The 71,741-nt window shown below is 46.6% G+C and overlaps 1 protein-coding gene across 2 annotated transcripts; it reads right to left on the reverse strand.

Moving 5' to 3' along the window:
• Positions 1-293: 293 nt before the first annotated feature.
• Positions 294-29,075, reverse strand: GARS1 (glycyl-tRNA synthetase 1). Of its 2 annotated transcripts, none has more exons than XM_075044441.1 (17): positions 28,856-29,075; positions 25,170-25,271; positions 22,125-22,227; positions 20,843-20,984; positions 19,739-19,827; positions 18,224-18,300; positions 16,317-16,462; positions 15,117-15,266; positions 13,380-13,542; positions 12,312-12,476; positions 9,592-9,704; positions 8,918-9,058; positions 6,951-7,036; positions 4,620-4,729; positions 3,162-3,255; positions 2,036-2,226; positions 294-646 (listed from the first exon to the last, which is right to left on the reverse strand). In XM_075044441.1, the coding sequence occupies exons 1-17, from the start codon at positions 29,024-29,026 to the stop codon at positions 521-523; spliced, it is 2,169 nt and encodes a 722-aa protein (XP_074900542.1). In that variant the 5' UTR covers positions 29,027-29,075; the 3' UTR covers positions 294-520. The 2 variants fall into 2 exon arrangements, with proteins under 2 accessions (XP_074900542.1, XP_074900534.1); XM_075044433.1 differs by having other exon boundaries at positions 8,918-9,062; positions 9,596-9,704; positions 28,856-29,074.
• Positions 29,076-71,741: the final 42,666 nt, after the last annotated feature.

Raw genomic sequence — 71,741 nt, forward strand, 5'->3', positions numbered from 1 at the left:
AGAAAGCACTGAACCCATCTAAGGTAGCTGCTTGAAGCACTCTGCAACGGTGAAAGGAGGACCAACACTTTGATCACCCCTTCATAAACAGGAGGCCAAGCAACGAGTACCATCTTGCACAAGAGTCCAAGGTGATCCGAATCCAGATGAAAGGATGTACAGTCCCTGCCTTCCTGAGGGGCTGTAACAAACCTGTAACACCCACAGCCATAAGCACGAGGGAAGGAAAGAAAAAAAAAAAGACTAAAAAAAGACATTTCTGAAGAAAGTACAAGGCTGCATGAACACAGAGAAGCAGGCATATATAATGGCGTTTTTATTCAGAACACCTTTAACTTGGACTGCAATTATTTCAGGTTTTAAAGTTAAATTCAGGCAGCAATTGAGAAAAAAAAAAAAACAAATAGTCCCTGTGTGCACAAACAATGCAGCTTTGAATAATACACGATAAGTTTATTTCATATTAACATGAACAGTAAAAAGTGGACATTTGACAGGATTTTACTTCAGGTCCTTTTCTTTATTCCTCTATTGTGTCCTTTTTGCCAGTCTCTTGTCCCTCAAATTGTGGATACTTTGCCTCAACGTCAGCCCAAGTTAGATAACCGTTTGCCAGGTCACGAATGATGGCAGGAAGTTCAGAGATCTGCAGGCAAAATCACAAAGACATATGAAACACAAAGTCATCAGAATCAAGTTGCTCTGGTGGATACTTGGGGAACATGGGTAATGTTTACATCAGCAACAGAACAGATGCAAGATATCTTCTTGCAAGATTATTTTTGGGGAGAAAACCCATTAACTAGGAGGACATCTTAAATCACAGTCTGTGTCATCTCAGCAAAGACTGCTCAGTTATTCAGGGTGAGCCCTGAGGGAAATGCAACTGTCACTGGGGTAGACCACAGCAAGGCTCATCCCTGGTAGTGTTATGTTACAGTTTTGGAAGGGAAAGAAAACAATACACACATCTGAAAGATGCTGTAAGCCAAGATTTAGCCAGGCCCTATTTACTGTAAGACCAGGACAAAAGAAGCTGCTAGTTGCCTTTTCTTTGCTCTTCATAGAATACTGTCACGGTGCAAAGGATCAGCTTAGAGAAACTAGAAAATCTGTAGAAATTGAAGGATAACAAGGTCTCATCTCTGCTGCTTGGCATTGAGAGGTCATCCAGGTGATACAGAGACAGATGGATTCCCTGAGGAACTGGCACTGCCTGTTACACTGAACCAAACCCACAGCCCGCTCAGTAGCCCCGAGCAGTACAGGTGCTTTTGTACAGAGTGGAGCTAGAACAACTCAGCCTCGCAGACGAACGCTAACTCCTCCTCCTCCAGGAGCCAAGCTGTGTTCCTGGTGGGGACCAGGGAGAGAAGGACATGACAGAGGTGCCAAGGCCACACATCCACAGCTCTGAGCAGGTTTTGCTCGCCCGCAATGAGAACACCATAGGGAGGTTTGCTATTCCAGTCTCTGTATTATGTCCATACTAGCAGAGCAAGCTTAGGGCATAGCTTTTGGGCAATGGTTCACCAGTTTCTCTGGTGCTGCACAGGCAACATGGGCAGAAAGCAAGCTTTAAGGAGTTATGTCTGAGTTGTGCTCTGTCAGCCAGCCTGTAGCAGGCAAAGATCTTTCGCCTTTTGGTGCCTGTGGATTCAGAGGAGCCCTGCCTTTGAAAGCCAGACACAACCCAGCAAATGCATTTAATCAGCAGCCTCCACTTGGAAAGAAGCACTATACAGAGCAGTGCAATCACCACAAGGCATGGTTTTCAATTAAGATCAACACCTCTGCATCCAAGAAAAACAAAAGCCTCTCCTCACTTTAGTAGCAGGGCCAGCATCTTCTGTTTGACCAGTATCTCTTCCCTGGGGATTTCTCAGAATAGCTAAATTGCCTATGAGAGCTGGAGGCAGCTCCCGAATAGACCGGAGTCATTGCTGGATCAGAAATAGCAGCTAATGCTCTCCCCTAGCCCATAAGAAACAGACTCGGCTCTGTCAGGAGCCAAGCCCGTCTGCCTGCCCTTTACCTCGGCTCGGATCTGGCGCATCGAGTCGCGGTCTCTCAGGGTGGCGGTGTGAGGCGTCCGGTTAACAGTGTCAAAGTCGATCGTGATCCCGAAGGCCACGCCAATCTCATCAGTCCTGGCATAGCGCCGGCCGATGGATCCAGAGGAATCATCCACCTTGTGAGAGATGCCGTTCCTGGTGAGTGCTTCAGCTGCAAGAAGCAGAGAAGGGGGGATCACCAAGACTCATTACATACTCAGGAGGCAACATGATCCTAGCAAAGGCCTCCAGTATCCTCATGGCACTACCTCAAGTGAGGCACCATGTGTCCTGGTCTCAAGCAGCAGAACAGACCTTTTTTTTTTTTTTTGACAGAAGATCCAATGGTCCAGTCTCTCCCAAGACTACAAGCTCAAACCCACCCCACAGGTGCACTGCTACTCTCACAGATCTTCACATTGCATCACTCAACTCTCACCCAAAGAGCAAAGTCACTGACTTCTTCAACCTGTCATTACAGTCCCACAACTCTGCTTTAATTCAAAAACACGCCAGCCTTTTACACGTATGGAAGGGCATGTCCATTATGGGGAGGCGAGCAGAACTGTCTGTCCCGAGCAGAACTGATGCCAACAGCAAAAGGCACTGTCTGACATGCAGCCTATGTTCCTATCCTTCACTTACTCACTTTTAGATGGCACCAGTGGGCATTTTCACAGAAATGCTTGGAGGCTCAGCAGCTCTGGGACCAATTCAATAAATTAGGTGGCCAACAAGAGTGAAGAAAAGAACTTTATTCAAAAAAACAAACGAACAAAAAAAACCCCCAAAACAAAACCCCACTGCTCCTGACAGCTGCTCCTAAGCAGTGGGAAAGATATCTTTTTGACATAGAAGGAAAAAAAGAAGTCTTTTACACTGTAAACCAGCACGGGGAGGGGCAGGGAGTTGAGGCTAGACTGAAGAGTTTGATGGATACCCAAAGCTGACTAATACCAACCAAGTCAGCTGTTTTAGTTTGATGGCTCTCCCTTTGCACATGAGAGCCACGTTATCCCAATGCTATTTTCTCCCTATAGCACTGAGGAAGGGACCTCTCTTCCCAGTCCACATCCCCATTGGACCCACAATGCTTAAGACACTTACATAATTCCTTGACGAAAGGCATGAATTCCTGATTCTGGCTTAGAGGAAGAACGGAGCATTTGAACGGTGCTACAACAGCTGGGAAGCTGAAGAACTAAAGGAAAAAAAGAAAAAGCACAAATAAATACAAGTTTAATGGTTAGGCCAGATTCTTAGGAGGTGAGAATAAGCTCTGACTGAGGTTGGAGGCAGGGTGACTGTTCCAGGAGAGTCACTGGCCTTCTGTAAGACATTAGCATTTAGGGTCCCAGCAATAACACCTCACACCACTGAAGCAAGATTGATTTTCTCCAGCTGCCCTCCAGTCCCCCTTCCCTTCTGACAGCTAAATGTTACCTCCCACCAAAAGAGGTTTACCAGAGCCTTCCCTGAAGAAAGTGAACCTCATCTGAATTACAGAAAAATGAAGGGTAGAGGGGTCTTCCCAGGAGATTTAGTCTTATGCACAGTCTAAACCAAAATCCATTTGATTCCCACACAGACTCCACACACATGGAACATATGCAGCTCAAAGGTTTTCAGAACCCTCCACAGACACCCTCAGAAAAGAAAAACATGCCAAAAGGGGGAAAAGGGGAAAAAAAAAAATATATATCTTTCCTGGCAATCAGCAAGGCCTGTAAGGGTACAAAAGTAATGCAATTGAGACGTACCACAATACAGAGCAGCCCGGGCTATATAGAAAGTAAATGGGTACTAGAAGGAAGCTAAGTCCGATATTTTAGACTTCATGAGCAGTTTGTGATTGAACATCAAGTGTGTCCTAACTCTGGGCTCCTGAATCCTGTTCCCCCCACTCATAACTGTATCACATCCTGTGGCAACCAGAGACTGTTATTTTTCTTTTCTATAAACACAGTCTAGCAGCCAGAAACAACGAACTAGAACCAGCATCGAGTTTACAGCCAGCTTCCCATGGGCCACCAGCAATGGTGCAGAGCATCACAGTTTGGGCACTGGCTGCAACAGGCTGGTGCTCTGTAACACACACTCTCCTCTGGCCCCTGCTACAGCAAAGTTTCAGGCCAAGATTTTAGGGGTGCCCAGAATCAGAGAAGGCTGAATTTCATGGGGGACTGAGGACACAGTTAGTCTATTGTCCATCTTGCTGCACAGAACTATGATTCCAGGAAAAGCAGCAAAGAGAGAGGAAATAAAACACTGAAGAGATGCCTTTCTCTGAGCCATGGGACATTGCAAAGTGTGAATCCAGGAGGAATTTCTTGCCCCCTTGCCAGTAATTGCGAGAGCCTCATGCACACACAGCCCCAGAATGCTCTCACTGCGCATGTATAAATGACACGTAAGCTGGCAAAACCAGCAATTCAACAGCCCACCTGGGTTTTCCCATCTCTACTGTGTATTGTGCAGTCTTATTTTAGCCCTTCCCCTGGATGTCAGGGAAAGGCAAATGCTTGCAGCTGGTTTAAGCTGAGGCCCAGCAACAGGAAAGCTCACCGTTCTCTGCTCGTCTCCTTCCCGGATGTGGAATGTGTGTTCGAACACTGTGTACATGATCCTCCCAATACCAAACGACGGTTCAATTACATTTGGGATGATTTCTTCCACTGGAACACAAAAGAACCCACGTCATCATTAAAAAAGAATTTACACACAAAAAAAAGATGTGTTTACTGAAGCTGCCTTTGTGCTCAGAGGTTCTGATTACATGTAGCTAAAGCACATGGAAATAAAAGGCTAGACATGCTCTAAATACAAATACCTGAAGTAGAGATTTGGACTTAGTCCACGTACAGAATATATTTAGGCTGTAAATAACAAGTCAGGGCCACTTCTCTGGCCCTGAGAGCAAATAGCGTAGCACAACTTGCATCCATGCAGATAAACCCTCTTCTCCTTCACAAGAGCAAAGGCTCATCCAAACCGTTCACTGGGAACAGTCTCTGCTCCACACCAAGCCACAAACTATGTCCAGGCGTTGTCTAGGAGAGTGCTATTTGGCATAGACCAAAACTGCGCCAGGGAACACGCTAGCAATTAAACAGCCTGGATAATGGCAGGGTAATGCTCAATCCCTGGCACACTTTGGTTTAGTGTACAGACACAGCCTCAGTATCCAGCAGACTGAGCAGAGAAGCATGGAGCTTCAGATCCAACTCAAATTCTAGCAAAGACTCTCTCCGTATTCTTGAGTTGTTCAGCTGCCTGCTTCAATGCTCATCCCCTCCCTCTTCTCCATCCCCCTCCAATGTATCACAAGAGTGGGAAAGAACAAGGATCAACTAGTTACTGTTTGCAAAAATTCCCAGAAGACATTATGTGCTATGTTATTGTACACCCATCATTCTCTCAGTCGTTGCCACATGTCTGTCAAAGAGGCTTTTTCCTCCTTCTTCCCTCTGTGTGTGAAAGGACCTCAGTGGACAGCTGCCCTGCTCAGACAGCGCAGCTTTTTAGAAAAAGCTCAGATAGCTACTGGAGAAGAAACAACAGTTATAGGCATCAGCTGCTTTTGAAAATCAAGGGTAGCATCCAGCTCTCCAGCACTGCACCCTGACTCGCCTCCCACTCTATGTGCCTAGAGAGCCAATCATCCTCAATTAAGTACCTAACTCATGATGGGACTTTACCTTCCCAAAAGGATGGTCTTGTTTTATTTGTGCATTGACCAACCAGTTTTCAAGACAAGAGAGAGGGAAACCATAAGCTTTGCCTTCTGCTTGCAGACAGCAGCCAAACTGCCAAATGTACAAATTTAAAACCAGCAACTGGGGTTCTACTTGCTGGCCCCCAGCAGTACCATAATCCCTAACAGTTACAACTCTGATTCCTTCTTCGAAGTTGTGACAAAGCAAAGCCTGGCACAGCAGCAGCACACGGTGACTGAAAGACACCTGGACATATCAAAGGCTCAGCAGCTGCAAGAACAAATATATTCTGTGCATGCTACAAGTTATTCTACTTCTTCCCAGGAGCATTTATCATAGTCCCAACCTAGGGTAGGAAGATCCACTAGTTAACAGTATGAACTGGGGAAAAATCTACCTCAGTCTCCAGCTCTGTCAAAGACTTCCCAAATGACCTTGGGTGAGGTGCTTACAGAGCTGGCTGGAAAGACAAGACTTCTTTGAGGAACTAAATCCATGCATTTTGGAAAGTTACCTTCTAGCCCCATTTACCATATCAGGACAAAAGCTCTGTGGAGATGCAGTCACTGACCAAAGCTGATGTGTGATCATCAACTACCAGGGGAACTGACTGGACTTGTCAGCTTAAAGAGTCTGGTCAGGACGGCAGCCCGGTGAGCTGGCAGATGCTGGAAGACTTGGCTCCAGGCAGCAGAGTGACAACAGGAGCTCTGAGCACAGGAGATCTGGCCATAGCCCTTAACCAACAGACTGCCACAACCCATCTGCTACACTGCAACGGACTTGAAGATTAAAGCTCCCAAAGCTGGTGCACCTTCCCCAGCTCCTCCATCACTACAGCAGCTGGTTCTTAGCACCACATGGGACCTTACAAATCCCAGAACATGCAATTGAAGCAGCATGAATATAATACACCACTCAAAGTCTATTAAATGGGTTACTGAACAGACCAGGAGAGAAGCGGGCAGACAGGCCTGCACCAATGGTCACTGAAATCCCACTGCTGTGTGAAAGCTTTCCAACTCTCAAATCGTCAAATTTCAAGGAAATAACATTTGGCATTTTTCCTGTGCCATGGTACAATACTAACAGGACAATCCAACTAATAAAGTTCACATTCAAAGTGTATCCTGATCTGCCTCTTATTTTTGATGATCAAACAACAAAGATACAAATTTACCATGTAACGTTTTCTGAAATCTCTTCACAGTAACCATGTCCTTTGTTAATTTAAAAGTTTTCCCTTCAGTTTCAACAGTGAATTCCCTGCAAAGGAAAAAGAAGTCACTTATAACTTGTTTATTTCTTACTGTAGCTTTTATTTCTTTAATTGCATTGGTTGGCTGACTTTAGGAATAGGGCAAGAGAAGACAGGGCAAACCCCAGAGATCAAAGAAACATGTGGCATACCCATTAAAAGAAATTCATGTTAATAATAAAATTACTACATCTACATTAAAAGCAACCATTTTCATAATCACAGCGAACTTAGTTGTGGTTAACAGCCTGAAGCAAATGCAATTAGGAAATGGAAGAATCTCAGGATGAACCATATACACCAAAAGAAAAAAAAGAGGGAGGCACACAAAACAGGCACTTGCTGCAGACTGTACATCTTGTCAAGTGCATCGACTTCTCATGAAAACTGACTTGTGTCAGAAGGTACCCTGCATTTTCACAGATACCAAACAAAGGGGAGGATACAGCACAGTTAGTTTATTGATTATTTCTAAAGTTTTTGATATTACGGTCCTTTAACTACTTCCTCTCGCTCCTTGCTAACTTGCAACTAGCGCACACTCCTTGCTGAGGAGACCTTAGACTCTATTGACCTACCCCACTTATGGGAAGCAAATGTCTTTATTACTACGTGTCCTAACAGAAAACTGTCACTGTAAACCCGAGGACTTCGCATCATGGATTTACACAAACATGGCCATATGAAAGGCAGGTCTAACATACTGACACTGTCAACATGTACTCAGCAACGGTACCCTCCTTGCTGAAGCATTCAGATCACATAATATAAAACCCAACATGTTTAAGAAGTGTGCACTAATTGCCTGCATTTGGACTCAATACCAAATGGGCTGAAGCTTATAAAGGTTTTGCTCTGAATGCAGCTACAACTGGATGCTGAGTTTAAACACAGTCATGATTTGCAGTCCACTATCAATTCAAACCCAGGATACTGCCTGTAACTCATCTATTGAATCATTTCAGTGGGGTTCTGGATGAACTATGTTCACTTTCTTCTGATTTGGATGCGTGTACACATCACCATATTCTGCAACAGTTTCTCTCCCCATTTTGAGTGCTACTGGTTTTTCTACACTTTCACATTCATAGATATGTAAAAGAAATAAATCTTAGCTCAGGGAAAAAAAAAAAGAAAAACAAACAAACAAAGAAGATGTAAACATTACCATTCTGCAATGTAGTCATTGATCCTACATCTTGTACCATTTCAAGCAGGAAATAAAAGTTTATTTTTTATTATTGCACCATTAGCCTTCTCATAACATATACAGCTGTTGGCCTGCTTCAGCCAAATTTGACAACTGTAGAGATCTCTTACATTTTCAATTCCTGCATGTGTTAGGAATACAGGCAGACAGGTCGAGGAAAAACATACAAATTGCTGCCCCAGTAGATCAAAGGCTGAAACAGGTCCTAAAGCATATCAACAAACATTGGAGGATACTCACACAAGTTTTGGTTCTCATTTAACTATTTTGTTCCATCACTCACAGAATTATTTGATTGATTTTAAAATTAAGTTCAAAACCATCTGCCATCCCTGGTCAACTCTCAAACCACAGTAGGGAAGCTGATAAACACTTCCCATTTCACTGAGGTGTCTCTCTTATGGGATGGTCCTGCTAAAGCCAGAAGCTCATTCCCAGGCAAATAAACAAATATTTGAATACCATGGTTACACATTTACATGCCTATATCAAAAGATATGTTTGTTGATGACCAGCAATGACTCGGCAGAAGGGACAGCACTAAAACATTTCAGATGACCCATTTAGCCTACTCTCATGAGGAAGCTGGTTTCAGGTGGCTCAAATTAATCCAGCAGCACTTTGGGAACCCTCATCAGAGGTGTCAGAGAAGGATACCATGCACACACAGCCATCTCACCCTTTGTCATTGAGCAGCTGCTCCATCTCAGTGACGTAACACTCGTCACATGTGGAAAGGTATTCCATCACCACCTTTGCATCCTTCTTATATGCTTTGCCAATGGCTCCCTTATTTGCCTCAAACTGAACAATGTTGACTGTTCTGTACAAGGCAGTTAAGGAGTCTGAGATGACAGAAAGCAAGGCCTGGTTCTTTTGCTATGTCAAAGCCAGTTGCTACGCAACACAAAGAAATCTCCTCTGCTACTGGATTAAGGAATTTCCCTCCAAGACGAAAGGAACAATAAAAAATACTGAAGGGCAGAAGGTCACAAATTTTGAAAGAATACAACTTTTTTTGCAAGTACAGCCAGCAGGAGAACCATGGAATGACATGGAGCAACCTGGGATAGTAAACCCACATTCACATTGAAACCATGCCTCACAGTCAAAAGAGAGCCTAGCATTAAGCTAGAAGAATCCAAGCACAATAGTAAATCCCCTTTTCCCACCTGAGTAGTCATCCACATGCTCAATTCTTTGCAGGTTACTTCCCCAAGTCACACTGCTCTGTAGCTCTAGGTTTCCCTGTTAAATTTACAGTTGTAACTTAAAATAGAGCTGCACAGCTCTCCAAGACATCTCACTGTCAAATCACTTTTCATTTCAAGAGAATCTGGTCTATTGTGAAAGGATATAGGTTCTTTGAGAGGCTTCTCAGCTATAAGAGGAACTTTGGTGGCCCGGGCATGGCAGGAGAGGTCATAGCAGGAACGATCAGCACAGCCAACGATCTCAATCCAACCCTGAAAAAAACAAAGTGGAAGCTTTCACCAACTCACTTTTTTGTCCACTTAACCATCAAATATGTTTATTCACCCTTAAGCCCTCCCTGCTCCCATGACTGTTTTTTCTACATAATTAACTCTGTTACAATAAGCAGCTCTCACTCACTAGTTGCTCCTTCATTTGAATGATTCCATTTGTTTCCAGAGGAAACGATCAGTTATCTAACCAGTGCCTGTGTTCACGGCCAGGTTTTCCACATGGCTTGGCAGAACACAGCACTGTGCCAACAGCTTGGGGCTGAGGCCAGAGGACACGGTCTTATCACTCACATGCTATAGGCACATGAGACATCATGCCTTCGGGGCTTTACCACTCTGCAAGTATGGAATAGACAGTAGGCAACCAGCCACACTAGAGTGGCCAGAAGCCTGGCTTCCGAGCTAGTAAGACACAGATTTTATGCAAGGGAAGAACTTCTTTCAACATTTCAGCATGTATAGCAAGGAGGAATCTCAAAACACCATTCACACATACAGAATTGATGAAGACTTCCAACAGTTGCAGCAAATACAGCCACCGCCTGGATTTTCTAAAAGGCAATCCCATATAGGAAAAGGCACATCAGCTGCTTTTCATTCACTCTGTCACACCAGCATGGCCTTGCAGGCAGCCAGATGCTATGTGGTTTTCCAGTCTGCAGTGATATAGCAGGGTGTCAGGACCCTGTGCTGGAAAAACCATGGTGTTCCAGAAAATCTTGGGGAATTTTTACACAAATTAAACCATTAGGGTACTACAACTACTTCTCAGAAGGTTTATGTAATAACTTTATAGCATGGATTTTAAACCATTCGGTGCAGTTAAGTTCATACTACTGAGTGCTGCAAGTTGGTATAAACATTTTTGGGCAGAGTTAAGTGACAAATCAAAGCATAAGTCTAGCTCACAAGGTGGTTTTGTCATGCCATCTTTGCCTCTGGGTTAGGCTGTTGGACATACTGCTCTGTGAGTGTTGTCCTGATCCATGACAAGGCTTGCAAAGTTTATTAATCTTATTTACATGGTGTGGCCCACACATGTCCAGCCTGTTTTGGGCTGGCTGGAAAGAGAAACTATGAACATATGGAAGTCAGCTATCTACGTTCAGAGGAAGTCATTCCTTCAATCGTTTCTACAGGGCTTTTCTACATGAAGACAAATCACTCATCCAAGCTGCAGGTATTTTTTTTTTCTCATCTTAAGTTTGGTGGAATTTAATGGCTGCTATTCCTCTAACTAGCTGTAATGAAACATCACCAGTGATAAGCCTGTTTCAGCTCCTTAAGAGAAAGAGAGAAAAAGCCCACAAAAAACACACAGACAAACAGTACTCCACACACAAGCTCCTCACCCCTAGGTTGTAGGAGGTTCTTCCTCCCCATAAATAAGGCTGGCTGAACCATCTGAAGCCTTGACCCATTCCCTGTGTGGACACCTTTGGGCTGAGCACGCTACCAGTTTGGCTATCAAACTGGTCAGGCCCATGGATGGGGTCTACCCATATATGGGTCACTGCAATGTCACAGGCTAGCCCCATAGAACTCAGCAAAATCCCTTCAATGTTTCAATCCTTTATGGGAACTAGACCACACAGAGTTCTCTAGATATTTTCAGGAATTTGCACATACTCTGGACTTCTTGGAAAGGGTAACAGGGCAGAAGAACATTTGCTTCACTACACACAAGGGAAAAATAATGAAATAACTTTTTTTTTTTTAAACTCAGATTCTACCTAAAAATTAGATTCTGTACCCTTGAAGAGGGGAATAAGTTCATAATCAATACAGTCTAGTTACTACACTTTCTAATAGATTTCTTTTGAAACTGTCATTCCAACTGATACACTTGGCTGAGACTTACTGAAGAGGATGAAAGCTCTCCAAGAGAATCTAAAATGAGTCTAAGAGCCTTGCCCCTAACTACCTACTGCTGGTTTACCTGAAAGAAAAAAAGATACATTTTTCAAAATCAAGCCAACAATATATGAGAAAAACAAAGCACCCAACGAGGCCCAAACTGAAAAGCTCTTAGTGACTCAGCAGGAAGACAAAAAGTCCTCGGGAAATTTCTCTCCCAGCACCAGCTGTCTGAACTGGCAGAAGTGAACTCTCATTTCTCACAGCTTGGAAGTGGGAAAGGAAAAGCAAGCATTCTAGCAGGAAGGAATCTGCCCTGGAATAACACCTCCAGCAAAATAAATCCTTCCCCACTGCTGTTACAGGGGTTATAGTCTTTGGAAAGCACCAGGACTTGGATTCCTTTTATTCCAGATGAAATTCAACCTGCAAAAAATCCCCAGGCAACTTCAGGCTCCAGCAAAGGAGTCTGAAGCATGGACCTACAAACAAGCATGAACAGTTCAAAAACTTTGTGCAAGTCCACTGCAGGGACCTGACCCATCCCCTTAGTCCTGGATTCAGAATATTTCCACTGTAGTAACTGTGTTCATACCAACGTGGGGCTGGACAGAAACATCAGATTCATAGCCCTGGTCTTAAAAACCCAAAAAATAAAACGGAGCCCCTTCCTGCACTATCAACAGATCTGACAAGGAGTGCCATTTGCTGTTTTGCTTTCCAACTTACATATGATGTTTTGGACTCTGCATCCCAGCAGTCACAGGCATAATGAGCCATCTCATTCTCCATATGCTGTCGGAAGCGCAGCTTCTCTGGGGATACACCGACCTTTGTAAGGAAGAGGTAGATTCTGCCAATGAAGTAACCGAGAACGGAGTTATTGATCACACCCTGGAAAGGGAAAAAGCAGAAAGAAAAAAAAAAAAAAACACATAGACATTAATTCCTAAGGAAACAAAGTAATGATTTGTGGTACTTCTGCAGACAACTTGACACATTACACACAGAACTTCTTGCAGCTGCCTGTGATAAAGTACTATGTCTCTCCTGAAACTATTACATCTTTTCAAATTCACCTAGTACCACTGGGAGTATCCCCATCTGAAGAAAATAGTAAGTTATTATTACTCTAGGACTCATCACTGTCTCTGAAGATCACCTACTTGAAAATACCCTGCTGTATGCAACAGTGCAGTCACTGGTATTACAAGAGTGCATGGGAATTGCAGTTATGGCTCAGGACCCCACAACAGCTGTACCCTACAGTTCACAGTTGCAATACAACAGGGGGGTGGTGTTCTTTTTGTTGTTGTTGTTTTGTTTGGGGGGGAGAGGGGGGAGTAGGTTGGGGGGCTGGTATTTTGGTGGGGTTTTATTTGGTGGTTTGGGGGGGTTGGAGGAAGGGGGTTGATAAACCTACTCATTCGTGATTTGCATGCATGGAGCATCAGGTCGTGAAACCCCAACATGCAAGCCACATACTGATGGGGGTCAGCAGCTGACTATTAGATTCCCAGTCACTGCTGAGCTTTTGGCAGATACTGGTATTCCTAACTGTTCCTCTCCCATTAGCTAAGTGTGAAGCTTAACCTCTAACCACTATCCCAGCACCACCAGCAGCTTTCATTACTGATAACAAGGGCCAGGCTTGGCTCAATCACACTGATTCACTGAAGAGAACTGACTTAAATCTGGGAGCAAACCCCAGCTGGCACCAACACAATAGTTTGTAATTTAGTCATGAGAGCAATATTCGAAAGAGCAAGCTCCACGTGCTTGCAAGAGGAACGTTACCTGTTGGACAGCATCTCCCAGCCTCATTATATGGGCGGACTGCCCGCTGACCTGGGCCTTGGAAGAGTACAGGAGGATGTTGAGGTCTGCCACATTCTGAAACTTGGGGTGATTTTTCTCACTGGGATCCACAAAGTGCTCGATTTCTGCCATGGTGAATTCCCTAATGGAAACACAAACAAGCATGTGTATTAAATATTTTATGTGTTAGCCACAGCCCTTCTAATAAATGATTATGCTTTAGCCTCTCACAAGCAAGTCAGCAGTTTCAAAACGTGTGCAAACCCAGAGCCAAGACAGCGTATAGACTGGAGCATGAACCAGTCTTGACACTGGATTTAGTTCTACCTTCAAATTCCTAATAAAATTTTCTACAAATGCGTCTAGAGATCTCCATGCCATGGTTATCACCACTGTGATTCAGAGCAGAGAATACCACCTTTAGAAATGCTTCCAGAAGTCTCTGGAGTTTTTCCAGACTGCTGTGATGCCCATGTTAGAAGTATACATTTCCTACAGGGTGAAGGAAGACTAATCTGCTCATTAATTCAGTAGCCTTAACTCATATCAGAGGTGCTCAAAATAGCCAGGTGAGGTGATGATTTCTTGAAGACAATGATACTGCTACATTCAGCAATGGTGTACATTCTAAGAATTTGGCTTTAATACATCTATATTCATGCATTGATTCTTAGCCTTCCTGCTTGAAATCACTTTACATTGAATTAGCTTGTTACCAAGAACCTTTAAAAAAAGCTCTAGGTGATCGTTAACTTTAAATCACAGGCATCAGGATGTAATCTGCTATGATAGCATAATAACGCAGTCTCCAATAAATGTGCCACAAGCGTATAATTTATATTTGACTGAAAATGTATTTCAATGAGAAAAGTTCTCATTTCCAGATGTGCAAGAGAGAACAGGAGGACTGAGAAAATTCTGAAGAGTTGCCTTAGTGCTAACGATTCCACTGCCTCTCAGTGACATTTATGGCACCATATTAATCAATTACCAAGTTTACAATACAGACAGCCTGTTACATGGCAGAACCACACTGACTGTGCATGGCAGCTCTTGTTCCAAATTAGACAGAAGAGACTTCTGTTCAAAATAGTTCAGTTAAAATAGAGATTATCCTTAATGAAATGCAATAATCACTTTTATCCTGAGATAGAAAGCTTTTAAAGTAATTCTCAATAACCCTGAGCTTTCCTCCTTGACTGATCTTGGGACAGAAACACATGTCCCAAGTCATGTTATCTTACAACTTCCTCTCTGCAGTAAGCTGCAGAACCTGCAGAACTGAGACAAGGAAATACTGCTGCAAAGTCAATCGCATTTTGATTCCAGATTTCAGTTTTCAAGTAAAGTGCATGAACATAATTAAACAAGCAAAGCTGCACAACCTGTAGAGAACACAGCTACCTTTAATGTGATCCATTTAGATTATGATGGAAGCCACATTTTGTTAGTAAAACCCAGTTTAATCTAGGCATTTCTAATAAAACAGCTATTTCAGAAATCCTACTTCTTACCAGCCAGGCTTAGATAGAATTCTGTAGTTAAAACCTTAACTATATACGTTCGCCCATGAACCCCAAGACCCACCAGGCACATTATCAGGAGTCCTCTGGGAGAAAGCACTAAAGTGAAACAATCATGTACAAACACTGGAACAAAAGGAAGGTGCTACCTGCTCCCAGGTACCCTTCTGTTGAAAGAGGAAATTTGCAGTACCTCACTCTGATAAGGCCGGAGCGGGGTGAGATTTCATTTCTGAAGGAATTTCCAATCTGGGCAGCAGCAAAAGGCAGTTTGCCTTGGTTAAACTCCAGAAGACGTTTGAAGTTGAGGAATATTCCCTGTGCAGTTTCTGGCCTCAGATAGCTGAAAGGAGACGGTGGAGAGGCAAAATCAGGAAGATAAAAGGGTGCGGAAAGCAGTGAGAAAAGAAAAACACAGTTACTACAAAACTTAAAGGTGGTACTTTTTCTCTTGAGTCTTTTAACTCCAGATACAAAACAATGAAGCAATAGAGTGAGAGGAAAAAAACCAAACATCGGCTGCAGCCCAAACACAGCACTCCACAGTTACTCCCAAAAGTAAACTGGATGGCTTGGCTGCTTTTGAGATGCAAGCACGGAACGGAAAAAGGTGTTTGAATTAAATACAGAGGCCAGTGACAACAAGGAGATCACAGGGAACGCAGCCTCCTTGCCTTTCCTATGTAGGCATGAGCTGTACCAGGCTGCTAACAAACGCGGATTTTGCAGGCAAACCATGACTGTACCTCTGCTGTTACACAAACTGTGAAGTGGCTTTAGTGTAAGGCCTCTACAACCCCTACAGCAACTTGAGACTGCCACAAAGAATACCACCTACACAGACTATTTCATCTACTACACTGGAGAACACATGCGACGTATCTCTGATCCCATCCCAGAGCATATGCAAGTATCATATTCTCCACTCTTCGGTGGAGGTTTCAGTTTTAGTTTCAAGACCCCAAGTCAAGACAACAGCCTCTACATTCTCACACACTAACTACAAACACCTGGCAAATGATGCTATGAGTGGATCACCCAGCTGAGTAACTTTATCCTGAAACAGGTATGCTGAAGCAGGTTCTCTATAACCATGAAGTCGCTGACAATTGCGGATCCAGCATTAATTGGCTTTATGGAAACTACTCCAAGCTATGTTAGGGTATAGCTGTGATCCACATAATCTAGCTGCTTCAAGTATTTTCGTAATTCTGCAACAGCTCCTTGTTTCTCCTACCTTTCACCAAGAGTACAAGGAATGCTAACCTGCCAGAGAAGACCCAAACTGAAAAGCAGGGGAAAGCTACTCAAGAAAAAATTGTTGAGACTTAATTTTTATTCCAAGTGATCTATGAAGAAGGGAAAGTGTGAGCAGAATGAGATTAGCACCTACCCAGGCATGTTTCCTCCAGGCCCAATGGAGGTCTTGAACATCAGATTGAAAGAAACAGGAGGGGACAGGTCATTCCCAGTGATAGGTGATTTCACGTTGTAGTTCACAAAGAGATCTGCAAGTTCTTGCTGGCCATAATTGTCCAACTAATTTCAAAACACAGGAGAATTATTTTAATTACTAGACAAGATAACAGGAATGAATTATGTCCTCTCCATCTTTTACTAAGCATGACCCACAGCTCTGAATCACCTGCCTAAAATACTCCCCTTTAACCTAAATCTTCAAGCAAGCTAGAAGTTTGAACCAATGACAGAAGAATACACTGCACAACTGCAAACCCATATTAGTAATATAGGTCCACAACTCAGTCATACCACAGAAAGTCTGAAGGCTAGATAGAAATGCAAGCACTGAGCATAAGAGTGGGCGTAAAGCAGAAGAAAAGTCATTGGGACTGCATCACCACCCACTAGTAGCTTCTTTTTAACAGTTTCAGCTAAAAACATGGGGAACAGTGTGTTGGGAACGAAAAAAATACAGCAATGACAGAGGAGGAAGCTAAAATTTCTGCAGGGCTTTGTCTTCATTCATTTCTCTTTCTTCTGCTGCATGAAACACAATATTCAAGCTATGCATTAGATGCTCTCTTTCAGAGCTATTCTGCATTTTAGTTAAATAGAGCAAATCTGCAGCACTGGGCTTCTTGGTGAAAGATTTTTCCATTTGGTCCGGAAACAATTTGGTAATGACTGGACGCTTTCACAAGTGGGATAATGTCAGCCCCTTCCAGGCACCTTCCTTCCCCTCTCTCTGGAAGATGGGAATCAAGCACTAGTAGAACCAGAGATCTAACTGCAACTTAACCGCACAAGAGCTGTGACTTCTGGCATTGTTTTGTGCATTTATGTACTAGCGTTTTGCATACGTACATTTAGATGTAGTTTCTAGACTTAAGTACCATAAAGGATCTATACTGAACGTACAGCAATAATTTAACACTCAAGTTTAAAATCAAATGAGCTGCTTCTAGCATTAATTGTCACGATCCTTCATGTATCAGAGAAAACTCAAGAGAGGGGATAAAAAGCTTTTATTAATACAGAGATTCCCCTGAAGTACGGTCAAAGTTCAGTGTTGTGGTGTGGAAAACCTAGTGACAGCTGCTTAGTGATGCAATACACTGAAACAAAAAAAATTGCTCTTTCTGGAAGGAAACGTTCATTCTATGCATGGCTCTGGAAGCATTTATCTTAGAAGTCATGAGAAAAAACATTAAAAACAAAGTAAGAAAAACAAATGAAAAAATAAAGGCAAGTGTCTGTACAGCTGCTCAGGAATGTCAGCCAAGAGCACCAACTCTTCTCACGGTAAACACAGGAAAAAACTGTGCAGGGTGCTACAGACAGCGGAACAAATCTCAAGTTCTTCAAACCCGAGATAGCTTTAAAACATACCAATTCAGTGCTAAGGTCATTCAGAAAAACCCTGACAAAACTTCTTACCCATCTCTGTTCCTTTGTATCATAATCCTGCAGTGAGGGATTTACAAAGGTAAAGGGGGGACTCAGAAGAAACAGTCTTTTTGCCAGGATGGGAAGTGGAACAGAGCAGACCAGATCCAAGGACAGAGCTTCAGCCCTACCAATCCAACATTTAAGAGACTAATATAATAGCAATAACTCTCCAAAGCAGCAGAAGGAGGGAGATGCAATTAACCAGCAAGTTTACGGTATTTGTTAACCAGTAAGTTTTCCGTATTTAGGAGCATGTACAACCTACAAGTATCTCTGAGGTAAAGACTTCTGAGCATGTTTCAAGACACATTTCCTCTGGACCTGGTGCATCGCACCTCCTCTGTTACACACACATCCCTGAAGCATACACATGCCCATGCAGGCACCTACCTGTGTTAGAACATTTTCCATTTCTGCCTTTTTCTCTGCTGTGCACTTCTTGTCAGACATAAGCTTTTGCAGGTGAGCTGTAAGCAAGAAAATTATGTAGTGAGTTTAACTGCAACCCCATCACTGACCCCAATCTAAAGCTTGACAAATCAGGAGGATCCTCCAGCATGTCTTGCTAGGGCCTATCAGGATAATTCCACTCACGTCATCAGGGTAATGCTGATCTACAGCTGAGGCGCTACACCAATTTCCTGTATTGGTGTGCCACAGGGAAAACAACAGGTCCTTATCTAGTTTCTTTCCAATACTTGTTCCTCTAAACCCAAGCAATGGCTTTGTAGTCCCTTTCTCCTTATTTTCTTTCTACACAGACTGGAAATTAAAAGCAACGTCTGATCCCAAGCCAGCGAGGCTAATTTTATCCAAATGCACTCAGAGGCACGTACTGACTTGGTACAGTAGGGTTAGACTGCATTCCACTTTAAAGCACAACATCCTCCATGAGATACAAAGGCAGACAGCGATGCCAAGACTTCCCACTCTCATTTGAAAAAAAGCAATCTGACTTTTTAGTGGCAGTAACAGCAGGTGGCTGTTCACCAGTGATGCGCTACAGAAGAGACAGGGACACTCTTGTTTATGATGCTGTTCAGTGTGCAAAGCCGGCAGACGTTAGATGGGCTTCTTTTGGGTTTTTTTTTAATAAAACGAAAATTCTAACTGAATATTATGAAAACAGCTTTAATGCCAATATAGATTGTTCTACATACTTAACTTCCAAGGAAAAGGCTAGAAAACTAGAGAGCACAACCCGCTTAAATCTAGAGCAGAACAATCCTTCCTTTCACAATGGAGCTGTACATGAAAAAGTTTTCAAATAAGTTTCTTATTTCTAAGATTCCTTCATGTGACTTTTTTGTTTGGTTGGGGTTTTCTGTTGTTTTTTAAACAAATTTTAATCAATAACCAGAGAGAAGTGTGAGAACTTTGCAAACCTAAGAAATGCCTGAAGTCTATTTAGCATTCCCAAATGTCAGCCGAGTTCTAAGGTATACGAAAGTCAGCAGCTGCCATGTAATTGACCTTTGCATAGGGAAAGCATGCTCTGTCCCCTGAGATGGTCATTAAATCATTTCTCAGTTCTGAACAAAAGGCAACTAAACTCAAGAAAACTAAGACCAGAATATGGTAGAGAACAGCAATGTTGTCATATAGGGAGTCCTCAGCTTAGACAACACAGTAATCTTTTATGGCCTGATGACAGAGGATTTTATAAAAAGGGACCCAACTACGTTTTTACTAGAGATCCTGTACCTTGTTTAAGACACTAACACAACATTTGGGTGGAGCTGAGAACTTATGGGATCTTTGGTATGGCATGATTAATGAACTATGAATACAAGTATGAAAGACTGGCTACATCAACTGGCCTTCCTTGAGAAACATACTCTTTTCACATGTTTGTACCATGGCAAGAAATTCCCAAGCCCACCTAGCCTTGGAACAAAACCAAACCTTTTAAGAGATGATCAGCACGAAAACATTCCCCATTTTTCACATCTTTCACCATGAAGTCAGCAAACTTGTCTACATGGCCAGAAGTCCTAGAAAAGATGATACAAAAAAGGAACATGAAAGCTGCCAGACAGCCCCGGGTACTGTGTGATCCCAGTGGACAGACCATTACCAAAGAGAAGTCCCTCAAACTATGTGCCCAAACTGCAGGCTCACTCTTGCTTCAGGTGATAGATTCACACTAAGCAGTACCATCCCACAGAAAATCTGATCCGTGAGAAAGTTACCAATCCATCCAAATCTTAAAATGCGTCACTAAGATGACACCTAGTGCCTTTAGGAACTACATCGTGATTGAAGCAAGACATAGATGCAGTTGTGAGGAGTAACCAGTAGTTCAGGTGGACAGGTTCCCACTATTTTATGCCAGTGATCCATGAAAGCTTCTGCCTGTTATGCCGTGACCCATACAAAGAAACGCAGTTGACTCAGCTCAGGCTCTCAGTCCAAAAGCTTCTGACATATTTAGCAAACCTGTGGGTAGTTTTAGTGGAGATACATGGAGGTGAAACGGTCCACAGTCTGAACTATGCTCTCACCCTGGAAGATGGTCCCTCTACCTGGTCTGTGGATAAAAAGAGGGTTTCAATCCCCAAGGCTACAGAAGCATCATTTGCATTCAGAGCTCAGTTAACACATTGCATATTGCCATCCTTCCGCAGAGAAGGGAAGGATGGTCAAGCAACATGGCCACTGTCCTAAACTATGACCCCGGTGTCCCAGATTTAGGCAAGTCACCTAATTCTTTTTCTTGTCATCTTGATCTTCCAGAAAAAGAGATAATGGCATTTTCTTACCTAGTAGGATTGTTAGGAGACATTAAGACATCAGACTTTCAGACACAAGTCCCACTGCTCTCCCTTATTTATGGAACAACAGCTTCTCACACTGACCTGTGCACTGATATCTAATTATTTTGCACTGCAACAAGGTATGAAATCGGGTGACCCAGTCTCAAGATCCCTGTGGGTAGTTCTACAGAAGACTGTAAAAAGCAACTATGACCAGAAATGACAGGCTGCAGAAAAAAAGACCCATATTTACTTCAGAACTGGCTCTGGTGTGAGCATGGTACAGTCAATCTCCAGGATTTGCTCTTCCTGAATAAAGTGCTGTCTCCATGCTTGGATGATGTTGTTCTTCAAAGCACACCCAACAGGCCCAAAGTCATACAGACCACTGACACCTGCAAAGAGACAAAAGTAAAAAAAAATGTGGTAGGTGCAAGACTGTATGAAGCTCCATTGTTTAGAGGAAATGTCCTCCCTTTTCAGTGCTTCCATCAGTTGGTTTAAGTCTGATGTCATTTTCTAAGCATGAAGCATCAGCTTCGCTGTGCTAAACAGAATATGGAACATGGCTCACCGTAGAGAGCTTTTTACATAAAGACCCACGACATAAAGGCTGAAAGTAAACTCTGTGAAGCACCTAGTCAGACACTGCCCTACATGCTAACCAATGCAGTTCAGTTAGAGAGCATGCTGGGGCATCAGGTAGCAGTAGAAGCCAAAACTGATAAATACCTGCAACCAACAACTGTAAAAGCCACACTCCCTCCACCAATGGATTACATTTTGTGCAGAGTTTTGTGGGAGCAATCTATCTGAAGGCGGAATCTGAATACAGAAGGAGTGATAATGCATGGGCCAAAGAAGTATTTTACTGTCAGTAATAACACGTATCTGCCAATCACCCGTTTAGACACAAAGATGAAAAAAGAAATAAAAAGCCAATAGAACAACCCAGAGTATATATTTTAGTATCTTAGGTGAGAGAGCAGTAACCATACAGGCACTGTGCTGGCCCCCACCTGCCCCAAGCTACCTCAAATCAGCTATCTGACAACGTTCAACAGCCGCATTTGTTCACCTGTTCAATAAAGTTCATTGGCAAAATTCACTAAGGTAACAGGGTCTAAAGTTCACAGTAGTTTTGAGCATTATCATTCCAAAGAAAGCTCAGATAGAGATGAATGGTTATGAGGAAATACGCTGATCACCCCCTTAAACGACAAAACACCTTACCCTTCTGCAAAGAAACCATGTTCTACAATGTAATGCTCAGAACATGCATCCTAAAGTCCACCCACTGACATCCAGAAAGCAAAAGACAAAATCTGAGCCACCCCCCCCGCCCCAAAGACTTTAGGAAGGGGGAACTTTTGAAAGGCTTACAGACTCAAGCAGGAAATTTTAAAGCCAACTTTAAAAAAAATTCTTGTATGTTGCATTAACATAACATTGCAAGACTACAGCGTTTCACACAGCTAGAAAGACTAGAACATTAGCCTAAAGGGATTAAAATGCAAATTTTTTCAAATCCGTACCTCCATAAATAGAAAAGGCTTGATCATAGAAAAACCTCCTTTTCAGGGTGTCTTCCATTTTAACTCTGTCCACAATGTCATCTTTGGGCTGTAAGGCCAGCTCCTGTAAATCAAGTAAACTGAAAACAGTTAATAGCTCCTGTTTCTGAGAGGAGGAGGAATCTTCTCCATTCACCACACGATGAGTCAAAAGTCTGTAAAGACCATTTTGAAGCAAAGGTATCCTGCCAACACGCTCATTTTCCAAAGAGGAATAGTGACGCTGAGATTCAGGTGCTCAATTACAAACATGACTGTCTCAATTCCGCATTTTACACACTTGAGGTGGACTCATCTGCCCTAACTTCCAGACAACTAAGTCTGAGCTAGTTATCCTCAGCTTTCTTTACAATCACTGGAAAGAAATGCCAATTTCCAAAGCAATTCTTCTGACCTATTTCCCTCTCCTGACTATAAAAAAAAGCTTGAAGTGACTAGCTGAGACTACAAACATCTAACTCGTGGCATATATGAAGCTTTCAATAAAGTGTTCCTCACATGAAAGAATTTTCACTATGAAGATTACAAACATCATCATCCTTGTGCTCTGCCAAAGGTGTGTATTTAGCTACTCATACAAAGAATATCTATTCACAAAATGTAGGCTTTCCCAAACACGGGCCTCTGCACTCAGAAAATTTAGTTACAGAGTGCCTAAATGCCCTGACTAGATTCTGTGAAAACATTTTAAAACAGACTCACTACTTTATCTGAAAAACTATGATTTTTGCAACCACTCCATTAGTGAAATCAAGAGACTTGAAAGATTTGCTTCAAGAAAAATGTTTTGATAACTAGAGTTAAGCCAAGAAGTTCAATAAATTAATTCAGGTCCCCCAAGTGGCCAACACTATCATTTTGACCAGCCTTTTGGTAACAAAAAGTATCATATGACCAATAATGTCAAACTTTTCTTTTTTTAGCACCTATAAAGACAAGTACACGTGGTCTAATTTTAAAAGCACTGTACCTCTGCTGCTCCCATGAATTAGCATAAGCCAAGGAATAACTTTGCAGGCGAGAACAAAAGAGTCAAAGGCAGACAGAAAGCACACATGACAGCAAGCGCCAGTGTTGTCCCACACCAAAACAGTACTTTTAAAGCACAGAAAGGGAATCCATTTGGCACTCTGCCTAAAAACATAGAATCGCATTTCACAATGAGCAGGGTTTCTTAACAGAAAGGATGGGTTTTGCTCAGAGATGGACAGAAGGAGAGCAACAGTGACACAGCCCAATTCTGAACTGGCAGGGAGAAATGGCCAGCAGCACAGGAGTAACTGGAGTAGGTACAGAATTCCGTAGAGCCCCTCTTCTACTACCTAAAGAGAATAGTTAATGAACTGGTGCAGAAGTCAAAGAAACAGTCTCTATCCAGCATACATTCATAAACATAAATAGATTCATAAATAGAAGGCAGAAAAGCGACTGTGTTGGCCTTCAAGGGGAAGAATGACCCTGTATAAGAGCAGAATCACCTACTGACTTACAATATGGTTTGAGGACATAAAGCCAAGGAATTTTGAACACTCAACTGCTCTGCCCTGTTCAAAGCTTCAAATTCAGAGCCATTCTGGAATCACAGGGCTTGAAAACTGCACCAGCAGCTGCTAAAGCTAACGAGCATTCACACTGCTGCCCTCTGCAAAAGGTACAAGTGACTGTGATGCATTGCTGGAAACACCATCAAGAGAGAAGGACTATATTGGAGTGCTGCACTCACAAGAGCAGATGCTGCGTTTGCAAGGTCATTCTTGCACTGACAGGGATACAGCCCACACAAATTGTGTAACTGGCAAACACGCCTGTACACTGCCTACTACAGGCACTCTTCCAACAGAAAGGTGGGGCTCACAGGGATACCAAGACTCCTAACCTGCTTTGCTACATCCCTCTACGTCAAGCTTCCAAGTGCTGGGAAACAGAATTGGGAAAACGTTTAGAAACTATTTACTCCAGGACAACCTAGCTATCAATACAGGTTTCATGCAATGGTTTCAAAGCACAGTTCTGTGCTGAATACTAAGTAAAAATGAGATCTTTTTACTTGGGTTAAATGTATGAAAACAGGTAGCCATAATGCCAGACCTGACAAAGAACACTAACTGTTCGCCTCACATGACCCAGGAGGACAAATAGGGTCAACTGGTTTCAATTCAGGTACACTGGTATTCTCACAGTAAGTTAGTTGCAAGCAGTGATTTATTTATTTATTTATTCATTCATTTATTTTTAAGAGTACCACTGAAGCACAACTACAATCATTTTTGTATGAAATACAAATTAGAAAAGAACCTCGCAGTTTCCTGGGTGAATTTGCACACTAGACTCTTTTTATACTTCAGGAGTTTCTTTTTGTTGTTTCAGTCCGAGAAGCTGGGGGAAGCTTGCAGGATAAGGAAGTGTATTTTTACTTGTTCATTGATCTAGAAACAAAACAGCTCCATCTTTTCATTTGCAGAAAGACTTTTTAGAGCACCATCGCATCTAAAAAAGGGGGCACAATTTCAATACATCCCTCTCTTGAAGGCTGAGGAAAACCATAGACTATGTAAAATGTCTCCAAAAACTTTGTTTAAACTGTTGCAAAGGAAGTGGTTTCTAAAGAAACATGTTCTATGCCAGTCCTGGAATTTAAATGCTGCACAAAGAATCTGAAGATGAAACTCACTACAGTGAGCAGCATGTCCTCTCACTGCACACAAAAAAAGATCTATGCAGTAAACAAAGATTAGCGACATCTACACTGAATTTCCACTCTGACTGTTAACAAACTGACTCATATTTATTTGTTCGCACACTGTAATTTAATGCTAACAGATATTAGCATAAAAGATAAAGAATGAAACTGCCACTAGTTGGAAACTTGCAAACTATTTCAGAAGTGATTCAGTCTGCCCTCCTATGACTGCTTAGCGCAAATCAATACTGTAAAAAAGCATTAAGTAGAGATTTCAAGGCTTTTCAGATAAAACTGTGGAACTCAAATTTAATTTCCAGACTCACCTTTGCTTCTAGGACCCTCTTCCGAGCTTTGAGCTCTGCTACAGCTTTGTCTATATCCACCTGGGGAGCCTTCTCTTCCTTCAGCTTTCTTACCAGTTCTCCCTAGAAGAAGGGGACAAAACACAAGACACAGATTCTTTCTCTGAATGACATAGACAAGAACTCTCCTTGTTTCAGCTCTCCTGGCAATCCAAAAGGAGGGGTTTGTCCCACCTCCCCGCCCCCCAGGCAGGTGAGAGACACTTAAGCATTTGAGTTAGCAGAACCACACCATTAGAGAAATTCAGCCCCCCCACGCTACTGTTAAATCCCAGACCTGTTATTAAATCTCAGTGTGCAAACGTACTCCTGTATGTACGACTTCACAGCAGATTTCCACAAATCCTAGTTATCTGTCTTTGAGGATGCACTAAGTGGATTCTCAGACGGTTAATACAGGCTTTGTGCTCTCTTTCTTGGTAACAAGGCTTCTTTTCCTTCTACCCCTTCCCTTTTCTTCAAAATTTATGACCATTTTAGACTTCTTTTGCTCTCATATCTGTTCAAAACTGGCCAGTAAGTACACAAATTTTTAGAAGAAGGTCTCATAGAAGACAGACAGTTTTAGCCTAATGTCTAAGCAAAGAAGGCATTGCATTATCTGTAAAAACTGTTACTGTTTTTAAAACTCATCCAGTAACTTTGGGAAAGAATAGAGTAAAAAAAAGAATTAAAAAAAAAAATAAAAAAACCTACAACAACAACAAAAAAAAGCCTAAATATTTCAGAGCAGCAAAACCCTGCCGTGGGCTTACACTAAGGTCTTGACCTGAGTCAAACCACCATCACCTTGCTATGGTTCCAGAAAGGTGTCTCTGCCCTGTGGGGACGATTCTCCCCCTTCATCCCAGGGAAGTTCTCAACCCCTAAATACCCAACAGCATGCTTTTCTGCACGATCCTCAGCAGTAATGCCCAGTTTGCTCTTGGACATAAATTAATTAATAGTCTTCCTTTCAGTCCACTCTTCTTCAGCCAAAACCAAGGTCTATCTTGAATTACTGAGAAGGACAAAAGAGCTGACCCAGAAGGAAAAAGCACGGAGATGTCAATGGCTTCTCAAGTGGGATGTTCTAAGAATGGGATGCTCCAAGTTCAGCATTTTTCTTGCATCTTGCACTTCTCCATTAAACAAAAGGGAAAGAAAACCCCAAAACCACAATCCAAAGAGATTACAACATTTCCACAATACCAGCTTTTTCATAAATTCTGAGCTTTTCTGACATTAATATTACAGGCAACTGAGAAACCAAAGAGAAGAGAATACAGAGACTGCCATTCAATAAACAGATCAGAAAAAGTGCCTCAGAGACTAAGGGATTCAGAGGCTAATTTTATTAATAAAAGGAGGAAGACTCAAAAGACTGCATTAAAACAAACACACACAATGAAAAGAAAGAAAAATAAGAATCCTGTCATGCTCCCTAAGCCCGTCGGCTACAAGAACAGAACAAATCTGCTGCTTCCTTCCTGTTAACTCGTTATACCAAAACGTGAAAGTTTCACTCTAGGGCTGAGGACTTAAACTGCCATTCCTGGGAAACGTGGCAGAGGGAGGGATCTGATCTTTTTTTTTTTTCTTTTAAAGTAGTAAGTCCAAATTGCCTTTGTTGAGCTAGGGGGTCAGCAGTGGAAAAACATCAAGGCAGCAGCAAAGCAGCTACTGCTGACTCAACAGAGCTATCACCCTGCTCATTGCTGAGCATCTAAAAGCAGCATACAGCAACTCTTTGTCCTCATCTATAAGTAAAAGAGTACTCAGACATACGCAAGGAGGAAAAAAATAAAAAAAGAACACAACTGAAGCAAATAATTACGTTTGCTGACAGGACTCAATCTAATTAAAGCTACAATCTTGAGCCCAACCCAGAGGAGGAGTGCACAGCAGCACTCGATGTGGCAAATTTTGCTGCAGCTTTGTCCCATAGACCAGTAAAGCAGAGAGGGATCCACCCCTGGATCACGGCAGCTTATTGCATCAGGCACTGCTGCAGGAAGATATGCTGCTCACTTTCCTCCCCATAGGTTAAGTGTCCCTTAGGTTTAATTAAACCACTTCTCCACGAGCTGTTAGACAGGGTCCCCTGCATCACAAGGTATCAATGACCCCAATCTTTGTTACTCCCTCCCTTTCTCTCTTGTGCAAACACCTCAGTGAATTACTACTGTCAGGTGCACGATACAATATCCATGGTCCTAGCTATACAAATTTACCCACAAACCTTTCCTTGGTACCCCACACTCCTGTTTCAATCCCACAGGCAGCCAGAAAGAAGGGGTGCATTGATACTTTAAAGGCAAATGACAGTACCCAAGATATGGGATTTTAAAATAAATAAATAAATTGGCTAGTTCTAGAGATCATAATTTTATTTACAAGAAGCTCTCTTGCCAAGGCATTATGCTGTACAATGATTCATAATAAAAACTCACTGAAGTGCTGGTATAATTAAAGGGCCATAAATCCACTCATTTAATGGGAAAACACATGCACAAATCTATGAATACACAGGACACACACGTAGCTATGTGTCCAGCTAAGCAGAAGACTATGGATTCAGCCACTTACAGGAGGCACACGAGGAACCCACAAGCATAGGTCTTGCTGCTAAAGCAGGGAGGAAGGGGAACTTCCATGTGCTGTGAGCAGGCTCCACTGCCATCAGCATACACAGCAAGGGTACCAAGATCAAGGTTCACTTAGGAAATAAAAAGACAACCAAGTCCTTCTCAGGTAAGAAGGAAGCTAAAGATAATAGCTTCATCTGTGAGGGAGATGGAAAGAATGCCGTGCAGTCCCAGCTAATAGGAGACAGCTACGTATCTAGACAAATAAGAATGATGAAACGGAAAATGTGCAAATACATGAATACCCCTTACTGCATCAGGCAAATATGCAACTCTAAAGAATACCATTTACCTCCAAAACCCAGCACAAACTCAGCTCTAAAGGGAAGTCATCGGGTGACCCTGTGGGATGAGGAAACCTACGCAGGCTGTTTTCTAGAGAAAACGTGAAGAGCCAGCTACGGGGCCCTAAAAGCGTGACAAAGTCAGCCCTAGCCTGGGCACAGAAGACAACATCATGCCCAGGAGAGGCAAGCCAGGTAGACTGACGCACAGATCCAGTTCTGCAAGACAGCTCCAACACACACCATCGCTACGGGAAGGGGAAAGAGCAGGCTACGGGAAACCCACCCGCTGCCACCCACGCACGCCCTGCCAGCCCCCTGCCCTGGGCCAGAGAGAGACCCACCCGAGGGGAGACACCTGCAGACCCCCGCACCCAGGGGAACCCCCGCTGGCCAGAAGCCCCGGGCAAACCCACGGGGACCCTCTGCTGTGGTCGCACCGCCGGCTAAGCCCGCAGGGTCCCGCAGTGCCCCATACCACGGAACCGGAGGGGTCGCCAAGCAAGGGCCCCGAGGGGAAACACCGCCACCGGGCCCGCAGCTCCGGGCAGGGCTCTGTCACACACCCGACCCCCTCAGCGACATCCCCGTCCCCCCGCCTCAAGCCGTTCCTCCCCGGCGGCTGTCGCCCCCTCAGGGGCCACCCGCCTCAGGGGGACTCCCCTCAGCCGGGGGTGCCCCCCCCAACCACCATCCCCACCGCCACCCCGCCCTCCGCCGGGCCGAGGCGGGTTACCTGCTGCCGCACCGCCTGCCGAAGGGGCGCCAGCAGCGCCTCGGCTTGCGGACCGTCCATGGGGGTCGCGGCCGGGGCGGGCCGGGAGCGGAGCTGGGCGGCGGGCGGGCAGACGAGGCGGCGCAGGCGGCGTAGAAGGGCGGGCAAGGAGCTACGGGGCGGCAGCGGCATGGAGAGGTGCGGCGCGCCGCCCTACACCCCCCCCGCCTCGCATGATGAAATCCCGCCCGGCGTAAAGCCGGTCCCAGCCCCGCCGCCGCACTTTCCTCACGGCCCAGCAGGCGCCCGCAGCCGCAGATTCGGCACGGGGCCGTAACGGCGGTGGCGGCGGGCCGGTAGAGGGAGCGCGGGGACGGCCGCCTCACACAGCCCCCCCGGAGCTCGCCGCCATCCCGCGGTCCCTCGGCCCGGCTGCGCCTGCGCGGGAAGACACGGCGAGCGCGGGTGCTCGTGTGAGGGACGGGCGTCCCCCTTCCCCTCCGTGGGGCTGTGGGGAGCGGGGGCGATCCCCTGACCCCACGCCGGGGCTTTGGACCGCTAGCACCCACCCGGGCCGCCCTCGGCGCCGTGTCTCCTCATCCCTCAGCCGGGTTTCCCCCTCACTCCACGCCGTGGGATAGCTGAGGGCCCTGTGGAGGGCGGTGAGGGGGGGGGGGTGTGTGCGTGTGTTATTTTTTCAGTCAGCTGCAGCACTTGAGCTCCAAAGGGTTTGTAGTTTTAGGGCTTGGCGGTGGTTTGGTTTTCGCTGATCCACGCTGCCCGGACCCCTCGGGTCGGGGTGAGGGCAGCGGGCAGGAGGCCAAATCCTGCCTTTCCCCTGCGGACACGAGTGGGGGGGGGACAGCCCCACATCAGAAAGAGGAGCACCGAGTGCCACAGGAGAACTTCCCATCCCCGAGAACTAAAGCCCTCCGTGAAGGAGAAACCCGAACACCGGTTCCATAAAACAAAATTTTAAGACCAATTAAAAATAAATAAAATTAAAAAAATTATGCTTCCCACGCACGCTTTCCCCACTGCCCCCATCCTCCGCCCCATCTCCCCTTCGCCCCCGGCAGCGCCGGGCGCTGATGCGATGTTGGCGTAATTTGGCTTATTCAGGCTGCTATTTTGTACCTGTCTGTTTATGAGAGACAGCCTCAACCTCGTAATGAACGCATCTGAATATTTATCTGCCTCCTCTGAATGGTATATTTGTATTTCAAATGCTTAATTGTTATTTTTATTTAGCTGCAAATTGCTGTTTTTATTTTGCTGGCATACCTACTTGGAAACTGCTCTAACACGAGGTTAACACCGAGCTTTTCTCTATTCCTGATTAGGTTTTTTTAATTAATCCAATGCTGATAAGTGTGTAAGGGCTCTGCAGCCCTATTCTAGCTTGCCACGGCAATCTAAGATGTGAAGACAGTGGAATCAGCCCCAGAAGAAACTGGCTCATGCGGAGGAATTGGGAGAGGGCAAACCAGCCAGGACCACGGAGGAAACCTGGGCAGGACCTGGGGAGATGGGAAACCCCAGCAACCAGGAGCAGCTCAGTTCTCCTGTGCCGAACCAGGAGGACCAGGTAGCGGTGCTTGTCCAAAATGCCTTTCTCCCCCCCCCCTTCCTAGAAGATTTCCTCTTTTTCCTCTTTTTCCAAGCAGGCTTGGTCCCCAGAGCAGCACCGAGGAGCTGCAGCCAAGGATGGAGATGGGCCAGGCTGGTGCCTTGAGCCTTTTTCCCTCTGTAAAATCCTTCCCCACACACGCTGCTGACCCCAGCAACTTCTCTCCTTACAGGTGAAATGCACCTGGGACCAATTCCCAGCACCATGGCCGGCTGGTATGGGACAACCTCAACTCAAAGGCCAAAAACACCTTCTCCCTGCCCATTCCCATCTAGCTGGGGGTGCAGCTCTCCCACCAAAGGACTTTAAAAAAGCATCTGGCCGAGAGCACCTACGGAGCAAGACTGAGCCTTAAGACCTGGCCTTGTGAATAAATCCTTCATGACACATTTGATTGCCCATGGGTATCCTCTGGGTTCACGCGAGGATTGGACTGTAGAGTCAACTTGAACTTTTTAAGTCATGTTGGTTTTTTAGGTAAATGAACAAAGCAATAAAAGAAGAAGAAAAAGGAGGGTGGACACATTTCCTTGAGCAAGGTTAGAGGAGGGTGGGTGGGGAGTGCACAAGGAAACCCTGACTGCCCCTTTTGCAATGGTACTGCTGAAGACTGACAGTGTGATTTAGGGTTCTCGGACACAAGGCACACTGCTAGATCCTTGCTAGGCTGTGCAGGAAGGGAGGAAAATTAGGCAGTGTTTTGCACCAAACTGTAGCTGCAAACGAGAGACCGTGAGCAAACTGGACCCCCAGAACTGGGTCATACTCAGGGTTGGCTGGACCTCATCTCCAAGCCAATATCAGTAGAAAGGGCTAAATATTTCTGGGACTCACCAAGAAGCTAATATCGGAGCTAAAAATAAAGTTTTATATCAGTGTGGAGCTGCGTGGAAGGGCTTTGTGCATCCACTGCCGATGGAGGACCGGGGCACAGGCCCAGTATGTGCCCGTACCATCCCGTTGGGTCTCGGGGTGCTGCCAAACTGCTCAGACCCACGCCGGCGCAGAGGATCTCTGTTGATCTGATGCTGCAGAGAGTCCCGTGCCTCGTGACGGTTTGCAATGAGGACCTAGCGCTGGCTTCATTTTTGGCACCCCCATGGGCAGGTGAACCACCAGCGCTTCCCGGGCACACCATCGCCACTGGTTAACATCTCACAGCTGTCCAGAGCCCAGCTTTTCCCCTCCTTTTAAATCTGATTCCAGGTCTGTGCCTCTTTGCACTTAATAAGCACTTGGAGGGGGGGCTGTTTGAGGATGCCCATGTTGGGTCTCTGCAGCCCTCCCCCAAAAGGATCCCATGGGGCAGGATGGGATCGTAGGGAGCGTGTTACTCCATCCTGTTCCAGGGTGGCCTTTGAAAAGCCATCTCCATTTCCATCCCTGGGTACGAGGCTATGTTGTGGGAATGAAATGGGAGATGTCACCCCTGTGGCACAGGGAAGCCCCCAGCACAACACAGGGGGGAATTTATTGCATGAGGGAATTTGCAGGAAAAGGCAAAGGAAGAGGGGGTTCAGGCATTCCCCCCCACCTTCAGCTTGCAAACTTTTGGGTGCAGAAACAGAGAGCTACCAGCACCCCCTGAAAAGTCTGGGGGGTGTTAAGGGGCTGTGTCCCCCCCGCTCCTCCCCTCTGGGTCCCCATGGGGGCCGGCAGCAGGGTTGGAGCGGAGAGGCCACAAAATGGGTGGCAAGAGGGAGGCTGGAGGAGCCGGGAAGGGATGGAGAGGAGGGGAGAACCCTGCTCTGGCCGTGGGGGATTTCTTTTAACGGAGGGAATGGAGGAAAAAATCCTCCGCAGAGGCGTGAGGAGGGGGAAAGGAGCCGTGAAGGAGAAGGGGGAAAAAAATACACACGCGGAGGAGTGCACGGCTCTTTGGTTCAGCCTGGCTCTTCAATTTGCAAATACATTTATGCTTCACCGCACTTACGTCTCGGTGCATTTTCCTGGCAGATGCACAAGACCCCGCTGGCAGAACCCCCCCCCCCCCAACCAGAAACCGATCCCCCTGCGTGCAGAGGGATGAGGGAGGGGGAAGAGAAATGTCGGAGGGGTTTGGGCTTTGCTTTGGGGTGGTTTGGTTTTTTTCCCCTGCTTGGGCACCCCGGCCCCGGTGCCGCTAGATGGCAGGCGGCCCCTCGCCGGCCGCCCGCTCCGCTCCCCGCAGCCCCGCCGTCCTTCCCGGCCCCGGTACGGGGCCTCCCAGCTTTCCAGCATTCCCGCTGGGTTTTTGGGAGGCTCAGCCTGGGCCAGAGTTTCCGTACGGGGATGCTTTGCAAAAAAAAAAAAAAAAAAAAGAAAACCAAAAAACAAAACCGAGGGGCACCCGAGCCTCAGCAAAAGGGTCTTTCGCAACGCGGGGCGATGGTGAGAACGGTCCTCCGAGGCTCCGACGCCTCCGGGCTGCCTTTTCCCGAGACAAAATCCTTCCTTTTCCTTCCCTCCCGCCCCCGCTTTTGGTTTCTTTCTGGTTTTCTTTTCTTTTTTTTTTTTTTCCCCTCTCCCTCTCCGAAAGGCTGCCTGCTTTTTCCAAGCTTATTTCAAGCATCAAGGTAGCAAAATCAGACACATGCATCCCTCTGAACACAAGCTGAGCCGCAGCAATGTGCATACAAGGTTCAAGACGATTTCCCAGCACCAGGGGATTTTTAGGCTAGCAGTAAACTAAGCAGGGCCTGAGGCATGCACATAAATGGCTTAACCTGGCTTTCCTCTATAGGGCTGCATTTTTTTTCTCCTCCAAAACAGGGTGGCTGCATCCAACCTGCTTCGAGTGTACAGTCCCCAGCTCCTGGTTTCCCCCAAGCCATGTTTGAGGGTTCTCTGGGGAGAGAAATAGCTGACCCACTCCAAACCCATGGCACAGAGCATGCAAATAACCATGGAATAAGTCTGTCCCCAGGCCCTGTTTTCATCTCTGGGTATAAAGTGAGCTGCAACAACCATCTCTGCTCCTTTCGGTGCATCCCTCCTCCTATGAACTGTTCAAAGGGTGATGCTGCTCTGCCCCTGGGCCCCAGGATGCTGACTGCAGGAAAAGATGCTCCGAGGGTGCGTCTGCATCGTGAGGCTTCCACGTGCTTTACTTTCATCAGCCCCATTCTGGATATAAAGAAGGGGGGCAGACACGCTGGATGTTGCTGAAACTCACCCCCTCTGGGACAGGGCTTTTTTTAGACTGAAATAGGAAGCGCAAACCTCACCCTGAGCTTCCTCTAGGGTTTGGTTCTTCCTAGAGGTTTCTCCGTGTTGGAAGTTTCTTTTCTGCACCTCTGGCCCTGATCCAGCCAAATGCTTAAGCACAGGCTTAGCTTCAAACTGCCTAGCCCCCTGCACTCCCACAAGTGCCTTCTTGGACGGGTCCCCTTGTCCCTTTTTGCCTTGGGAAAGCTCAGGCCTCTCCATGCTCCTGCTGTGAGATGTCGGGTCTCCTCCTCTCACTGCCAGCAGCGGAGGGCAGGAGTCTCAGCTTGCTTTGCTGTGCACCAGCCCCAAAACTAGCCCCATACCTATGCAGGGAGAGAGTTATCAAATCCACGGCATATGCCATGAGGGCATGTGAATCCTGCACATTAAGACCTGGGGTCCCCAAGCATGAGCACCTGCAGCCCTGAGAACTAACGTCAACGGCTCAGCCCATCCTCATCCTCTTTGCTCTTCTCACCAGGGGATGCTCAGGTAATGCTTAAATTGCCAATAGTGCCTGAGAATATTTGATACTGGCTGAGATGGCCAAGCAAAATCCCGGTTGCTGTCACTGACAGGGACTCAAAAACTTGCCCCCTTGTCAATGATGTGCCCCAACACCCGTTCTTCAGGGACTGGGACAACCAGTTCATTTTGGCACAGGCCACCAAAAAAGTCTGATCCATTCACAGCCACCTGACAGCTTGGACCCAGGTGGTCTCCCAGGTTTGGCTGTGCAAGAACTCTGATAGAAATTCAGATTGGTTTCCCGACCCTTCCACTGCTGTGAATTTAAATTCTGCAAACCCTGATGTGAGGAACTGAAATGCATATTGATTAAGGGCCTTTTATGGATGCCTTGCAGAGCATATTAAAAATTATTTAAAACTTGTATTCCAGTATTAATGACTCTTGTCTCCGGCACTTTGCAGTGATTCAGTCTTGACTTTTAATTGAAACACTTTAGTTAAGACAAATTCCTTCAGCCAGAGAAGATGAAGTGCCCCTTCAGGTGTGCACCACAGAGGGGCTTTCAACCTCAAGGTTCCCAAATTGCAAAGCGCCTGTGGCAGTCCTGGAGAGGAGTCTCTGTCCTTCAAGTGGGTGCGTTGTCCTCCAAGGAGCCATTTCTTTGGACTTCCCCTCCGGCTGCCGCTGATTTGAGCGTGGGGGGCTGCAGAACAAGCGTTTCGCTTCTCCAGCACTCAAGGCAATCACAGGGGAAAGATTAATAACCTCCCTCAGCGGCCAGTAACTGCACCCACGCGCAGCGCTCAGAAAACGGTGGCACCTCACCGCCGGTGATGCTCTCACATCCCACTTCCGACAGCACCAATGCATATACATGAGCCAAACAAATCTGAGCCAATTAGTGCTGTCTCCAGGTTGAACACCTCATGCCTCCTTAGTCATGTTTTCGTCTGCTTCTGCATCTGGTCCCAGGCGGCTTGTTCCTAGCTTTGAAGCTCAGGTCTGAAAGGGCACCTTGGCTTGAAAACATCCCCCGAGAGGATGTGGCATTTTGTAAAAGGAGCAGCAAAAGATGTCACTTTGGGGGCTGCCAGGATGCATACAGCCCAGCTCGGTGGAGACAGCAGCTTATTTAATATTTGCTGGCTCCATGGTGGCCGACATAGGAGACAGGAGTCTGCATTGCAGTTTGGTGTAGAAGAACAATATCTTTCATGTTATGGAGACTTATTTCAGTGTTATCCTCCTGCTCCATGACTGGAGCTTTCAGCACGGCACAGGAGAGGGTTTGTCTTTGTATTCCCTTTGCTTCCAAGGAGAGATAAGCCCAGAATAAGTGCAAGGCCCCGGATGGGTGGTGTGATGTCGGATCCGGTGCTCAGCCCACCGGGGTCAATGTCTATGTGGGAAGCTTGAGCCCCAACACTCCTCGCTCTCACTGCTTTGTGAATACAGACAACTGCATCTGTGAATCCGCCTCCTCTCCTGAGCTCTTAAAGGAAATCAATATTTTCCATCCAGTCTGTGGCTGTTGAATGTCAATCAGTGCCTCCATGCCCTTGCATGGGCCCAGAGCTGGGGGGGACTCCGAGACCACAGGGATTTCCAGGCATCAGCACAGGATAGGAGAGTCCCCCCATGCATCAGAGGGGACCTCTGACCATGAGAGCTAGAGATTAGTGACTGGCCACGACCTATTACGGTTCTGGTTTAAAAAAACCCTGCCTCATCAGCTGATTGCATGCTAAATGGTCATTCAGTTTTTTATGACTACACATAAAATGTGAACCAGCTGGGACCCAAAGTGCTTCTCTCCACCACAAGGGGCTTTTCTATAGGTCTTATCAAAGCCACCCATCACCGGACACTTCCCCAGGGACTGAGTTGTCCATCCAGACCATCACACGTGCAGTACAACAGCACTTCGTATGTACGTCCTGAGAGGAGTCAATGGCCGCCAATGTAATTCAGGTGGTGAATAATCATTACCCCATAGAAGGATATAAAAAGAAAATATTTTGCTATGTGCTGCAATTTGTTTTTTTCAGAGCCATAAATATTTGTTTTGTTCCTTCTCTGTTTTTAGCTTTTTGGTGACTTCTTGTCCCACCCACCACAAAGCAAGCCCCTCCTCATATCAACCTGAAAATTAATTTGACAACAGCTGGGATGAGCCCCAACCTTCACTGTCCTGCTCTTCACAGGGACCCTCCTGAGGTGATGCAAACCCATTGCTCCCTAAATGGACCCAACCTGATCTGGCAGAGAAGCTCCTTGTGGGGCAGCAGGGAACCCCTAAATTTGAAGATAAGCTCCAAATCGATTTAGGCTGAATCTGCTAGAAATAAGCAGTGGTTTAATTTCACATCCAAAGAGGGTCCATGCCTCTTTTCTTCCCAGGTGGCAGAAATACTGCTCCATATCTGATTGTGCCATTGTGGCATTTTACAGGGCAATTGAGTCAGGCTGTGTTTCCAAGGCTTTTTGTTGTTGTTGTTGTTGTTAATTTTACCTTCTGAGCCACACAGTAATGGGCTTGACTCTCTGGGTCAAAAGCTTGGCTTGAAACCATGGGGTTCATCAGACAACAAAACAAGTGTTTGCCCCTGTGATGTCAGGGAGTTAAAAATCATGAGCTAAAGCTCCAAAACTCAAGCTGAGGCATCCAGACCTATTGTCCACATATTGGCCTAATTCTCTCACATTTTTAACCAACAGTAAGAGCTATAAACTCCAAGGGTAGGCAAAAGCACATCCACATACGTCTTGACCAGCTTAAGGAGCATGTGTAGTGCTGTAGTTTGGGTGTACAAAGAGGACCTTGCCAAAAACCGTCCAGACTTTCCAAAAAACGGTGCTTTGTGCACATGGGTAGATCTGAATGTAGCCATCATGAAAGAGCCCATCAAATAACTAAATACATCCTACTCTCTTCTCCTCCCCAGGCTCCAGTGCTTACAGATGACAACAGCATTACTGCGAGGCTTCCAGTGGGCCGTAAATTCTGATTAAAGATGGTCGTTATTTATAATAAATGGTGCACTCGGATGGAAAAGCTCAAGTTACTCCTCTAATCGTGCCCAAGGGTGGCTGTGTGCTGGGGGACACCCTCCCCCTCACTGTTGTACCACAGCACTATCATCTTCCAAAGTGATTTTGAAATGCAGTGATTTCAGTTTGCTTTTGCTTGGAGTCAAAGAGTTTTGTTGTTCAAGGAGAAAGCAAGACTGGCCTCTTTTTTCCCTTCTTTTTTTTTTTTTCTTAAAGGTAACATTTGGAGTTTCTAGGCACAAAATGAGGGTGCTGGTGGTAACCTTTGCAGAGACGGTACATGTTATGTCCCGGTGGTCAGTACCCTCATGCATCTCCCAGCACAGAAACGCACACCCACAGGCCAGGATGCTGCTGTCCTCCCTCAGGTGCTCAGCAGCAGAAGGTGGTGGGTGGGATGGAAATGTCCTGCAGGTGAAGGACCAGTTGGAGGATGCCACACCTAAAGCTGAACAACAGCCACACAACAACACATGATGTTTTCATCCTAGTGTTTTTGCTGAAAGTTGAGTGGAGATACAGCTGCATTGCTATAACACTAGGCTTCTTCAAAACTCAGACCTACATGCAGATCCATGTTTTGCTGAAGGATCTCACCTTCCTAATGACTCACGTTAAAGCACTCAACCCAGACACTCCTTACCACTTTGGGCAATTCAGAAGCCAAAAGTGAAGTGTTGTAGCTTGAACTCATCTTTAATTATCTGGAGTTTGTTCACACTAAAATCAAACAATCAGAGTGAAATGTCCTACCAGCATAGCCCATAATTCACGACTGTGTTGATTTTCTCTCCTAGGCTGTAGCCTAGTGACATCAGTAAATAACATTACTGTGACATCAGTAAATAACAGAAGACTGGATCCTGTCAAAGAAATCAAGGAGGAGATATCAGAGGTATTGGGCAAATGCTCTCCAAGGGATGTGGAAACTGTAGCAGCCTGCCATCACACTGCAAGAAAAATAGAATGAAAGCACATGAGATTTAATTCATCAAAAATATGAGTTTTACGCAGATTTGTATTTATATATTGTAGCATCTGGAGTTTCCAATGAGTGTGACCACATCCTCGTTGAATTCAGCAAGCCTTTAAAAGTGAACCACAAAGGAAACACAGAACTGATTTATTTAGGGAGAAAGAAAAGCTTTTGTTTTCTGTTATTTTACAGAATGCCATTCTGACAAAACCCTGCTTCTTCTGGGACCTGTGCTACGTAAGCAGATCCCTGTTGTCCCAAAGGACATAACCCAGTCTCCCATCTTTAAGACACGTTCCACTCTCCTGCCTTTAAGACAAGGTAATAATAGTTTCCTGACCCACCAGAATAGAGAGAAAAAATTAAATGTTTGTGTTATTGTACTGCTAGAGCATCTGATTAGCCTGGCAGAATAAGGAAACCAGATCTCGCCTGCTCTTCTCTCTTCAACCTAGTGACAGACCACGTCAGGGCATCTTTGATTTTCCATCTCTCAGCCTCCAACAGCACCTGTCAGCAGCCCATCTGTTGGAGAGAAAACCCATTTGGCTCCACTCTGCAGTTATTTAAGGAAAGGGACCACAAATGCTTACATCATTCAGGAGTCTGAGCCCCGTGGGAAATCATCAGGTTTTGATTCTTAACTCATAGTATAGACAGGTAAGTCACTGAGACCAAACTTGAGCATTACCTGGTGGTGCAAAGCTGGTGGGATATGTGTCCCCATGGCCCCGTGGCCATGCTTTTTTGCCAAATCCAGAGCACGTGATCCAGTGTTCATGCTGACTGGCAGCCTGTCCATCCCACCGGCCACGGCGGCCAGCACCGCCTTGTTCCCCGCCACACCAGGACACACGGGTCCTCATGCATGGTGGAGAGGTTTGTGGAGGGCATTGCTTTGAGGATAAGGTGATGTTTCTGAGCCACTGCCTTAGCAAAAGCCTTGGAAAAAGCAAGGAGACAGGATGCCATTGCATTGTCAGGCCATGGCATGGCACCATTTCCACAGCTCCACTTCCCAGATGCCATCTTCAGCAGTGCCATATGGGAACAGTGACCCTAGAAGTGGCCTTTCCCCAGGAGACAGGGTGGTGGAGATAAACACCGAGTCTTTGTGCTGGGGATGGCTATCATGAACAGCAGATGGTGCAAGAGGAAGCAGAGCCGGCAGGACCAGCCAGCATTTTTCCTAGATGATGATGAATCAAAGCCAGCAAGCTGCTGGCTCTTGCCTTGCATGGTGTCCAGTCCAGGAGACCAGAGAGGACTGATGGCAGAGGGTTGGGCCGCGAATGTGGGAAGATCTCCGGAGGAGGGAGAGCCTTGAAAGCAGGAAAGTGAAGCTCGGGGAGACGTGCTGAACTCACTCTAGACTGGGTGGGGCAGAAGACCAAAACATGAATCAGCTACTGAGCGCTGAAACCAGGCTAGTCTTGGTCATTTGGAGTTGGCTGCCACTGGCTCACCTCCTTGCCAGTCAGTTCAACGCAAGCTGGACAGGATATGCCTGGCAAAGAGCCTGCTGAAGTTGATTAAATCACCGTGCTGTTGCTGCCTGAAACCCTTACTATACCCCTTTCTGGAGTGGCTTGTGCAGCAGTACACCAACACCCTTGAGCATCTCCCAGATGTCTTCTCATTCCTCCTGGGCAGCTGCTTACAGCAATGGAGCGTGCACTTGGTTAGTGTAAAGGAAGACGGACCACTATAGTGATCGTTGCTCCTGTACTGTGGTCTTTTTCTTTTTTGCCCTCCAGGATGTAAGAGCAAGAAGGACTGGAAGGAATGAACCGTAGCTGAGGAGAACCAAAACCACCAAGGGCTTTTGTGGCTCTCTCACTGCTCTATGGGATCAGGAAGGATGAATCATGAGGCATGACAACTGGCTTACTCATGGGACTGTGGGATACCTGATGCCCCTGAATAAAGTAATGTTCCGGGGAATCACTGGCTATACCCTGGAGCAATACATCTAGCCTAACATAGTGCTCAAAGGACCTCTCTGGGGTAGGAACAGGGCACCCTACTGGTGCCAGCATATCTCCGAGTGTCCTTGGCATTCAGACAGATCAGCCATGACTATATGCTTCTCCAAGTCTCTAGGTCTACCCCAGAGGACATGGGTAGAGGTGGAGCAGCAGCCCCACGTTCCTAGCCTGCACCAGTGACCAGTGGAGAGGTGGCCAGGAGGGACAGCTAGCTGAATCTACGCAAGCCAGGTGGCTCTGCCTGGTTCCTAATGGGAACCTGGAGAACATCAAGGAACAAGATGTCCCTGCAGGTCCTGTCCTATTGCTCCACAGGGGCTGGCCTGGGCCTCTCAGACTTACCAGCTCTACCTCATTTTCATTTGTGTAGGTGAGTTGAGTTGCTCAAGAGTCCAAGTGTGTGGGAAGCTCTTCCAGGGAGTTTCGCAGGCAGGAGTACAGGCAAGGGCAGCCCCATCCTGAATATGAGCGGAGAGCTTTATCACGGCTGGTGGTTACAAGAAGTGGGGGAAATATGGCAGTAGGTCAGGAGAGGCTGGGTGAGTATCCAGCAGAAAAGGGCAAACCCAAGGCAGTTTGGAGGGAATGACAGAGCTATCTAGAGATTTGGAGTACAGAGAGCAGGAAGATAGGTGGAAGTCTTGGGGGAGATGAGTCTGGGCTAGCTGCAGGGTGTCCCAGCAGGGACATTAGCAGAGCAGCAGTGAGATCTTATGGTAGGAAATCTTTCAAACGATACAAAATCTTTAGAAACAATAAAACAAAGTCATTTTATACTGGGTTGAAGATCTGGTTCTTGTGGTCCTAGTGTTTAGTTTTGGCCCTAAAAATCAGATTACTGCGCTGTTTGATGATAATGGCTTTAGGTGCTTTGAAAATCTCACGTATATTCTACAGCATAATTGGTCTAAAATATGTTTTCCTTGTTCTTCTGGTGCCAGCGTCAGTCAGACCTCCTAGGTTTTGTAACCTGCTTGTTTACACTGCTTCAAGCAAGATCAGAGTCAAGCCCCTGGATGTGGTGGTGCCTTTCACCACATTCTTCCTTTAGTCTTTTTTTCTGTCTTTTCCGCCCCATCCCTGACAGGGGAAGCACTGTTCTTTCCGTGCTCCTTGTTTCTGTTTGAAGCAGTCATAGAAAAAGTGACAATTAGGAAATAAAGAACCTACAGTATCTGCTTTGGCAGGGACAGCACATCCCACTGCTGAGCAGTGCCGAGTCAAACCAGCAACTGCCTGCCTGGGTCAGACGGAGATATTGCTGCTTTATATTCTCGGATCTACCCGAGATAGCATGGTGCACTGCCACACTGCAGAACGAGTAATAATCCAACGTTGAAGTCGAGCAATACGCATTTATAGTAGTCCTGTGAGGCACAGGGAGTTGGACTCGATGATCCTTATGGGTCCCTTCCAACTTGAGATATTCTACGATTCTATGATTTCAGGATGCTCAATTGCAATTTGGAAAACAATGCTGATTAGAAGCAAATGGCAAGGCCAGATAACTTATTATTTGGGAGATCAAGTAACCATCTGGGGCAGGGTAACAGATATAAACTTCGGCCTTCCCAGATTATTGTTCTCTGCCAAAATGATTAAAGGTTGCTAAGCAATGTCAGTGTATTTCCCCAAAACTGAAGGAGTGTAACAAAAGTGAATGAGTTCACTGCAGTTGAACTGAACTTATATCAAGCCTAAATATATATATAATCATTGCTAATGATGTCTTCTGTTCCTTAAAGCAAGCCGGGCACCTGAAAGATCTAATGAAAGCCAGGATCCTTTCTTCATGTCATTTATAGTGCAGAAGTCTTCTGGATCAGCCAAGGTGGACCTGCAGCCCCTTCTCCAGGTCTTGTCTGGCCCTGGTTCAGTGTCCTGGGCTGTTGCTAAATGCTGCCTCAAGCCCCCTTTTCTTTCCTTTCCAAATCCAGGAAAAATGAAACCCAATCTCAGACCGTCTTCCTCCACCCTAAATGATAAAACAGAAAATCTTATCAAAACACAACTTTATGAAAGGGAAGGCAGACAAAGAGAGAGGGAAGAAAGAGAAGATAACATCCTAAACCATGAAACAAGCCTCATTTTCCCAAGGATCCCACACAATAGCTTCTCCCTCCTTATTTTTACGAGGCAGCAACCAGCCCGTTCCCGTCAACACATCACCTTCAAGTTTTGTGGGACCTCCACCCTCTTGCCCAGGGGAGGGTGCTGGGTCTGAAGGTCCTTCTGGAGCTCCTGCTCTCTGCTAGTCCCTTCTGTCCCTGCTTGTCACCTCTCTCATCTCCCCAGGAAGATGCCTCCATAGGACCACAAGCCTAGAGAAGACCCCAAAACCAGCATTTGCCCCCAAAAGGGGGAATTTCCCTAAGAGGCTTTTGGGACTATGGTAGAGTGACCAAAGAAGTCTGGAACTGCACATGGAGGTGACATGACAAACAGGGGTAGTAGATGACAGAGGGTCCAGGATAAGAGACGAGGACCTGAAATTGTCCCGTGTCACATCTCACAGGGACACAAAAAGGAGTCTGTGGTGCACAGCAGAAAGCTACCAGTGGCACTGGGACCATCAGCACTTGCTGGAGGTTCATCTGCCCCCACCGGGTGAGAACCAGCCGGCAGTGGAGACGTTGAGTAACGTGGGGCTGGTGCGTACTCCTCCGCTGCAGCCAGCTCCGTGCAGTTCATCTCTCCAGATTTCCTAGTATTTGTTCTCTTGTTCTGGGAAGAGGAGAGAGCTGCAAGAGGCCCATCTCACAGGGATGTTTAGAGAAAGGAAAGTCCATTGTGTGAAAGAATTTGGTATTTCAGGGTTTGTTTTCCTTCTGACACAGAACAAAACAGCACCATGTCAAAACCCTCCATAAGGCAAAACAGAGCAAAAAAAAAACAAAACAAAACCAACAAACAGTGGTGTTCAGTTTGGACGTGGTCTGTGGAAGGGTTTCTCTTTGCTTTTTGGCTTTTCGATCTCAGGATACCTACTACTGCAGCTATTTCAGGAAAAGAAAAAAAAAGAAAAAAAGGAAAAACAAAATCCATGCTAGAGCAGAGATGGAGAGCCTTTTCCTGTGCCAGGGTCCGACCCCATCTTGGTGGGTTTTCTGTGCAATGGCACTGGGATCCAAGCGGCTCCCCTCTTTCTGCCCTAGGTGGGAAGCAGAGCTGCAAAGGATCCTCTGAGTCTTAAGCGGGAAAACCAGGGAACGGGCAGTGCAGCAACCCTGCAAGACATCAGCAGGGTTGTTTTACACCAGCTTTCCTTGAGCAGAAGGACTCTTGCAAAGAAGTCAAGAAATTTTAGAAAGGTTGGACGTAAGTGTTGGCTCCCGGCAATGAAACTGGGGGAAAGTCACTGATCTGGGCAGTGCTTTGGGTCAGACCCTGCAAACGTCTTTCACGTCAAGAGCTCCCAGCCCAGCTTTCCCAGCCTTCCTGATTGCCCTGGATGGCCTCGTGTCTCTCCTCATGCTTTCAGCCCCTGGGACGGTGATATTTTGTGGGTACTGGTGTTTGGATGAGTTTCCCCCGTGGGGCAACCCAGGGTGCCGATGCCTTCAGCGGCGGCAGAGAGCAGCTCGCCACCGCCTCTCTCCGCGAGCGTTTTCCGAGCGCTTGGCGTGGCGCCCGGCCGCCTTTCACTGCTGCCTTTTCATTCGCGTTAATTCACTGCGTTTCCTTTCTTGCTCCTTGTGAGGAACAGAGGGAGAGCTTGTTCCAGCAGACGGGCCCCATCCGCTCCACCCGGCTCTGCTGGAGCGAGGGCTGGAAAAGAGGGATGGAGGCAATGGGGTATCTCCCACCCCTCCGGGGCCCCGCGTGCCGCCTGCGTGCTGCTTCCCAGCAAATACGGTAAGCGTTCAGCCTAAAAATGTAAGTCTGATCTCATGACACAGGGTGGCCCTGCATTCCTCACCTCTGACATAACCCACTGGGAGTGTGCTCCGCAGAAAAACACAAACAAGATGTACTCGCGGGCTGGCGGCGAGGGCCAGGCGGCTGGCAGATGTGCTCCAGAGCCCCCACGCAGCCCCCCGGGTGCCGCAGCCCTGCTCCGGCACAGCCTGTCCCCTCCTGGGGACGGAGAAACCGCAGCCCTTGCTGCGAGGACGGAGCCGTCCGTCGCCTCTTGCGCCAGGCGATGGGTGGGTGCGTGCCCCAGCATCCCCCCCCCGCCCCAGCCCTGCGCCCCAGAAAGGGGGACGGTGGGAAGGTAACTCGCTGTGTGGTTCAGTATCATCCAGGGAGGCGGCTGAGCTCCCCTGGGATTTCGCTTGGCGAATGCCTGAGGGCGTTTTTAAGGGCTTGCGGTGCTTTTGCAGTCGGTTGGGGGTTGTTATGTTTTGCCTTGTTTTTCTTTCTTTCTGCATCTGAGTCTCTCTGGGACAGGCTCTGCTCTGGGTTCGCCATGGCCGTGGCTGGTGCAACGGCACTGGCACCAGCCTCCCGTCCCAGTTAGCCTCCCGCTCTTACCAGCAGCTCCGCAGCGATGCCAATGGCCCCGTTTGCTCTGGGTGCATCACGCCCAGGTGCAAGCCGTGCCCCACGGAGCTTGGCACCCAAAGCCTCGGGTGTCACGGGGTGGCGATTCCTCCCTGTGCCCAGACAGGGCACTGGGATTAAATGATTTGCCAAGGGTCACGCGGAGAATCAGGGCAGGGTAGCGATCCGAGTCCTGCTGCCATAAACAGGAGGCTGACTTTCCTCCCAGCCAAACCCTCCCGCAAGTACAGGCTTGTCTTGAGCAGGGGGCAGATCCTGCTCGGCGCGGAGCTGACCTCCCATCTCACCCAGCCATGCCACACCACTTGTTTACTTTTTATTGCAAATGCCCTAAACCTTGACAACGACCTATTTTCCCTTCTGTTGCGCAAAGCTTCTTTCCTAGAAAGAGGCTTTGTAATGCTCAGTCCAACCAGCCCAGCTCTCCTCCGTGTATGTAAAAGCAAACTTTAAATGACTGGCAGGTTTAGCTTAGCTCCAACACACCCAAAACCCACACGCAGATGAGTTGGGAGACTCGGTCAGATGCTACCTGAAACCATCCTGCGAGACTGCCAGGTTTGCAGAGGAATCAGATAAGCAATAAGTCAGCCTTCAAGTCCACTCCTTAAACTTACTTTTTCTTACCAGTGCTTTTCATCCATCTGCTCCTGCTCCAGCATTCAACAAAGCTAGGAGAAAGCTTCTCATTTCTCCTCCCTTTCTGTTCTTACCTTTCCCTGGCAGAGAAAACATCTGATTTTTTTTAATTCCCTTTTATAAAAAAGGAATTTAAAAAAAAAAAATTCTCCTCCTTTCTCCACAACACTTCCAAGTTTTCAGGATTACTACTCCTCTGGCAGAGGATGGTTTGCAAGAGAAAACAAAATGAACAAAACGAACAATGGTAACAAGAGAAACAATGGTTCAAATTTGCTTCTTCAGAGCACACAATGTTTGATCCCAGAGAAGAAGGAGAGCGCCTTTGCTCATGGTTCCAAGCTTCTTTTCAGCCACCCCTTCATCTTGGGGCTCTCTGTCCTTTCCTTTCCTTTTTCCTTTTCCATCCTTTTCCTTTCCTTGGCCATGCTCAAGCTGTTGGTAGCATGAGGTTGTCTCCTTCCCACACTGGTGATCGCGTACAGCTCCTTCTACGATTTCTTCTCCATCTCTAATCTACAGCCCAGCTTTTTAAGTTAACCCAAAGTCAGTGCTGGTTTATTTTAACATGCCAGGCTGTAACCTGAAGCTAGAGACATAAATTCAGCCTAGCAAGTTCCCCTTGGCCAGCTGAGAGCACAGGTTAGAGATTAATCCAACAGCAGCAGATGGTCTGAGTTGAATGCTTGCTGCTTGCCCACGGCTGCTCTTTCCCATCCCCTCGGTACCTGCAGCCTGACTTGGCATCTAACTGTGCTCTCGCCTGTACAGTCAAGCTGCTCGACACGAAAACAAAACACAAATTGAAGCCTGATGTACCGGGGACAGGGTCTGGTTGTGAAGCAGCTCGTGCACCCACCAACACCTACACGTGCACACATGTATTTTCCAACAGTTGAAGTCATCAGATTCCAAATCACTGCCAGTGGCTCCTAACATCTCAGTTGTTCTGCAGGACAAGGATGCTGGTGAGGACTCGGTTTAAGCTGGAGAGGCTCTTCTCCAGACCTTATCCCCAGTTCAAACCAGCCTGAGGAGATACAGGGAGTGGAGATACTGGGGTAGGTAACAGACCCCCTTGCTCCTTGGGAAACTACATGACTGGTGTTTAGAGGAATGAGTGATCCCATAAGTGACCTGGTCTTCCCTGGATGTAAGACTTCAGGTTGAACCCCTGGATGGGTTCTTGTGCCCAAAAAATAATAGATCTTCCCTTCTCTCTCCCTTCCCCCCCACTCTCTACCTGGCTGCCTGTTTGCACATACCTTGTAGGCTTCAGCTCTCCGGGACTGCAAAGGTACCATTAAACGAGGTTGGAAATGTTCACCAGGTCCACAAGCAGTGAACAGGAGGCGCACACAGAAATAGCCTGATCACATCTGCCTGATTTCCTGCCAAAAATGCCAGGGACTACTGGGATGGATGTTAAAAAGCCAGCACCCTCCCAAGGTGCTGATGAATTCTTTGGATATGTTACCTGTAACAGTCTATGGCAAACCCCCAATTTTCCATGCTTCTACACCAACATGGGCACCGTGGAGGCAGCTAGAAAGTCAGCATGAGCAAAAGCCATCACTTTAATTTACCTGGAGACGTATAAATCAGGTGAGGAGGTGGTGGACATTTCTTCCTGCTGTGGACCCGGTAGGACAGTCTATGGCCATATGGGAGCTTTGAGGAAAGCTTTCCCGGGTGTGAGGGTCATGTAAGACTGACATAAGCCCTGGTGTGAGGGCTGGGAATAAAATAGGGGCAAAATGAGGGGGTTGCTGAGCTACAAGAACAAGGCAGATCAGAGACGGTCCCAGACACTCTTCTAGGTCTTCCTATCCCAGCTTCTGGATCCATGTAAGAGAGTTGCAAAGCTGGGTTATGGCACCTTCCCCCAGCATCAGCTGGAGACACTCAGGAGGAGCAGCCTGGAGGGTAGCCAGATGCCTGTCACAGCGGAAAAGGCCACTAAAAAGGCCACATGCAGGAGAGCTGCAAGTGTTGCACTTAAAGGTATAGTGGATATAGGTGCCCTGAGGGGCTGTACAGATCCCCTCTTCCATCCCTGCTGGAATTAAAGGGAGCAATAATTTCACTTGTAGTTCTGAAAAGCATGACGTGGGGATTTTCCATTACTAAGGGCAAAGCTTGGAGAGGGTCACTGAGGCATGGTGACTTCCCCGATGCCTCCCGCCTGGCCGAGCAGAGCTGCCCTGCTCCTCTCCTCCCATCCTCATCCTCCAGCCCCTGACCAAGGCAGGGGGTCTCGCATGTGACTGGAGAAGATTTAATATACTTGGAGGAGGGAGCAGCCTACAAGATGGGTTTGTAGGCATTTTTTGACCTATTCCAGCTGAATTCTTTGGGGTGGTGAGATGAGGTTGCCCTAAAAGGGCCATCCCTGGCTGTAAGGGGAGCACAGGGAGACTAACGCAGGGACTGCTGCTGTGACCTGGTGGAGCATCAGACAGCCCATGGCAGCATCCCTCAGCACCAGGCCACTTGTGCAGGCTCCTAAGAGTTGAAACTCTATCCTGAAAAATAACACAATCCCTATGTCACCTACGTAAGCCCTGCCTGCAAAACCCAAGAAATAAAGAGCCCTCGACTGGAGCTATTCTTTGAGCTTTGGTAGCCCTGCAAATGATTTTCCCAGGTTTTCAGGCAAGTTTTGTATGTGGCATTAGGCTGAGGTGATATGAAATACAAGTGGTCTTCAAGAGAGTATTATCCAGTCACGGTATTTTATTTTTTGCCTGCTTATAAATGCGCATTGAATGCAAACAAGTAAGGAGCTGGCTGGTGGGCTGATGTCTGTTCTTGCTTATACAGGCATTATTGGGCACCTGGGATTTTCAGTGGCATGACACTGTTAGGGATAACAGACACTGAGCATCTTTGGGGATCTTGGCTGTGAGCAGAATCAAGCCCCTGAGCCACAGGCAATGGACTGCTTCAGTGTCCCCATCACATGCTGAAATAAAGCATTTCTACAGCCAGTCAGCTGTACCACAGAGGCATCTACTTTTTGTAGCTGATGCGCTGTATACAGTACTTTTGCCCATAATGATGAACAGTCAGTCCCAGCAGCCCATCTGCAAACAGAAGCTAAAAGTTGGGTGCTATGATCAGACTGGGGGCTGGGATGTTGGCAATACCTTTACCACTGAGACAGCACTAATGTATTTCCAGTTTCATTAGTTTTCTCCATTTTAAAGCTGAAACCCTTGGAATCAGCAAGTAGGGGAATGCCAATGTTAGCATTAAAAAAAAGAGAAGAAAAAAAAAAAGGAAAAAAAGCACCTTCTTTTAAACACCTAAAATGCACAGCAACCAGAGGGAACTAAACCATGTCCCAGAGTTATTATCTTGCTGTAATTCTGTGCACAGCTACAGGATAAATAGCCTATTCCTGGAAATGCTCTTTCCATGGTTGCATCTACGGGCTTAAATTTAAGGTCAGATTACCTGATTTAGCAAATTGAGGACTATCAGCTGATCCACAGTAACTAACCAAGTTCACGTAGGAGTAATACCATGCCTCCTGACCTTCTACCTCAATTTCTGAAATCATCTCCCCTAAACCAGTAGTTCTCCAACCCCAGTGCCTGGGCTGTGATTCAGCACAGTATAAGGAGCATCCTAAAAGACAGCCCCTAAAATATTCAGGCATAAGCTAAAACCTATGCTTGGTCTCCATACCAAGCTTGAAATTTCCTTTCACATTCCCTTCAAACTAAAGGGTGCAAGGGAGAAAACACAGCCCTGTCTATAGTCACTGCTGGATAGAAAAGTCCCATTACTGCCTTCCCCATCGGGCAGGAAGGACCTTCAGATTGACACTGGAAGGTCAAATATTTCATTGCTATTTGTTTTCCGTGAAACCGCAGCCCACTGCTTCCCAAGGCTGAGGGCCGAGCCCCTCTGGGCTCACTTAGGAGATGTCATGGACTTGCTGCCATCGGCAGGTTTCTCTGGTGAGGAGAAGTCAGCCGGCAAGCTGCTGGTCCTCGTACCGCTTGTGTGCTTGGAAATCTATTCAGCTTTACCAGAGGGCAGGAAACCAGCACAGCATCATGAGCCCATAGTGGTGCTGCAAAGGTCTGCCATTTTTAATTTTTCACTCTGATTTCCTCTTTTTCAACCTAAATGCGCTGACAATTGGGGTTTTTTCTCCCTGAGTTTTTCAGAGCCGTGGGCATGCAGCAGCGCGTATGGGAATCAATGAGGTTTGTGCTGTTAGTTGATCCGGGAAAGGACTGATGTGGATAGCGAGGCAATTTTCAAGATCTACAAGGCGAATTGCATGGCCAATATAATTGTGTTCAGATAGTAATTTGGTCTCTAAGCCTCTTACGGAGTGCTAAAATACTACCCCGGCCATTAGAAGACCTGGGATGTATGACATGGAGGAAGAGACCCGGAGCCAGCAACCCCGACACCCTTGGCTTGGTTGTGCCAGATGTGACGTAGGAGGCTGGAAAACCTCAGGTAATTGCTTGGATCACGTTCAAACCACTTCCTATGCAGTCTGATAAAGCCGTAAACATCAGCGGGGCCAGGGGGGACGGGTGCGAGCAGTATCATCCAGAACAGCGATGGACCTGGTGTGCTCTGCAGCTGGTGGGGAGCTGCAGGACCCCGTTCAAACAACTCTTACACGGTGCTTTTATTTCTTCCCGCCGATGATGTATAGAACTAGGGGTCTGGCAGCCCTGGAAATGCAAAGTCCTGAAGTAGCCATGGTTTTCATGATAATAGTAGGTACAGAAGTCTGTAACAAACTCCACAGCTGGCAGTTTGAGGAGAGCCCTTGGTTTTACAGTGCTGTATCTGATGGGCAAATTTCTCCCAGCCCTATACAGTGACCAGTTCTCCCTGATGTTTGCAACTGGAAAACTGCAAAGAAAAAAGCGACATCCTAAGCCATTTGCTACAAAATAAAGCAATTAAGGACTGGAAACACTTCCAAACAAAGTGCTACAGAGACATGACGATATTGTTCATTTTGTCTGGACCTGAGCCCAGGGCCTGTGACTAGACCTGTCGTATACCCACACCTTCAAAGCCAAGGCCTGGGCTGTGCTCGTGTTCTCCTATCGCAGGGTGAGAGCTTTCCTGGAGCCGCCGAAAGAGCCTGAACACTTTCTTCTGTAATCTGTCGTGACTGTCAGGATGCCAAGAGACATGCCAGACCCAGACCCTGGGCCAAAATAGCTATGTAGACATGCCCAGAAAGGAGAGCTGGCACAAGGTATTGTATAAAGTGAGATATGTGAAGCTGCAGGCAAATAGTTTGGTAATCACACAGGTAGGTTAGGCTTGGAAAAGAGCAGAGCACCTCTGCTCACCGAGAAAGGAAGAGGCAAAACTTTATCAGCTTGAAAAAGGGTTGGAGCCTGTTTTAGTGGGAGCTCAGGAGAGCTTCAAGGGGTTAAACGAAAACAATTGCCCCAGAAAGGTTGAGGTGAAGGACTTGATGACGTCCCAGTGAGGCCACAAACACCTTTTAAAAAGAGGTTTTCCCAGAAAAAAAGATCACATTCCCAATACTGAATCGCATTTCATGATAAGGTTCAGGATTGACTGGAGAAAGGAGCATGCACCTTGCTCAGTGTTTGTGCAGGGGGATCCTCCACGTGTCTCTTCACCTCGGCGTTGACCTAGAAAGTTAAACCTCAAAGGACGGGAGAGGACAATTCAGTCCCCACAGCTGGAGGTAACTATGGCACAGTGAGTCAGCGAGGCAGACCACGGACACGCTGCACAAAAGCATTGCACCTAATCAGCTTCGGCATGTCGGGGATATATTCCTGAAGAGGTTGTTACCAGTGCTCACGGCCATCCAGTCTCCTGCTGTACATTTTTGATCAAAGTCTTTCCAAGCTGATCTATTTTCAGCCCAACCCACTCAATACCTTGATTGCTACACAGCTCTTTTAGCTGCTCTTAGGTAAACATGCTGTCGCTCCTTGGCATTTTGCCTTGCTAAGCCCAAAAATACAAGTGGCACAGAAAATAAGAGAAGCTGTTCTCCTTCGCCAGGAAAAATTATGCTATTTCTGAAATAAACTGTTTTTAATACACCTCACTGGCCATGCACGTATACGCGTATGCATAAATATACTTGAACTGGAGGTCCAGCTGTTGGCATCATTTATGCCTATATGGAGACAGAAACAGAGAGAGAATTATGTACATATAAACCCAGACATACCTTCAATCCAGTCTGCATCTGAATGCAGAGTCTTGGTTATGCTGAGATATCGGGGTCTGACTCCCATTAAAACAGGTTCACATGTACTGGTCCAAGCTCAAACCAGTAGGTTGTGGTCTGTTCTGGAGAGCTGCTTCTCCTGCGGCTGTCCTTAGGGAGGGTGACCACCACGATGCCCGTGCTGGGGAGTGCTTTGCACCCCTTGGTGGAGCAGGGGGTACAGAACAGATACTCTGGGGACCGCTCTGAGCTAAGAGCTCCAACTTCGCCGCTGGTGGCTGTGTACACTAGACTTCTGTTGTCCCTTCCTGGCTCGCACCCTTGGTTCTCCACGGGCTGAGGTGGCCCCACGCAAGATGAAGCCCTGCACAGGAGGCATTTTCATGGGTTCTCCCTCAGTCAGCATCCCTGGGCCTGAACCAGAGCAGGCTTGGGCAGATCAAAATCAGAGCTCAATCCACGGCAGATCTTATTTCTGAGGAATGACAGTGACACTGGCCAGATCTTGAAGTCACGTTTTCAGTTTTTCCCTTAGTAAGTAAACACATAAAAGTCAACAACAGATGGAGTATCACATGGAGTTATGCAGGTCAGCACAGACTTCAGAGACCCTGCGAGTCTGCAGAAGAAATAATTTGGAGGGGGAGCAGCTGGGAGATTATTCTCAGAGATTGAGAAAGAAAGCAAAAAATACTGGCGTGAGCTGCCTCCTCTGCGATATGCAGCTGAAAGTTTCGGTTTCATGGAAGAAGACAAAGATGGGCAGATAACAAAGCAAGCCGACAGCTCCTGGGTAGGAAAGTTTTTTTGGTTTTTTTTTTGACTGGAGACTAGAAAACGCAAGCAAAAAGGTGTTAAACCGATAACGAAACAGGCAGGAGTAAAGCAGGCAAATGCAAAACAAAACCAGATTTTGTGTGACAAGAGCAGATTGAAGTGGTGTGACAGAGAAGGAGAGCTTTTTCAGCAGCTTATATAGTACTGCGCGGAGTCTGGGGTGACAAATGAGGGATCCAGGCGAGTGGAGTGCTGCAGTAATGGGCTGTTACATGTGGAGGAAGACGGAAGGGAGGAAAGGGAGCAGAGGACACCTATTAATAAAAAAAACACATTCCATTTAAGATTTATTGATAGCTCAGAGCCAGAGAGTCTTTCATGCCTTTGCATCTTTGAACTAACATTACCCAAGAGTGGGTAGTGGTGGGGATCCGTTATGAGCCATTGAATTCAAGTGGAGAAGAGCTCCAGCCTTTAATAAGCAGAAATGAAAAGGCTTTGGTTAATAGAGATTTCAGTCTGAGAAACCTAAGCTGTAATAGCAGAATAGCATTAATGTTTCTAAAAACACAGCTGGTCATTTCTGAACACGCAGTATCATGCATCGAAAATGAAATCACTCAGTTGAGGACCTCAGTATGGTGGCTCTGGATGAATTCAACACTGGATGAAAAATTAATGGTTGCCTTGGGACCAGTGTCTACTAGATGGTGACATTCAAAGGAAGGACAGTCCCATCTGGTCATGGGGGTGACAGTGCAAAAAGATAAAGTGATCACCGTGGGCAAGCGGCAGGCCATGAACTCACCCCAAAGGAGGGTCAGAAGGGACTGGTTTCGTCTTGGAGGTGGAGGGCTGAGTCAATATGAGAGGGATGAAGAGGTAAGGTTGCTTCTATGCAGGGTGTTAATGAAACAGGTACTACAAAGTTCCCAGGTTCCCATTAAAAACAATGCTGGGAAGTTGGGGATGGTGAGTCACCAAAACAATCTGAGAGCTGGAGGTAATTAGCAGAGGGAGAGGGTTAACAAACACAAGCTAAAATTGGGAATGGACTTGATTACAGCTAAGGATTGCCTAAGAAGGGTGAGAATACAAGATACGGGGCTGCCTAATCTATCAGAGAAAAATATGACAATAGCAGAGAGTTGGAAAGCTGAGATCCAGCTGAATTTGCATTAGAAAGGAGACAGGTTTTTTTAACAGGGATGGTGACAAATGATTAGGACACACTTAAGGGCAGCAGTATATGTTCCGCCACACCAAACCTTGTGTGCAGCTAGCAGACACCTTGGCAGGCCATGGAGGGAAAGAGGCATGTTGGAAGCACCGTAACTCGTCTGGTCCATTTTGGATTTCTGCTGGAAGATGGAACCAGTGTGTCCTGGCCTCCGTCAACTGCTCCATCAAGATTTCAACAGATTTAGGTAGATGAATCCAGCGGCTGATACTTTCAAATCAATTCTGCTCACATGACAAATTGAGCTTTAAGGCAGAAGACAGACTCCCAGAGGAGTAACTGGTATCTTTAATAGCTTGTGAGCGGTCAGAGGTTGGGATTTTCCTGGATCCAGCCCATGCATCCCCACTCACGCTGTATGAGACGCGCTGGAGGTAATGCCAGGCAATTCACCTATCGACAGCTCTTCCTGCTGAGCAAATATTTATCTTATCGTGGTTTTAATGTGCCCGTCTCAGTGACAGCTAAATGTCAACCACAAAATAAAGCAGCACTGCCTGGGAAAGACCCCGCTGCCTGCTGCGTGTTGCTCGTGTAGCTCGAGGTTTTATCAGTATGTCGGTACAAAGTCCGACAGTGAAGCGACGTGAGGAAACCTTCTGTTTCCAAAGGTGGTGTTTAAGGTGAATTTTGGGCATTTTGGCCCATTGAGGCTGTTGTTGTAGTCCATGGAGTATTAGTATCTGGTATGCTGATCGATAATGATCACTGAGACCAAGCCCCCAGCTTTGCACCCGCTCTCCCTCTCGTTCCCGAGGGCTCTGACGTTTCTGACACCGATTTGCTCTCTGGTGTTTGAAGCCAAGTTTCTCATCTGGTGACAGTGTCCCCCCCTCCGGAAGGGACTGCTGGGGGGAGTGCCGCTCCACAGGCTGCTGTGACATTTGGAGTGACCAGGAGGTCGCTCAAATGGAAGAAAACAAAGGCAGCGACCGCCCTGCAGTGCACGGCAGCCACAGAGCTGCCCCTGCAGTGGGGAAAAAACAAGCAGTACATTTAAGATGTGCATTTTGCTTCGCACCACATTCCTTCTACTTTCTATAAAATATTTTTTTAAAATCACTGGCAAATCTTTAATTTTCTCTTTCCCTTCCCTTCCCTTCCCTTTTTTCTCTTCTCTTCTCTTCTCTCTTCTCTTCTCTTCTCTTCTCTTCTCTTCTCTTCTCTTCTCTTCTCTTCTCTTCTCTTCTCTTCTCTTCTCTTCTCTTCTCTTCTCTTCTCCTCTCCTCTCCTCTCCTCTTCTCTCCTCTCTTCTCTCCTCTCCTCCCTCTGTCCCTTTCTTTCTCTCTTCTTTTCTCCTCCCCAGTCCTCTCCTTTCTTCTTTCTCTCTCCCAGGTGAAAAATAAGGACTATGAGGACCTGGCTTTGTGCTGTGGACAGAGGAGCCGGGGCAGCAGCAGGGAAGGCTGATTCTGCAGTGCAGGGGGAAGCAGCTGCCAGCTCTGGTTTGCTGGCAGTCAGTGTTTGTGTTATAGCAAGGAGCGGGGGGCAGTTCTGAGAAAGGGGTGGGCAGTGAAGAAAAAATACCGACGAGCTTGAGAGGGATGCAACAGGGCTGAGATCTCTTGTGCACCTGTCTCTCTCTCTCGACTGAGTGTAAAGTCCCTGTTTCCCAAGCAATTGTAACTCTCTGGGGAGAAGAGGGAAGGAGAATCCATGGACATGATCTGGGACAAACCCAAAATGAGGCCAGACTCTGCTAGAAACATCTGTAAAACCCCAATGCTGTAAGGGGGACCAAGACCCTGCCAGAGGATCCTTGGGGTTATATGTGTATTGTGCTGGAGCGTATCCAAAGAAGAGCAATGAAGATGGTGAAGGGTCTAGAGCACAGGTCCCATGAGGAGCGGCTGAGGGAACTGGGGCTGTTTAGCCTGGAGAAAAGGAGGCTGAGGGGAGACCTGATCGCTCTACAACTACCTGAAAAGAGGGTGTAGTGAGGTGGGGGTCGGTCCCTTCTCCCAAGTAACAAGCAATAGGACGAGAGGACATGGCCTCAAGTTGCACCAGGGGAGGTTTAGATTGGATATTAGGAAAAATTTCTTCACTGAAAGGGTTGTCAGGCATTGGAACAGGCTGCCCAGAGAAGTGGTGGAGTCACCACCCCCGGAGGTATTTAAAAGATGTGTAGATGTGGCACTTAGGGACATGTTTTAGTGGTGGACTTGGCAGTGCTAGGTTTGTGGTTGGACGTGATGATCTTAAAGGTCTTTTCTAACCTAAATGATTCTATGATATTCAAAGTCTGGAGAAAGATATTCACTGAATTAATTCTGGTCTTCACTTGCCACATCCTCTTCATCATCCTTAGTGCAGTACGTACAAGGACCTTGGTGAGCACATTGACTTTTGCTGATAGGATCAGAGAATAAAACATATTGGAAGGAACCTCAGGAGGTCATCTAGCCAAACCTTCTGCCCAGAGCAGGAAATCGCTAGGCATTCGTTGTTACGTAGGTTTCCCCCTCTCAGTTGGCAAGAACTGCTGTATGAACATTCTTTTTATTAACGATTTGTACCTGCTGTTTCAGGCTTACCTAGAGCTGTACAGACGAACTCTGGCCCTGACACCTTGCAAACATTCTGCACGCTTGGGTGACTTCAAGACAGGACTATACCGTGACCCATTCTTGCATTAGTGACTTGCCATGTCCCACGCCAGCCTGCTCAATTTGGTGGCTTTCCCAGCCTCAATGCCTCTGCTTCTGCCCCTCCTCCATGCTGCCCTGAAGCTCCCTTTCAGGGCTGATGATCATTCACTCTCCCCATACTCCTAACTCAAACTCCACGTCTTCTCCTCAACTTCTGCTGGTTTAAAAATATTTCCAAGTATATACAATGTGTTTGCAATATCCTTTGAGTCAGAATATTGTTTGTTGTTGCAGCTTCTGTCCACGTTACCTTCCTTTGCCACCTCTTAAGCTTCCTCCCTGTGACATACTTTACCTTGGAAAGGGCTTTTCTTTGCAACTACTCAAAATAAGGAGAGGGAAAAAAGCTTTGGTAGGTTTTACTGTCGTTTTTTTCTCCAAAGTATTTGGAAAGGTTCGTGGTGGTTGTTGCCTTTTAAAACTTCAATGGCAAATTTCAATACTGAAGCTTTCCATCCTGGTAATGGGGCTTTTGCCAGAGAAAGAAGGGGAAGGGAAGCCTGAAGGAGCAGTTAAATTTTGTTTTCCAACTTCATTGCATAAAGAAACCCTGACAGCTTTTACCAACATTTTCACTTGCAGAAAGACAACTTGTTAGTGATTTATGGGGTCTGGTTTTACTTTAGATGAAGACGAATAAAAGCAAAGTCTTTGCTACAACACAGCGAGCTTATCTTTTCCACTACAGGCCAGAGGACACACTCCAGCCCAGAGGACAAGGAGCCACATGCAGGCCTGTTCCTTAGCAATGGAGCAAGGTATTGCTTTAGCACCAGCAGTACTCTGAATTCAGGTGCATACTCTTCCACATCTTCCGTTGCTATGTCTAATGAAGACTACAGGCTGCCAGGAAGGAAGCAGGCTCACAACAGTAGAGAGAAAAAACAGAGTTCAGGGCTTCCAGCTCCAAATTCGTCAACCCAGGACCTCGCTCCTGGTTCTTGGGCTCGTGTGAGGATGCTCTTTGCAATGTCTGATCCACCCCAGTGCTGTACATCGGAAGACTTCCACCACTTTCAGCAGACTCTGGATTAGCTCCATAGCACACTACAAGAAATACCCAGGCGAGATGTGCTGCAGCTGGCACTGAAACCCTGCCAGGAGCAGCCCAATGATTACGGACATTGCCTTAAGGGACATGAAGTTCGCCATGGCTCCAGCTTTTGAAATCCTAACTGTGCTCTTGCTGGGAGGCTACTGAGGCTGTGGTTTCACAGGAATCTCACGGAATCACAGAAAACAGGGTGCCCAAAGTGAAAGCAGATGTCTGTGAGAAGCAGCTGAACCCCACCTCTGGCTGAGGGTGGCGAAGCACTGGAGTCACTACAGGGAAGATCATGGATCTCCATCACCAGAGGTTTCTAAGGATAAGGAGAAGAAATGTCCACCAGGAGTGACACAGGCTGAATCAACCCTGAATGAGGACAGAAACTGAATCCTGCCCAGTCCTGCCCTGCAGAGTCCGAAGGGGGGGGGCTGTACATGAGCTCAGGGTCTGCCTTCCCATGATGGTCATTGGGGACCTTGGCGTTGAGGTCTGTTGGAGGTGACATCAGGGATCATGTCGTGGCTCCAAACTGTACCCCTCTGGCCTCAGGGGACACTTATCTCAGCCAGGCAGGGTGACTATGCCAGTCAGCACTTGGCTGTCAGGAGCTGTGGAGGAGTTTCCTGACCTGTGGCTCCTGGAGACATAATCTGGACAAGAAAACGCACACCAACAGCAACCCAGCTGCTCCTGTCCAGAGGGAGATGGGAACCAGGAGGTGGCATAGGAGGAACCCAGGAGGAAAGCCCACCCAAGAACCACAGGAGCGGGCACCCATAATAAATGGGGGGAGCTGGAGAAGCAGCACCCTTGGATATGTCAGGGCAGCTGGGTATAATCTCCAACAGCATCGTAGAAGCCACCCATGGCCTGACCCAAAGCCTTTTGGAGTAAATAAGGAAGAGCCTTGCTTCCAGGAACAACCTGGATAGGGTGGAATCAGGGAGAAGGGCAAGAAGAGTTGTGCAACCATCTGCCAACTGTTTGTCTGGGAGAAAATAAATGCCAAGCAGTGCCTGTTCCCTCCCCTGTTCCCATCCCCTCCTTCAGGGAGATCTGCCCCAAAGAGAAAAAAGCTGATCGTTTTGTATTGGGCCTTCCGGATGCAGACTGGACCTAGTGGCAAGGCAGCCAGCCCTCTGTGTGATGCCCGTGCTGGGGGTGCAGTACGTGGCTAGGTTCAATTAAAATGTTTCACAGCAGTGAGACCGACGAGGATCACAGGCAGAAGAAGCAGGGTGACCTATTCACAGACAAATTAGTCTTATAAATAAAATGAATGTGTGCAGGACAAACAGTGAGCCTGTCAACCGAGCAAGCCATGCTGCAGCGCTGGGAAATATTTTATTGGGAAATAAAGTCTTAAATGCCATTCCCCATGCATGGACAGGGGCTGTGTGGCTTTTCATCAGCGAGCCTCGCTGCCTGCTCCTGCATATTGATTCATGGCTGAACGGGAATCTTCAGCTCCCTTTGGTGGCTTCAAAGAGCATGATTGACACCCCACAGGACAGAGTCTGACTTCAGCTCCTCTGGTGCCCAGAAACGCAGAGAGCGGAGCTCAGGGCCGTAGGGACATCACGGATACAAGTCATGTCCTCACCAGGCTGGGCTGCAAAAGCCCTGGTACTTCGCACACCTCCGTCACACCACCTACTCTCTGCTGATGCCATTAGCATGGGGTCAGAGGGGAAAAACCCTTCCCAGACACGTTTTTCCCAGCTCCATCCTCATATCCTTCCCTCCTTGGCCAGAATCAGAAAGAAAAAAAAAAAAAGCTGAATTCCCTTCTTTTTCCCATCGAGTTGATTCATCCTGCAAAGGGCTCAGTCCTTCTCACCCTTTCTGAGGACACAGGGACTGGGGGTATTTTGCAGGGTCAGACCCAACCTCCTGAAACCCCAAGATAGACCAGGTGGGTGTAAAAGAAGCTCTGCTGACGCCTCCAACCCCAGTAGACATTTAATGGCACTTGTACCAGTGCTAATTACATCTTAACATTTTTCCTCTGTATTTTGGTATTTATTTTGGAAAAGCTCCTCCCTGGAGTCATTTTCTTCCTCAGCTTTAAAACAACAACAATAACACCACTGCGCTTGCTTTTCCCTTGGCTGTTTCTCTCATTATTATAACTCTGCCATTCTGCTCCTGTACAGTCAGCAGAGGAGTTCAATCAGGCTGATGAGTAAAAGTGCATAATTTTATGGCTGCATATCAACTGCCTGTTATTAAACTAATCAATCAGCTTCAGTGCAGCTACCAGTACAGCACGGGAGAGGACAAGGCAGAGGAAACGCTATGCTGTTATTTTTCCAAAAGAAAAAAAAAAAAAATCCAATCTGGCCAACCAAATTCTTCAGCTTGCCCTTCTTTGCAGGGAGAAATAACTCCAGTGAGTTATGGAATAGGTGACCTGCAGCAAAGTAGGGAGGAGTTTGCACTGGAGATTGCACTGCCCTTCTGCTCACCTACAGTGCTAAGCCATAACGCTCAGCAATTGCCATGCTCCAAAGCCCAGGAAAGTCGTCAGATGCTCTCTTATCACATCTTGCAGTGACCCACTACAGATGCCTCTGACCTTTTCCAGCAAAGCATTTTTAGGCATATGTTAATCCCATTGAAGCCAGTAAGACCATCACCTGTACCTGTTTTTGCTGCACAGCACCCAGTTTTGGCCTTAGGGTCAGCAGTCATGGAAGAAGTTAGGGAGCTGATTTCCAGTGGCCTTACTCCCAGTAGTCATCTCCCCTTATGGCCCTAGTGAGAATTCTGGGGTGGCAGAAGGAAGGAAAAGATGCATGAACCTCCTTTCCGGAAAGAAAGTAGACTTCTTCACATATTCACTACCTGGAAATACAGAACTGACTTCACCATCCTGTTTGGGGCACAGCACACTGGCCAAGGTCTGCTTCCGAAAGGCTGCGGTGGCACTAAGGGACGGTCTGTTCTCTGTGTCCCTGGTCCCTGAAGGGCAGGACAAGTAAGGGACATCATTGGTACATTGCATCAAGGGAAATCTGGACTACATATCAGGCAAAGCGTCCTGCTGGAGAGGGGTGAGAAGTCACCAGGACACATTGCCAGGAGGTTGTGGAGGTCTTTTAGAACAAGCACTAGATGTTGCTTCTTATATAGCAACATCTGTTAGGGCTGGACCTGGTGAGATTCTGCTTGAAGCCACAGATGGACATGATGGTCTCGGAGGTCCCCTGCAGCTCCGAGTCCATGGGAGAGAACAACCCATCTTTCCTTGCCTTCCAAGAGAAGGAGGAGAAGGTGTAACAGGGCTTTGAACCTCAGAACAAGTCAGTGGGATCTTCTGTGCTAATAAACATGAGCAGTGGGAGGGAAGGAAGGAAAGAAGGAAGGAAAGAAGGAAGGAAGGAAGGAAGGAAGGAAGGAAGGAAGGGAGGGAGGGAGGGAGGAAGGAAGGAAAGGAGGAAGGAAGGAAGGAAGGAAGGAAGGAGGGACAAGGACAAGGACAAAGACAAGTAGATACCTTGCTGCTTTGTACCTCTCCCGCTGCACCTGGCACACCCTGTGATTCCCTCTCTCGGCCATACTCATTCCATCTCCTCCAGATAAACTGAAAAAGTCAAGTGGAGCACAACAGAGCAGGCAAGGCTCTCTGTGCTGTATCCTCTAAATGCTGCAAGGCTTTAGCCTGGACCCACGGAGGAAAGGAAGGACGTCCTCAGCCAGCCTGAGCATCCTTCCCAGTTAACTGTATTCACTTACACAGATTAAATTGCACTGGCTCCTTCTTGGCTTATTATTTATCACTCGGTTTACTGTCACATCCACAGGTGCAGACTGTTCTGTGCCGGGCACCGTGGAAGCATACAAATAAATACGGTCTCTGCGCTGGAGCTTGCTGCACCAGTTGACCGAGAGTAACTCGGTATGGACCCAACCCAAAGGCTCTTCCCGGGCAGGGAAAGCAACGCTGCAAGCCCCCACACCATCTCGCCGGCCAGGGCTTGGCAGCGGGGGCTGTGGGCTGACAGCTGACGTCCTCCCAAGCCCATTTCCTCCGGCTGCTGCCAAGCCATTCGCAGAGCACTTCTCAAAATGAATTTTCTGGAAAACAAATTAAAGGAGGGGTTACATCACGCAGCAGACAGCCCAACCGGCGCTCTCGGCTGCACTGACAAATCCTGCCTGTATTTTGGGCTGCGCCACACGCGCTACATTGCTCACAGCTGCTGCTGCTGCACTGGAATTTGCAGCTCGCCATCTAAATATACTGTAACAATAAACTGATCAAAGCAGCTAAATATTATTGTCTGCTCTCTGATGGGCAGCGTGGGGTACGGTCTCCCGGAAACCTCCGGCTGCTTTGTTTTTTCCCCGTGCAAAACCACAGACAAACAAAATTGAGGGGGGGGGGGAGCAGGGAGGGAGAAGCAAGGGAGATTTCAGTGGGTGTTAAGGCAGTGCAGTCGAGGTCTCGGGAGTCAGGAAATTCCAGTCCCTGCAGCTCGCTGGTCGGAGTTTGTGGTGGGCAGGAGGGGACGGGACAGGCTGCCTGCTGGGAAACGGTCCTGAGTTAGGCTGGGACCTCCGTGGGCTCCCTCCCCACCACTGCCCCGTCCTCCTCGTGCAGCCTTGGGCATATCTCTTCAGGTTGTTTTGGTAGGAATCATCACACCCCATAAGGTGCGCCCATCCATCACGAGCTTCCTTCAGAAACCCAGTTTGCCCCTAAACCCTTCCCTATGCGGATACTAGTAAATAAAACAAGCAGGGATGAGTTCTGCTGTGCCAGCCGGCACAGTACGGCCGTGTGAGGGCATGGCAGGGGCAGGACCGGCACTGGGATGGGGATGGGGGCTCCGGTCTAGCAGGATGCACCAAGTGCCCTGTGCAAAGGGACCGTGCTGGCCCACGTCTTTGCTTGTGCAAAACCCTCAGCTATCAATTCTCCCCCCATAAATCTTTATTCAGGTGAGCTCATCGGCGCTGCCGTGGAAAACAAGCACTGCTGCAAATGAGTAGTCATGAATAATCATGCTGGCTATTTTGAAAAGCTTTTTATCCTTTGCATAACAGATCCAGAGAAGTGCTGGTTCTAAACAGAAGACGACTCCTCTGAAATGTTTGGTTCAGTCTCCAATCAAGGGATGGTCTGTAGCATCTCGCCCCAGTGCCAGCCGAGTCCCCTGCCACGCGCTGCTGCGGGGTCAGTCGGGCAAAGAGGGAGGATGGCGCAGCAGGTACAGCACCAACTTCTCACCACGCATCTCCCTGCCATCGCCTGTCTGCGGGACGCTGGGCTGCCCTGTCTCAGCTCTCCAACTGCAAAATGGGAGAAAGACTAATGTGCGCAGACGTTATGATTTTACAACCATTAAAAGATGATGAACTTCTCTGGTGCCGTGGGGAAGAAGCTCTATAAATGGCTGAAATTGAGGAATACAAGTAAATTTTTCATGAGAAAACCCTAAAACCCAACCTTCGCTTCTGCATTTAACAAGGCTCTGGTGAGAGGCTTCTTTTTGCCTATTTCCATTCAAGCTGGGTAAAAACCTCCTATTCTTTGTAGAGAGAATTTCTTATTTTTTTTCCCTTCAGTTCATCCTCTCACTGTCCAATACACCCCAACCAGGAATTAAGGTGCAAAATCTCCACTTGTTCTTTAATTTCTTTCCTATGAGCGCTCAGTCCAGCACTCCAGCCTGCCCTGTCCAAACTGGGGACCACCCCCCACCCCCCCCCCCAAAAAGCCTGCTAGCTGAGAAAAGGAGAAAAATGAAAATGGAGAAAGTGCTCACCTTGCTGTAGTTAAGCCTGTAGCAAAATATTTCCTTTGCTACCTATTTATTGGTATTCTGGTATACCAGGGAAAGGGTTATCGAAAAGGTTACTGGACCATGGGAAAACTTTTTTTTTTTCTGAGAATAAGGGATTTGGGGAGAGCCACCTTTGGTAGCTTTATGCAATTCTGTTTTGAGGAATATTTTCATATTCTCATTTTCAATGCAGGATGACTGTCACGTTGGGCCACACGGTGCATATCTGGTCTACACAGAGCAGAGATGTGCAGGGCATGTTCTCAGTGTGATCCTCTTTCATTACACCTCCCCTTGAACCCAAACATCTGCTATCATGTGCCGTGATTTGAGCCAAACGAGCCACCTTTAGAAAATAAAAACAGACCCGACTGCTGTTAGCAAAAAGGAGTAAAAGCACAGGCGGTGAAATGTAAGCTGAGAGAAAGTGGGAGGAAGAAAAATGCAAAGAGCAAATAGCTGGAGAATGATCCAATAACCACAAAGCAGCAGCCCCTTATTTGCGAATGGCAAAAAGAATCCCAGAGAGCTGGTCAAATTTGCAGACGGTATGAAAACGGGATTGGTGCTAAGTAGCAATGGGTACAGGCTGGTTGTTCGGGCAGGTGCTGATGGCTGAAGAGCAAACCAGTGAACAGCTTATTTCAGTGTGGCCATAGGAAAAGTCAGCTGTTTTGGAGCAAGGGATGTGGGTCACACCTAGGAGATGGGGGGATACATCCCGGAAAGCAGTGACTCAGAACTGAATTGAACAGTCCTGGTAGACAGTTGCTCCTGTATGAACTCCCAGCAATGCCTCAGCCAAGAAGGTTGGAGTAATCCTTGGCTGCGCAGCCGGCAAATATGAAGTGGGAGTGCTGAAGTGATATTATCTCTGTAAACAGCATTAGTGAGACCATTTCTGAAAAGTTATGTCTAGTCCTGATGTTCACATGTCCAAAAAAAGATCTTAAGGAAAGAGCAGAGATTTGGAGAAATCCTGCCAGAGTGATTTTAGGCATTGAAAACCTGCTTTAGAGTGAAAAAAACATATCCAAGAAAAAATGAAGAAGTGACTTTACTCCAGGTTACCAACATCTGCACAGGTATAAGTGCTGGAAATGACATCGAGAAAAGTTATAACAAGATGGAGTCTAAGAAATTCAGATTAAATCCAGGTGAGAGATCTGAACCAGTCATGCTGAGGTCAGGTTTCCGCCACCAAGTCCAGATGACCACCCATCATCCAACATGGCTAAAGGTTGGCAGGTTTTAGTGCCAACTGCTCATCAAGGTGGCTAAGATCATGTCTGATTGCCTTTGACTCAGTAGTTTGCTGACCCCGTGCTTAGAGGAGTGAATAGGACTAGCTTTTGGTGCAAAAGCTTGAGGCTACACTGTTGGTGTGATCCAAGAGATGCGGATGGACCTACTGCTAATGCTATAGGTCATTGGTTTTGGGAGATGTGGTAGGACTGGGTGAATCACAGCACACAAAGTCACTTTCTGTGTTGAACAGAAGGCTGACTGAGGGAGACTTTTCTTAGATTAGTCAGCCAAAAAGGTAGCAACCAAGGTAATTGGGCACGAAAGCTCTTTTTTTGCTAACTGTTAAAAAACATGGAGTAAAACAGATGGATCAAAAGCTTGCTGACATTGATGGGGATCTTTCCAAGCAACTTCAATGGGGTTTTGGCTTAGGTACATATGCTCTTGGATATCAGTAGGCTGATCACAACAGCAAATGAAATGGCCCCTGGATGTCACTGCTGTGCTACAGTAGAGCAGCAGAAGAGTCTTATTCTATGGGATGTAAAGAAGATGGAGTTAAGACCCAGAGAAAAGGCCTGGATAACTCGAAGCATTGGCTCAGGCCTTTGGTCTGCCTCCAGCACAGATTGCAAATGACTGCAAGTTATCATCTGACAGATGCTCCGTCATGGCTCCAGTCCATTTCCTACTGCACAAGTCTATACATCACAACCCATGCTGTCGTCAAGCCTGCGTGGTCAAACCAGCCGCAGCTGCTGATTTTCTTGCAGTTTCTCCTCTTTCCTTTTTCAAACCCCTCCCTTCTCCAGGAATAAAACAAAGCAATCCACTCTTGACCATAAATTTGATTGATTTCAGTATAAACTCTGATCCTTATGGTCACATAGAAGACGTAGGAAACCAATTCATTGATGCCTCCTTCAGTTTGCAAATTTTAGTGTGAGCGATGCTGCTATTCTTAGCAGGTTGATAACAACGAAACCTAACGATGACATTTAAACATATTATTTCTATCAACAGTTTGCCTGGGGTTCAATTTGATGACATTTAAACATATCATTTTATCAACAATTTGCCTGGGGTTCAATTTGATGGAAAACCTTCACATGAGTTGCTTGCTCCTGGGAAAGCACAGGACTTGATTGTTTGGGGTGGAGGAGAGATAAGAACCCAAATTCCTCCCATTACCCCCACAATAATTCTCATAAGGGAAATATGTGTAGTCAGCACAAGAACTTGTGGGAAGTGCAAGCTGTCAGGGTGGAATACCATAGTTTGAATTTAATCTCAGAATAAGCAAGACGAGGAAGAGTGGGCCGATTGCATCACTCGTTTTCCTGTTGGCTGCGCTAAACCCCTTTAATTTAGCTCCAAAATTTCTGCTGAATTCTTGTCCCCTGCACTAAAGTAAAACAGCCTTGCTTCAAAATTGACTTCGACTTTGCAAACAAGTCTGCAGGAATTTCTACCCAGATGACCGTTTTCATTTGTTTAAGCAGCTCAGTACAGGATTAAGTAGCCCTGGAGCCTGGGACAGCCTTTTATCTTGAAAAGTGACTGTTCCAGGTAAGAAACAGAGATGAAGCAGTGGGAGATGTGGGATTTCTCTCACCTGATTTCATATATCCACAATGCAGACATTTCCAGCGGAGCCGGTCACCCCAGGCTCCCTTTGTAGTCAGCAGAAACAGGCACTTTTAGGGCATGATTCATCTGCCCTATTTTCAACATCTGTGCCGGGTTGTGACAAATTGCAACCAGGACTCCAGAGCCTGCACAATTAAAGGCCTCAGCCAACTGTCCCCAATATACTGTACTTGGAGATGTCCTGGGTCCCCCCATCCTCCAGGCTCTGCTCCCATGTGGCTCCTTCCCAGATCCACCATCCTCCCCACGGCGGGGACATCTCTGGTTCCTCGAGTGGTCCAAGAGGGCACAAGATGCCTGTAAGGCTGCATGGCTTCTCATTTTTGCCTTATTAAAATCGTGACCCCTAAAATGTCTGAGCTTGATCACCTAATGCTGGTTATGAATTCTCCCAGGTGGACAAGATTCAGCTCAGGATTGATGGGGGGGGGGGTTATTTGGCTGCTTCTCCCCACTGTATCTTAACCCTCTTTAGGTCAAAGGGAGGCTGTTGCTTAAGTGCCTTGATGCTTTATTCTATATCGAGACCCCAGGAAAAGTTTAGGAATATGCTGGACACTTTCAGGTTGACACTGAAATCAGATCATTTGGCAGAAGGAGAGGAAGATGAGCGCTTTGTGGGAGAATCTATAACATGATTATTTGGCTCTAAATGGGCCATGGAGCCAAACTCATCCATGGGAAGTTCTGTGGGAATTAATAATTACAATTCCACCCCAGCCTATTCTATGGGTTTTACTCAACCGGCAGGTACCGTCTTTTTTCAGGCTCAAGTATCTACTCCCTAATGAATCTGAAGCATGCCCTGGCCCATCTCTGATATTTTCAGTCACATCCTCACATATATTCTTTGAGCAACCTGGTCTAAGTTGAAGATTTCCCTGCTCATTGCAGAAGGGTTGGACTAGATGACCTTTAAAGGTCCCTTCCAACCCAAACCATTCTATGATTCTATGATATTCCTGCCCTGGTTCTTTCGCTTTCCAGCCACACTGAAACTCAAAAAAAAAAAAAGAGAAACCCCCCACAATCACACACACTGTTTCTGAGCCTTTCTGCCCTAAATGTGGACTGCCTGCCTCATGGCATTCCCTGGACCTTCAGGGCTGGCAGGAACAGTTGGCGTGTGGTCTGCCCTACGCCGGGGGGCTTCTGCTTTTTCCAACCCTATCTTGGGGGACCTTCCATGACTCAGGTCTTCTCCTCCAGCAGTGGGTTCATGGGTGCTTCCAGCGTCCCGTTGCACTGGTGCAGGCTCCTTGTACAGCTCAGGTGCTTCTGAAAACCCCATCGTGCATCTTATACCCTGAGGTGGGTTTGTCCATCCATTTGCTGCTGCCACATTTTGCCTTCCCCTGCTCCACCATCTGAGGGTGGAGGGTGCACACCAGAGAAGACACAGAGGTAGGACAGGAGCTTTCTAAATGGCCAGCTTTGCCTGTGACAGAACTGTAATTAGAATGTAGTTATATTGCAGTTGCTATGCAAACAGCCGCTCGTTTTGCTTTTCAATATGTAATTATCACTAAATCATCGAGGTGGAGGTTTAACTACCTAATTTGTTTACTTTCTTTGCCCCTTGGCACTCTTGCTACATCAGCTGTTGGGACCCGACCATCCGGAGGAGGCTGTATGCGTGGTGCAACGTGAGGAGTGCCCCAGGTCTGCAAATAACCAGGTGTCAAAGGAGATAACCACAGTCAAATGCCATCAATTGCGCTAACGTAAAACTACCATGGCTCAAAATTAAAAATGCTGTTGCTCAAAAACCCAGCCTATTTTTTTCCCCTTACAAAAGCAATCAGTAACGGAGCTGGTGCACGCCCCAGCCCTCAGTCCTCCTGCTAACAAAGCACGAAGGCAGCATTTCATCTTAAGAAGAGGCTAAGCAGCGGTCAATGATCCACAGCAGTCGTCAGACGGACAATGGAAGGACAGATTCCCCCCCTGGGGCTGCATTAGCTGTAAGAAAATGCTTTTCCAGAGGAGACGGGGTCATCCATCACCTGCACGTAGCTGCGCCCATCTGGGCTCTCCATGGGGTTTGGACCTGCAACCTCCACACGCCTCTGCTGTGCACGCTGCTAGCAATGTCCCCTACCCTGGGGGTAAGACAGAGGAGCTAAAGATTTAAGTTTTGCGTTGAGCCGGACACTGGACAATGACAAAGATCCCCTTAACCAAGACCTTTTAACCTGCATCTTCTCACTCCGGGAAGGCTTTAGGTTTGTCTGCATATAAACCATTAGCAAAGGCATCCAAGCACCCGCAGCAGCGTTCCTCAGCTCCACGGGGCCGAGAAACCATCACCTCGTGCCCCGCACGTGTCCTCTGGCAGCGCTTTAGCGTGGCATCTACGGCGGCAATTATTTTCGTGACACAGACACATGTTAGGCTGGCACCAAACCACCAACTCGGAGCTGAACGAGCACCAGAGCCATTAACAACCTCTGGAGTCACGCAGCCTCCCTGCTGGCTGCCTTTTACGATCCCTTAAATTGTCAGCTAACAAGATGGCGGGGACAACGTCGGTTTAATGATGCTCTCATCATTAGCAAGACCCAATTAGCACGGAAGCCTAATGAATCCTCAAATGCAAGCTTGCTAATTTAAATACAGATAATTCATGGCACCAGCTGAGTGCTTAAACAAAGATTTCAAAGACCTTTGTATCAATAACATAGACACAAGCCTGATCAATCTTCACGAACAACAACGGATTGGGGTCTTTAGTGGGTTTGTGAGAAATTTAACACAAATTTGTCTGCAGCAGCAAATCCTTCAGTAAAGCTCCAGTTAAGAAACAGTCAAACTTTCACAACCATTTATCAGATTATCATGCGAGAGGAAGAGGAAAAAAACAGAGAGGGACAAAAGCACAGCTGTAAAATTTATTATCTTCTTTACTCTGAAACAGTATTTCTTCTTCCCATTATGCATGTGACTAGGTTATTTTACCAACCAATTCCTGCATCTCAGAAGCACTCAGTATCACAAGGCAATGGGACTTGGAATACAGGCTGTCAGCTGAACTCAGGAAGTTAATGGGCCAGGCAGCTTGCGTTGGTGGGAAACATTCCCGGAGAAAACATCTTGATAAAAGAAAAAACATCCAAAGAGTGACAAATGGCCATATGAGGCCAGAGAGGGAGCGAAAACAAGACAGTGGAAAGAAAATAGCACTGGGAGGAAAAGAAAGGCACATAAAATATATATATTTATGTATACATATATATGTCTAATAGAAAGCACTCAATAAAAACAGGCACCGAGGCATGAGGGATGCAGAAGCAGCTGTGGTTTTAGATGGATTTATTGCGGAGCACGGTTGGGCAGTTTGAAACTTGCAGGAGGAAAAAGAGAGAAGTTGATTTGATGAAATAATTATGAGCGGGAAAATGTGATGGTGAAGGGAAGAGAAGGCTTTACAGCTGGCAGGCAAATGAAAAGGCTGAGCAGATCCTCTTGAAAAGGAGGGAGATTTTAGCTCCCTTTTTTCAGCTCTTCACATCTCTCTCATGGCCTGAGTGCTGCAAAGGGCTTTGCCCCCACCTCTCTTTTGCTCAGATTGGCAGGCATGTCCAAATAAAGTGCTCCGAACCTTGGGAGGACAGCAGCTGTATCAGACATGCATGTTGCAGATCCGCTGGCTTTTTGGGTAAGTCGGAGCTCTTAGTCCCATCTGCTTTCCAGCGCTGCCCTGGATGAGTACAGGAGGGTGAAGGTGCAGCTCTTGAACTGTGGGATGACAGCGCTTAGGATGAAATGCACGTTGTCCATGGGAGACCATCATCATTTGGCTCATGGAGCCCCATCAAGGCCACTGCTGAGCTCTTCATTTCTCTTCTCACATCTGACCCTCAGGGAAAGCCAAGGATGTCCTTCATTGATCACACCCAGTGAATTATTGATCAAAGACCCAAGACCCAGAGATTCCTTAGTTGTTCATCCTCAACCTTGAGAGGCTGGATGGGCACAGCAAGATACAGGATAGAGGATTGCCCCTATTAGCTGCAGGCAGCACATCAAGAACAGGTTGACCTTGACATGGGAGTATGATTCAGTGCCTACACATAAGCAGTCATTGCTTTTCAGAAGTTCCAGAGCATTCAAGGCAGGGAGCTGACAAGTCTGGCATAGGACCTGCAGAAGACATGTGCCATTCTGGCCCAGTTGGAGGCCAGATGGGACACCCTGGGCCACCGCAAATGGCACCAGACACCTAGGTGACAAGTGAACCAGCTGAATCCTACCTTACATCTCCTGACCATTACAGCATTCCACAGGGAGGTTAAAAATTAACTTCCCTCAGCAGTTTTGCTGACCTTGAACAAAAATCAAGGGCCAGTCCTCAGTCCCACTCCACCTCCTTCTGTAAAAAAGGCTGAGATTTTAAATTAGTAATTGTGACTTCTTATTAGCATCTATGCTCACATATCTAAAATTCACATTTAGAACCTTTTAGCTCAAAATTGAAACCTATGATTCTCACATCCTCATAGGACTCCTATGACTGGAGATTTGTAAAAACATAAAAAAAAAAAAAGTGACCTTCATGAAAGTCAAGGGTAAAATTCCCATTGCCTTCCAGGGGACAACCATTGACTTCCCACCACCATGGTAGCCTGAGACTCTAGACAAAATCATGAGAATGGAAGAGCCAAGTCACAACAACTTACCTAGCCTTGCCTCAGAGCTGAGCCAAAAAAGCTCTCCCTTTAGGAGCCTTGGAGATTAAGAAAATTCCTTATTTTCTCCTCCCAGAGAAAGTCACCCTTGCTTAGTTTTCACTGACTTTGTTGGTCCTGTTGGCAGATCAAGCTTAGGGGTCTCTGGGTTGGATTTATTTTGTGCAGTAGCACAGGTCTGTAAAAAGTGTTTTCAGACTTTTAGGGGATCAGCTGAGTTGTTCCCAGATGTGAAGGTCTCACATTTTCTCTAGAGACATGAGTGTTCTTGCCCATTTTGAAAGCTTTTAGTTGGTCAGAGGAGCAGTAAATAAGGCTTTACTGACAACACCAGTCTGGTGAGCAATAATGTATTGTCACCACAAGAGCGTAACTTCTCAGTGAAATAAGCTACTATTTAGTAAAGAAATGCTTCTAAGAGTGACCATCCGCAGCTTATCCCAAGCCATGGGTAATCTCTTTGAAAAGGTTGGTTAAATGACAGAGCCGAACAGCATATTAATTGCCAATATCTTTATATGTACCTGATTTTAAAAACACTTGATAATCTAATTAAAATTAAACTCTCTGCTTTTGAGTAGTTGCACAGTCTTGTTGGTCTGAAAGAAGAAAGCTGACGCTGAAATTTAGTATCCTGGCATGTGATTTATTGGTGGAGGTGCTCAAATATGGAAACTGGGACTTTGATCTTTTCATGAGAAATAGTTTTCCCATCTGTAATCCAGGGGCATTTCTATCAGCTACTTTATAACTATGTAATAGCTGTAAAATATGAAATGAGTCTGAATAACTATTAAGGAGGTGGGATTTTCCTCTAATCAATTAACTTCTGAAAGCCCTCATCCTCCAGCAGCTGTTATAGCACCAGTCCACAAATGGGGTTTCTCATGCAAAAGAAGAACACACAGGGTTTTTTTTTCCACAAGCCTTGATATCATGATAGATCTTCCTTTTCAATTAATTTGAAAAAAAACCCCTTTATTTAGTTGTATGTATTTGGCATCACCAGGACTAAGGACATTCCATTATTTTTTTCCTCTCGTGAGCTATGTTAATAACATCAAGACAAATCTGCTCTTAGGGAAAATCACTTGAGGCAAGTGAAAGCAAAGCCTTTGATCCATGAACCTTCTGCCCCACAAGAATAGTTCCCCA

Source organism: Buteo buteo, chromosome 2, assembly GCF_964188355.1.
Source record: "Buteo buteo chromosome 2, bButBut1.hap1.1, whole genome shotgun sequence".
In the NCBI taxonomy this organism is placed as follows: Eukaryota; Metazoa; Chordata; class Aves; order Accipitriformes; family Accipitridae; genus Buteo; species Buteo buteo.

Coding starts and splice junctions, on each gene's coding strand:
- GARS1 (XM_075044441.1), bottom strand. CDS start 29,026: ATGCCGCTGCCGCCCCGTAGCTCCTTGCCCGCCCTTCTACGCCGCCTG. Junction 13,543..15,116: donor TCCGGCCTTATCAGAGTGAG/GTACTGCAAATT, acceptor TGTTTCCATTAG/GGAATTCACCATGGCAGAAA. Junction 9,705..12,311: donor CAGAGTCCAAAACATCATAT/GTAAGTTGGAAA, acceptor TGTTTTTTTCAG/GGTTGGATTGAGATCGTTGG.